This window comes from Anastrepha obliqua, chromosome 1 (genome assembly GCF_027943255.1).
Source record: "Anastrepha obliqua isolate idAnaObli1 chromosome 1, idAnaObli1_1.0, whole genome shotgun sequence".
NCBI lineage: Eukaryota > Metazoa > Arthropoda > Insecta > Diptera > Tephritidae > Anastrepha > Anastrepha obliqua.
In genome coordinates, this window is record NC_072892.1 from 86,421,924 (window position 1) to 86,494,012 (window position 72,089).

The 72,089-nt window shown below is 36.5% G+C and overlaps 2 protein-coding genes across 2 annotated transcripts; one reads left to right on the forward strand and one right to left on the reverse strand.

Annotated features, from left to right (window-relative positions):
- Positions 1-12,170: 12,170 nt before the first annotated feature.
- On the reverse strand, positions 12,171-13,084 carry LOC129250585 (uncharacterized). The gene is made up of 2 exons (XM_054890198.1): positions 13,000-13,084; positions 12,171-12,932 (listed from the first exon to the last, which is right to left on the reverse strand). Exons 1-2 carry the CDS (start codon positions 13,066-13,068, stop codon positions 12,288-12,290), a joined length of 714 nt encoding a protein of 237 aa, XP_054746173.1. The 5' UTR covers positions 13,069-13,084; the 3' UTR covers positions 12,171-12,287.
- Positions 13,085-29,721: 16,637 nt separating this feature from the next.
- LOC129253197 (uncharacterized) lies at positions 29,722-30,654 on the forward strand. Its single transcript, XM_054891474.1, has 2 exons — positions 29,722-29,866; positions 29,946-30,654. Exons 1-2 carry the CDS (start codon positions 29,801-29,803, stop codon positions 30,543-30,545), a joined length of 666 nt encoding a protein of 221 aa, XP_054747449.1. The 5' UTR covers positions 29,722-29,800; the 3' UTR covers positions 30,546-30,654.
- Positions 30,655-72,089: the final 41,435 nt, after the last annotated feature.

Sequence of the window (72,089 nt, forward strand, 5' to 3'; positions counted from 1 at the left end):
TCTTATTCACTAGCAAGTCAAAAATAGCTTCATCGCTCAGAAAAATCAGATTAAAGTAATTTTTCAAATTCACTGAAAATATTTGTATGCAACCTAATATACCCAAAATTCAACAAATTAAAGGTTTTCACAAAATCAAGGATTTTTCAGCCAAAGGCTTCTATAAGAGTTTAAAAGGATTATTGGTCATCCGTTGTTTTCGGCGCAAAGAGCAGATAAAGGTTAAGTTAATTTGCCAAGCTTTATCATTTCTTTCATCATCCCCACATTTGTGTGGTGTGAATTTTTTGAAACCTCTAGCATGAATTGAAATTTGTGCACCAAGCATTGAGAATAACTATTCAATATGAGCTATCGGAAACTCATTGAATATATGTACTTGTATAATAACATACTAAATATGATTCACATTGTTCGCGGTCCACTATGTGAATTCGATTCATACTAAATTTCCAGCCAGTATATATTTATATGCACGTTAGGTCCAAGTGCGAACTTGTAGAACAGAAGTTGGAATTACAACATATTCATATTTACACTTAGACGCATATTTATAGTACATTTAATGCATTCAATACGTATAAACCTAGGTAGTAATAAAACACACGGCAGATTATGTGTCAACACTGCAAATACACAAATTTGATTTTCTCTTGCCTGAGCAAAACTCAACTACGTTTGCCAAGCATAGCATACCGAAGCGTTGCGGTTGAGTGTATGTATGTGTATAAGTGTAGATTTAACTGATATTTATGTTCCTCTAGATAGTTCCACCAGTGTCATCGTCACCAACTCGGCGGAGCATAGCAGTCAAACTTCAAATTGCAAGCAAATGGCCTCCACGAAATGTGGTCGAAAGTGTTCACAGAATGCGAATGGGCACATATGGGTATATGTTATATTATGTTTGCATGCGGTGGCGGATTCAGGAAATCCTGTAGGTGCCAACTTTTTTCTGTTAACATTAAACTAATTCTATCTTTCATACTCTCACTTGAGTTCGGTAGATAAGACTTGAGTATTCTTGTGAAGCAGTGAAGCATAAACGGATCTATAACTATAATGGCAGGGTGGTGAGAATACAGAAGGTATGGCCAACATCAGATCGTTAACCGGCTTTCCGAGATTGTGAAGGAATCAGCTATTTTGCTGACGTATAAGGGGATGTGGCAGCGGTTTGTTTACGACACAGACCCGCAAAAACTGAGATTTGTGTTAGTGTTATACGAATTAAGGCAAAATGAACAACACCGTCCAGGTCCAATTTTTCGGGAGGGTCAACTTCAGCGCCGTTTTTTTTAACTATTAAAATTAAAAAAATTTTTTCATTTTCTTATGTAAAAGAAGTACAATAAAAAGCCTAAGAAATTTATATATCGTTTTTCATAAAACAACGTCTCATTGTAAAAAACAAACTACTGAAAATACCCTAAATTTTCAGGCTCTAGACCACCGAGGCCCCTTAACTGTAAAATAATGTTTTACTCGTCAGTGCTTACAGTTTTAGCCTCAACATATAACTGATGCTTACAGTGCGAATGAAACATTTCAAACTTCTATCTTTGGTTATATTCCGCTGAGTCAGCCCCAAAGTTATTTATGATATGATATATACGAGTATATTATCATATGTACAGCGTCATACAATAAAAACTTTTGATTTATTACATTTGTTCAAAAAAAGTAAAACTTTTTGCATTTAAAGTGCGAAACTTTCACACACACAAATTTGTTTGCACTGCGCCAATTTTTATTAAAAGCTGGAAAAACCACTTCAGCGCTATTCAACAACAAGCAAATTTACCTGTAGCAACATTAATTACAAATAAAATTTGTAAGTTAGTGGAGTCTTTGGAACTTCTTTATGTATTTTATTAGTAACAAATTCATGGAACAAATTTTAAATTTAAATTCAATCGAAAACGTTGAGGGATGCAAGCAATCCTCGCGACAAGAAAGTGAAGGTAAATTAAAATGATTTTTTAAATAGGTTTCGTTAATGTCCATCTTATATAAAAATTTTAATTTAATGACTTATAAATATTTACCAAAATTTAACTTATCACTTTCGTAGGCTCCATTGAATAGTTGAATTTCATAATAAAGAAACCCCATCAGCCATTTTCTTAGGTTGTCAAATCTTGGAAAATACCTTAGACAAATCAATTGACACCCTAAGAGAATATTGATATAAAAATAACTTAGCGATGTCATGTCAAGTGATCCAAGTACTCTGCACATGGTCTGCAATTTTTCCAATCTTTTGTATTTTTATTTGTAGGCCTGAGTATTGTAAGAACGAAACTAAAGAAATTTTGAAAACAATTTAGTAATTTTGGGACTTATTTATTGCTGAGTAATGAAGTTCTTTGAAGTGTACTTTTTAATGTTTTTATAAGTAAAAATTCTTTTAATTTTGAAAAAAATATAGTAATTTTTAATAATTATTATCGTGGAGTAATGAAGTTCTTTAAAGTGTAATATATGTGGTTCTTTGTAATGTTTTTATAAGTATTTTTTTGCTTAATTTTTTAGGATGAAATATTCATTTTTAAAAAAGTTTAATATTTTTTTGTAAAATTTTTTGGGGAGCATTTTTTCTTTGTCTTTTAGGACAAACTTAGATATTTGGACATGGAATCGCTCCTTTGCAAAACTCTACTAGCTGTGTATATGAGACTATGACAGCTATCAGCTTCATCGAATTTGAAAATTCACTGGTACATTCTTCAAGACCGCAGGCATACAGTGCACAATATTTGCTTAGCAGACTATGTTCAATTTATCAACTATTTACAAACAACAAGTCAAATTTTTGTGCTAAGCTGCAAGAGACTGCTTGAAATACTTTGACTAACCAAATTTTTTAAAATATTTTTGCTAAATACGGCTTAAGTTGTAAATCGTTGTATACAACTAAGCAATATGCATTAGGGGTTTCCCTGATTCAACGAATTTTGTTGCTTTTATAGTTTATATAAAGGGTTATATACAGTTAGAATTAACAAAAAATCGATTTTTTTTCCTTAATATACATATATTTAAGAATACACACAGAAAATTCAATATCGTTCCGGTGAATATTTTCGAAATTACAGGGAAATTTGAAAAGGTGTTTTTATCCAATGTAAAGTGCTTTTCAAAATTTAAACGCGTTTTTCTCAAAATGGTGCTTTCAAAGTCGGTGACCAACATTACTTGAAACGGCTAAGCGGCTAATTTTAACACGAGCTTCTTAAATATATTTTTAGTAATTAATCGAAGATTTTTTCTCACCTATAAATATTTTTTTATAAACAATTTAAGGCCGAATTTTTGGTCAAAAATCGATTTTTTTTTTTGAGGAACCGCCATTTTGTAAAAAAAATTATTTTGCTTATTCCTTCGATTATTTACTAGATGTAACATTACTTTAATGAAATCTGTTTTTTTTTTAATTTCAGAGGATCCAGTTCAGAGATATAGTGGTCACCGGACCGAGCTCCCGGAGATCAGTTGTAGCTTCTTTCCAAATAAATATTTTTACTAATACTAAATCTTAAAATACAATTAAAAGATAACACAATATGTGTACAAATTTTTAGATCAATAAATTTAAAAGTTTTCTTAGAAAAAATTCTGGAAAATTCGCTTTTTTCCGGCCTTCTAACTGTGTGTAACCCCTTACTATAAGAAAACCACTACCTAGACAAAATCTATTATTAGAAGATAGGCACAGATACCAAAAATATTATATTGTGCGAGTTTTTTGGTTGCAAAAGCGTTTTGGAAAAAATAAATAAAACGTGACGTAGCTAAATTTCAACAGAAGATGCGTTATGAAACTTTATGTGAAATGAGTAGTATTACACAAAGTATTAATTATTTATTCAGATTTATATTCTTTCAGTATTGAAAATATAATATTTCTTCCACTCATCCTGCATAAGTTTGCTCACGTGTATAATTAACTACTCTGTCACTCCTTCTTGCTTTCTCTATGCTTAAACGGATACTATTGTGCTACCTATTGCTAAAAATAACTCTACTTGCCTGATGTCTCTAAGGTTTTCGAGCCTTTAATGTTTGAGCAAATATCTTCGCACATTGATAAATTAAGTTTGCTTTCTCCATTCCTGACTGATTTTAGAGCACAGCATGATTAGACTTCTTGAAGACATTCGGATACCCTTTGAAAAATCTAATCGAGCATTATTATGCCTACTTTACTTTTCTAAAATTTACAACTTCAGGGTAGCAATGGTTTTTCAGTCTGTCTGCATGCAGGTGTGCATGTTTTTTATGACAGCATTTGCTGTTTCTATATCCAAACTTCTATGTTGGTCAGAGTTTCTTATACCCTATTGCGTCTTTAGGCAGCGTCTTTATTTACTTTTACTTTATTCTGAAAGCGTTGGATAACATCGACATTTTGTTTATGAGTGCAATCCCAGAGCTGAATCCCGCAGGTTCACATTGGTACTTGTACTTGCTTGTATAATAGCAGCTTATTGTTTGTCCCAAGTATCGAACATTTTCCTAGAAACCAACTTTTTCCAGGTATTCCGTCATACCGTCAAACAACCGGAGAAAAAGGAAACAATCTTCCATTTGCTCTGTGAATGCCCTGCTCTATGGAAGGACGGAATGTTAACCCTGGACCAACCAGTGTTCGAGAGTCTCCAACAACTGTCTGGTTTAGATATCAACAACCAAAAATCAAAAAAGGCGCTAGTTGGATTCTGGATGAATCACCACTTTAACCAACCAACCAACCAGCGTCATGCCTAGATACATCGCTCAAGTTATTTGGGATTGGGAAATGTAGAGTTTGTGGTGCGTGTAAAGTCTACATGTACTGTTTTTGTGTTATTAAGCTCAAGATGCCATTTTGTTGTCAAATATTATACTTATTGATCACAGATTGCAAAGCAAGTGTAGATTCAGCAGCAAAAGTTCTGATGGGGATTAGCGGCGTACCAGCTACAAAAGTTGCGCTACAGCAGTTGTTGCTGATGGGCGCATTGTTGGTGAACAGCAGAAAAGTCCAAGCCCACTGCGCTGTGATACTCCACCACTTATGGATGATGTCAATTCAGAGAAGCAGTTTTCTTGTTTTATCGCTCAAGTAGGATTTTATAAAGCTACAAAATTGTTGTTGTAAGTTAGCCATTAATTTGTTTCGAAGTCTTTGGGCTTGTTGGACCAGTTGTATTTAACAGAAATTCTTACCCCAAGCGATGGCTATGCGTTAGTTTCAATAGCGAGTTATCATCTATAAACTCTTGGGCTTTAAAAAATTGCCTTAACAGTCGTTAATCGAGTTATTTTTTTTTTTAATATTTCAATTTAATATCCGAAGTAACACAAATTGGCTTTGTTATTAACCTGTGCTAACCATGCAAACTCCATTAAATCCTAAATATATAATATTTTAAATAGTCCGAAATTATGTGCTACGTTTACACTAATTGGTATCAGGCGAAAAGTTGTCATCCAGCTTGTCAAACTGCTTTTAATGCCAATAATCTTACTAACTAGTCTACAATCGATTACTGTAGATCGCGGCTACTGGTATGTGAAATATCTGAATGTATCAAAGCAAGAAACTATACATTTCTAATCCAACTTATTTTCGATAAGACAGCTAACTATCTTTATGAGAAAATCTCTTTCACAATATCGGTATCCCGGAATGATCTTTATACACCTAAGTACAGTTATCGAATTTCTCGAAGACTGGTTTTCCTCGATGAGCCCCGTAACTGGAACTCAATTCCAGCTTCAATTCGCAAAAACTTCAGTAAGAGCAATGAGAAGAATATTCTGTATTCATTCTGCCGTTAACTCTGGTATTGTAAATATGTATTGTACTATGAGTATTGCTATCAACATATATCCTAGCCTTGTATATCCCAGTCTAATATATCCTAGTCAAGTATACTCTTGTTTTGCGGATATTCATGTACATCTTGTTATTGTTATTCTACGAATACTCTTTTTTGTACCATAAAAGTTCGGTTCATGGTTTTATTGTACTAATAAATTGCTAAACAAATAAATGAAAATCTGAAATGAAATTTATTAAATCCCTTCAAACTAATATAATTCCGAAATAGTATACTTCTGCCAAAATAGTCCAATTCTCCAAACACATCTCCGTATTTTCCAGATTCAAAAATTCGTTCCTGGTGAAATTTATATATTTTATCTTCTATCGACAAATAACGGGTGCCTCGAAGTAGTAAGGGGTCTTCCATAAGTGACGCCTAGATGCCAGTAGTGAATAATTCCAAGACGTCAACTGTTTTTATGTAATATTTAACATTTGGCAAGTGGACAAATATACAATTTTACACGATAAACAGTCTTTTTCGCAATGATGGTGTGTTATCCTGGTGAAAATCCAAGAATGATTGAATACAGGAGTCGTCATTTGCCAAGTGCCGTCAGTACAGAAAACAAATAAACAAAAAAAAACAAAAAAAGAGGTACTCGAAAGGCGCCACTTTCTATTTTCTCTCTTACGAACTACTCTAAATTACATTTATAAATTCTTTACGTAGTCTGAATTGTGTTTTTTTTTTAGTTTTTTAATTGACAATCTTTAAAACGAGCTTTTTAGATCATAAAATCCTGCTAGTTTTTTAATAAAATGTTTACATAAATAATTTTGTTTATTCATATAAAATAAGGGCATCCCTATCATACACACGACCTCTTAAGAGAAGTGTGAAACATTCAACATGGCCACTTCAATCAAACAACTCAGTAAGAAACTAAATATTTCTCGAAATACTTTTGTCATCTGCCACCGCTTACCAAAAGTAGGTACTTGCCTTAGGATGCGGAAAATTGAAACTTTAACTTTGCATCTAAAGCTCTCACTCAAATTATTATAATATGAAATAAATTTTGGTAACCTACTCGCATTATTAAAATATGCGGAGAATTGAAGTGCAAAACTTGATAAGATATGTGTAAAAAATTTAAAAAAATTATGCGACTGAAAAAAGCGCATCAATATGCATCAGGAAGTGAAAAGGGAAGTAAAAAGGGGAGCAATGTGAATGTTAAGCAACTATAAATTTAGAAAGGAAATAATTATTTCTAATATGGAGGAGAATAAGTGCAAGTTTAGATAAATTTATAAATAAATTAACACCCCTATTTTATGGACTTGATAAATTCAACGTCTTGCATTTCTATCGAGATTGTTTATTTGTCAAGATTTTCTTGATAAATTGTCAAGATGTCAAAAGCTCTTAGCAAACAATACTTTTATATACTTTTATAGTTAGATGAGGAGGAAAATTACTGAAATACCATACATAACCTTCCCATCTGAATTTGAAAAAAGAGAAATATAGTTATGTGGTAGCAATGAAAATGTGTAACGGAACGTTGTTTGTTTGCTGTTCGCTTATCGCTGCCGCTTTATATTAAATATTTATGAAGCCGGCTTTACAACGATATTTGCAGACAAGAAAAATGTGTGTGTGTGTGTGGTTACGTCGTGAAGTACCGACGTCGTTATGTAGGCCTCTTCCATTCGCCACTTCTCCGCTTGCTATGTCTATGCTATATTAACTTGACGAAAAATTTGCATGTGAAGGCAGCAACAAAGTTTTCGAGTAAGATTCGCCGCTAGCGAGCTAAACTAGTATAACACACTGTCTTACAATCACATGTAATTTAAGGCAGCTCTATTCCACCGTTGCCAATATATGTTCAGTTATACCAGTTGTTTCATCTTGGGGGAAAAAAGAGGCCTACTATTAAGAAGTTTGGAGATGCCAGTGATCCATTTTCGTTAAGTCTTTAAGCAAAAATTTTGTTCGACGCGACGGATAATATAACGTTTCCAACGCAGCTTACTTTTGAGTTTACTTCCTTCAGCAATCACCAGCCAAAACTCGAATATTAAATATCAACCCCATTTTAAGCCAATCTTTCGTAACGTATTTTTGTTGGGTTTGCATGCACTTTTTTAGTATTACTAAATGGTTAATTTGCGTGATTTTTATCCTATGACCCCGAAATAAAATTGGGTGAAGAGACTCCGACCAACAATAGAAGAAGAGGGGTGGAAAAGAGGTATGAAATTTAGCCCCAATATGCTTCATATATTTACTGACGGATCGAAAATGATGGGCGGAGTAGGTGTAGGGATTTATTGCGCAGAGCTAGACATCAGCCCGCCAATTAAGCTCCCTGACCACTTCAGTATTTTTCAAGCAGAAGCGGTAGGAAAGGCTGCAGAAATAGCACTAGCAAAGACATCGAGCAATTCTAACATAAATATATATGTTGGCAGTTAAACGGCAATAAAGGCAATAAACTCATATGAAATTTCATCTAAAAACGTTCGGTTACACATCTATTGAGTGCCCGGACGTAAGGGCACGAATTTGTAGATGAATTGCCTAAAGCGCTGTTTACATACAATTCGAACAAGAAAACAACATACTGAAACCTTTAAATGCGGTATACAATGACATCGCTACGGATAGATAGGAGGTGGAATAATCTAGCGACTTGCAAAACCGCGAAAATCATGTGTACACAGAATTTAGATAAATACGCCAGATTCGTACTAGACCTGACTAGAAAGGAAAGCAGAACTATCGTAGGTATACTGACAAGCCACAATTTGTTAGTGGCATACGCATACAAGATGGGAATTGCAAACAATGATAGCTGCAGATTTTGCAATGAACTAGAAGAGGGGGAAACTCTAGAGCACCTTCTTTGTTCTTACCCCTAGAAATCGAATGAAATGTTTAGGAGCTCTACAGTATGAGAGGTTAGAATGTCTCTCGGGGTTAGAGCTTCAGAGCTTACTTAGATTCGCAAACGACGCAGACTTATTAAAATAAGCCTACTACAAGGAAACGTAAGGGTCAAGCTCCATCTGGTACCACTAAGGACCGATAGGTATATATGATGGCTTTCAGACAACAGGTCAACCTAATCTAACCTAACCTGTCTCCTTGTCATTGAATTGTCAATATGGAAAGATGTTTAAAGCTTTAAGAAAGTTTATTATTCATATGATATAATAATTGGCTCAGTTCAAGTTGATAGAATCTTGAGTAGGTATGGGCCTTTGATCGTATTCGTGCGTATAGCGGCGAGATCTTGACAATACTTACGTACGACTTTTGCTGAAGGTGCATGTGGGTTGAGGACTACTTATTAACTGATATTCATGTGGAAGGAGAAAATGTCTTCTCCTTAGAGGGACAAAACATCTATTCACCCGTGTTGTAGTAGTGGTCGGTAGTTTTATTGCGATGCCACAAGGGTTCGCTTCTTTATATTCATTTTGAAGATGTTGCCTGTTCAGGTAAGGTAAGGTAAGTAAGGTTTCAAAGCGCTAGAGTATGTCATTTGGATTGATGTACAGTGAAACCTCTCTTGGGGGGACAAAAGTTGAATGAAGGTGTGTGAGCAAATTTTATTAATGTGCATAAGTGTAATATCGAAAACAAAAATAAATATTAACTGTCGGTGACTATACTATATAAAACTGGATATATTATCATAGAATGGCTTTGGCTTTTTTAACAATAGTAAGCCTTTCCGTTGGTAATTCGGCAATGCCCTGAAGTATGGCAATGCCCTGAAGTAAAGGCCTATCTCATCAGTATTATACAGCAGTGATGGCATTATACTAAATGTACTGAATTAATTGTTTTTTATCTGGAGAAATTATGTTTGCAGGATTTAATTAGTAATACTAACTACTCGCTACCCCCCGGATAGATAAATTGTTTTCTTCGTAAGCGTTAATAATTTCAATTTTATCCTTCAGACTAAGGTCTCTTCTCCATATCGTGTTAGGTATATCCGCTATAACCGAGCACAAATCACTGTGCAAATTAAACTAATTGTGTGCATGAAAAAACAACACATGTTTTCCCATTTTTTATGTTTTTATCCGCCTAAAAGGAGCTAACGGCCTCTTAAAAGCGGGTTTTGTTTGATTTGTTATGAGAAAAAGTCTTAATGTCTTTTGATGAGAAGTTCGCTTCCACTTCAATTTTATGAAAAATAACTGTCAGTGTCCGGCCAAAAAATGTCCGCTTAAGATAGAGTAATTTGATACTAAATTTATCTTAAAACTTTGTATAGGAAAAAATGTCCGCCCAAGGGAGATGTTTGTCTAATAGAGGTGTCCGTTAGGATAGGTTTCACTACACTCCCAAATGGATTATAGGTATGTAAACAAGACTTTAAAGCACGTATACATAGGGGAACAGGACTTCACATTAACTTTGTATAAGGTGATTTAAAATTAAAAAATGCAATTTCTGCAAATGGCGTCGATGGTAGATCATATGTGACACTTTTGAGCTGACAAACTATGGAGCGCGTAAAGGTCAAAATAAAGATAAAGATTTTTATTTAGTGAAAAAGTTATTCAAAAACAAAATTGGATGATTAATTTTCTTTCGAGTTATCGTGTACGCCAATTCGAAAAATATTGTTTTAAGAAAAACCCGTCCAAAGTTTGAATACATGAAAATTCAATCTCTCCCAGCGCTCGAACGCAAAGAATAGAGTCGTCACCGTTGACGATCTATAATATTTATAAGAAATACTTAAATTTACGTTCTAAAAATTTTTTTACAAATTCTTAACATTTTATAAAAAAATAATGTTTTTTTTTCGAAATTTTATATTACAAGTATCTGTCCCCTTAATTGAAAGTAAAAATTTGATCAAGGCAGCAGAAAACAAAATGGATGCAATAATGGGAGTTGCTAAGTCTATAGGAGGGGAATGTTTTGACGATATAACTGCACAAGATATCCAGAATTAAATTGATAAAGCAGGTTTGGTAAAAATGATATCAGGAATCCATGATAAGTGAGAGAATGATAGCATAGGTGAAGACGAAGAAGTTAAAAAGTTTACGTTACAAAGCACGAAAAAGGCCTATGCTTAGCCGAATAGTTAGAGTCATATCTCTTAAATGAAGATCTCTCAAATGGAAGGAGCACACAGTTTAAAAGAGAACTTTATAAGTGCTTAGCACCATATACGGAAATTTATGAAGATCTTTTAACTAAAAGCAAGCAATCTAAAATAAGAAATTTTTTGCGAAAGGTAAAGCATGTATCTGAAGATAATACAGAAAAATGCTGGGGGATGAGGATATCTTGCTAAAAAAAGGCGGCGGTTAATACATTGACTCTTTGACTGTTAAATACATTATTTAATTCATATAATATAACTATGTATTACTTCTTAAAAAAATGTGGGTAATGATTAATATCTTTATTATGAAAATGTAATAACATGTTTTTTAAATTTATGAAACCTAACGCCTCTTTTCGTACTAGGCTTTTGTTTCGTATAACACGAATTCCCATAAAACAGCAATTTTTTGGAATGTAATTCCCATATCATACGGGGGTTACCTGTATATATATTATATACATATATTGTATACATATATGATTGTCGCTTACACCCTTTTTAGGTAAAGTTTAAGCCGACTCTGAATGGCACATATTGTGAATAAAGAGCCTTTGCATGACTTTTCCTTGAATCCGGTCTGGAATGGAGAGATATTATTATCTGAAATGGAGGGAGATTATTATTGTTCGTATCGGAGTGCAGTTATTATTATTATTATGTTAATCTCTGGGATATAATTTTTTTTCTATTAACTCGGTGTTGCACAGTGTCGGGAAGTTTGGCCGATAGATTTCTATTTCTAAAGCGTGGTTCTGTGGTTTAAGATAAGGACAACCACGGTTGTATTGAAACTTTTAGTTGTAGAGCTAAATGAGTAAATTTTTCAATAGAACTGGGATATGACGCAGAACTCTGTAGTTAACTTGGTCAAGACCTGGTGTGCTGCCCTTGGCTGTCTTTAAAGCATAGTCTATTTCATTAAAGCTAATATCTGTTACTGGTAACTTCATAGTGCTTAACAGGAGTTAGTACTCTACTACAATAACAACCAAAACAAGACAAAGTTTTGAAAAACTATGCACATGAGTTCACATAAAATAGTTAAGGTACCTTAAATATTTGTCAGATTTAATATAGTTTTTGTTACTTTTATTTTAAATTTCGAAACAAACTTGTATCTACATAACCCTTTAAGAAGCATCTCCGTACAATTTTCGCCTTGTATATACTCGCAAATTACACTTTTAATTGAGTTTCACTGATTTTAATCTGAATGTTTGTCGAGTTAAGTATATTTATTTCGATCATTTTATAAGTATAATACGATAGTACCTAGTTGAAGCTGCGAGAATCTACAACAGTTATGCTTAATTACTATTTTACCAAAATCCATCATAGTAGTCATATTCGTTATAGTCCGTATCGCCTAGGTATATGGCTTCCTTGACTTCACGGCTCTCTAAATCTAAGATAGTTTGTTGCAAAGGTTTTTCAAGATTTATAATAAAAACTTTATCAATGTGAAAGCGAAGTTTCGTCCCGTTGTCTGCTGAGTTGGAGTGTTGAATAGAATCATGCGATTCTTTTGACGTATTCGTATCTTTGCTCAAATCCGGTGGACAGTGATTTGAATTAGAGACAATCTCTTTGCTAAAAGTCTCAATTTTAATTCGCTTTCCATCATTGCTGTCATTATGTACGCGCTTCAAGCATTTCACCAATTCGTTTAAACCCTTTTGGTCAGCCTTTGATATGAGTTCGTTTATTTTGTCGTCTAGTTGGCGTCTTGTCTTTAGATAAACTTCAAACCCTTCTTTTGCAGCAAGCTTTTCGTTGTACAAGGCTTGATTTTCCTCGCCATTTGCTTTACAATTCAACTTAAGATCTCTGGCATAATGCACTTTTTCTCTTTCCGCATTGAATTCCCGTTCATTTTCTGTTAAACTAGGGCCGCCAATATTCTTATGTTGCTTGAGAACTTCATCCAAGTCATGGTTTATTTGCATCAATGAGGAACTGGTGGCCTAAAATTAGGAAATTTTTATTTTTTTATTGTATAAAAACTAACATCACCAATATTTTCACAAATACCCTTGCTTGCACGTAAAGCCACAGCAACGCAAAGTAAAGAAATGCATAGATTATCCCTTTAAAAATCATAGTACACGAGCGAATAAAATTGACAACTAAAATGTTTCGCTTATTTCTACTTCATTTTATACACCAATGCAAAACTATAAAAAGAGAATTTTATTAACTTCGCGACCCATTTCAAATATTTTACTCAAGATTAGTAGATTTATTACTCATTTACATTTGAGCTACTTTAAATTGGAAAAAAGTTAAGGGGCCCCGGTGGTGTAGAGCTCGAAAATTTACGGTATTTACAGAATTTTTTTTTTTTACAATCAAAAAAATTAAAAACGATATTTAAATTTTTTAGGCTTTTTATTTAACTTCTTATACACACAAATTTTTTTTTTTTTCAATTTTAATAATTTTAAAAATAGCGCTGAAATTTACCCTCCCGAAAAATTGAACCTGGATATTGTTGTCCATTTCGGCTCTTCTATTTATCTAAAATACAAAAAACAAAAAATTTGTTAATCAGTATGGATGTAAAGGGTGTTTTTTTAGAGGTTAGGTTTTCAAGTTGGCACTACTTTTTTCGTAGATGGTCTTTTTGACAGCTGTCACTTGATTTATGCTCAGTTTGGTTTGCCATTTCATAATGAATAGACTTACACCTAAACAACGTTTGCAAATCGTGCAAATTTATTACGAAAATAATGGTTCGGTTCGCGCGACGCATCGAAGAAAATTTTGTTCAGCGATGAAGCTCACTTTTGGTTGAATGGATATGTCAATAAGCAAAATTGTCGCATTTGGAGTGAACATAATCCACAAGCCATTGCTGAGACGCCGTTACATCCTCAAAAAGTCATTGTTTGGTGTGCTCTATGGGCAGAGGGAATCATTGGTCCATATTTCTTTAAAAATGAAGCCGGCCATAATGTTACAGTCAATGGAGAGCGCTATAGAGCCATGATTAATGACTTTTTCGTGCCTGAATTGGACGATGTTGATGTGGACGACCTTTGGTTCCAACAAGACGGCGCTACATGCCATACAGCCAAGGCAACAATCGATTTCTTGAAGGAAACTTTTGGTGAGCGCATTATCTCGCGCCGTGGACCTGTGGCGTGGCCTCCAAGATCGTGCGATATAACACCGCTGGACTATTTCTTGTGGGGCTATGTGAAGTCGCTTGTCTACGCAGATAAGCCCGAGACGCTTGACGTCTTGGAAGAGAATATTCTGCGCGTTATTGCTGACATACGGCCCCAATTGCTGCAAAAAGTGGTCGAAAATTGGGCCTCTCGGCTGGAATTTATTCGAGCCAGCCGCGGCGGCCACTTGCCCGAAATCATTTTTAAAACATAATGGCAAACCCTTATCTTTATAATAAAGCTAAATTCTTCACCATAACATTAAATTATATACGTTTTATTTCATCTTGAAAACCTAACCTCTAAAAAAAACATTTCACACTCTAAAAATCGGGTTTTTTTCATTTTTTTTCATGCGATAGCCATTGATGTTGTAAACAACAACAACATTTCAGACGATTCGGTTGAATAGTTTTTTTTTCACAACACCAGGCTGAAAAAAGTAGTTTGGAGATAATTGAGTTTAAAGTTTTGAGAGTGGATATTTTCCATTGATGCGGCCGCGTGGCGAATCTGACTCTACCTGCTAAAACGGCTGTAGAATCGAGAATACTGGGAATGTCCTTTCAAAAATGTTACAGTATATTCTTAAAAGCCTATACTTTCGAAATATCACAAAAAAACGATTTTTTGAAAATTTTAAGGTGGGTAAATTTTTTCTTTTTCTTTTTTTTTTTGACCATATTCAGATTCCACATAAATATTTTTTTTCTTTCTTTATATAGAATTGGCTCGTAAACAGAGGTCGCAAATTATTCATAAAATAATAAAAATAATAATAATAATTTTTCAATTCATCAATTATTTAGTGCTAGTGAAATTAAGTTTTAAAATTTTGGACCTAACAAAAACATAGTTTGATTTGCAAGCGTTCATACAATGTGGCATGAAATTAATCATCCAATTTTGTTTTTGAATAAATTTTTTGCTACGTAAAAAAGTATTTTGGGTGATGATTTTTACCTTTACGCACCCCATTGCTCCAGTGTCCTATTGTAAGATTTATAATTTTTGCAAATGGTGGCGTACGTCAATCATATTATATTTGACAATTGTGAACTAGACAACTCAGTATACAACGAGAAAAGCTATGGGATGCGTAAAGATCAAAATAAATATTTCCGTCATTCAAAATATTTTTTATTTACCTAAAGTTATTCAAAATCAAAATTGGATGATTAAATTTGTACCACCTTGTAAAAGCTTCTTATACCCGTTTACTGCTACTCTCTTTCCGTTTTTTCATCCAAACAATAATTTACCTACAGGTGTGTTTTTGAAGAGATTCTATGCCTACGATATTTCCAAAGTGTGATTTTCTTCAATTGGCAATCATACAAACAAATCTCACAATTGCTTTACAAAATATGCAGCAGAGCTTTTGCAGCAGCAATCTAAACACACGAAAAGTATTAATCTTCCATTGTGTTCACATGTAGATATGTAGATATGTGCATGTGCATATATGTATGTAGATATGCGGGAGTGCTTTGATATAGTTGACCAACTGCAATGCACTACAATTTATTTAGCACATTTTTCAACACAGCTGCAACAACAATTGCGATGAGAAACACGCTGCTCCAGCCGTTCTGCCGTCAATCCATCCTGCCGTCTAAATGGCGGAGAGCTCAATGGACCCGTAAAATTGGCGGTTGGCGATGAACATTTTCCGGCCACTTACTGCCTGTTGCAGTTATGTACGCAATAAATTTGATTTATGAAACAACAAAGTACAATAAAAAAAGTGAATAAATAATAATAGCAGAAGTTCAACCTACACCCATCCACTATCTGTCCGCTGCTATTTCATGCTTTATTGCTCGGCTATTTTTTGCGAGCACAACTTTTAGTTATTCATAGCCACCGCAGTGTGATGATATACTTATACACATCTATTTATACTGACTTATGTTTTTGTATGCACGTAAAAATTCTTGTTGCATGCACGTGTTTAGAAGGTGTGGCTATTAAGTAACTAGACTGACGCTGTAAAATAGTCTATTTTGGCTATATGTATTATTGCCTTCAATATACACCTGACCGTTTTGTTTATTACATTCTCTACAAGCCCAAAACATGTTGCTCCTACTTAGGTCGTACCTTAGAAAACATATGGGTGTCATAGGACACTAGACTCTGCGTATGAAATGAATCATCTAGCACCAAGATGCTGCATTGCTCCATAAATATCTTAGCCAGTTCTGGGGGCTTTGCCTTAGTCGAGAACCCGTGACTTGTTCTTCCACAATTCGAGTCGGTCTTTCCTTACGCTATACAAGAGCGGCCTCCGTACCCGAATGAGTTGACGCGTGGCTACCATTTGTACTAATCAAGCCATTATAAAATGGATATATTCCATGCTCTCTGAGAGGCTGTTAACCGCTGGTGGGAGCAGTGACGAACAAATCACAGTCAGGGCCAAGCAAGGATGTCCCCAAGGGGGTGTTCTTTCTCCGCTGCTATGGTGCTTCGTCGAAGACTCTCTATTAGTGGAGATGCAGGAGCTCGGTTTTCACGTCCAAGCATATGCGGACGACGTCTGTGCGCTAACATCGGATAAATCCTTAAGGAGGCTTTGCTCGAAAGTGCAGAGGATTCTTGACAAAATCGATGACTGGTGCATGAGACAAGGTCTTCCCGTTAATCCGAACAAAACAACCATAGTCTTGTTTACGAGAAAACGGAAATTGGATGGACTTAGCCTTCCAACACTGAAAGGTGTGACACTTGGTCTTTCCAACGAAGTTAAATATCTAGGAGTGATCTTGGATAAAAAACTGACTTGGGAGACACACGTTTCACTGAAGGTGAATCGCGCATTGAAGATTTTTCAGCAATGCCGTAGAGCCTTTGGCAAAACCTGGGGTCTGAAACCTGCTGTGGTCCTATGGATATACACAGCACTTATCAGACCAATCATCACTAACGCTTCTGTGGTCTGGTGGCGACGGAGCATGGTTAAGTTCACAATCCGGGAACTATACAGGCTGCAAAGAAGTGTATGTTTATGCATCACGGGTGCCATGAGTACAACCTCTGGTGATGCCCTAAATGCTATGCTTGATTTGCTCTCCCTGGATCTTAAGATACAACAGGAAGCAATAAAAGCAATGTGTAGACTCCATAAATATGGTTTCTGGCACGAAGATGGAACTTCGGGACACAGAGAAATCTTTAAGTTGCTGTTTTTGCCACCTAAAGATGACCTGATACCCACAGTTTCATTTGGAAGGAAATTTGATGTCAGATTTCCATTGCGTGAGCAATGGAGCAATCCAGAATGCATTCAGGGAGGTTTGACGGATATTTTCTTTACCGATGGGTCCAAGAATGAAATAGGGTCTGGAGCCGGATGGTACTTAAACGATAGTAATAAGTATCACTATGATATGGGGGGAATGGCAACTGTTTTCCAAACAGAAGTTTTTGCCATCCTAAAAGTAGCCGAATGGATAATCGAGAGGAGATGGAGCGGGAAACAAATTGGAGTCTTCAGTGACAGTCAGGCTGCATTGAAGGCCCTGGAGAACGCGGAGCAAACCTCAAAGATTGTTCAAGAATGTAAGAAGAAGCTTAATTTTGTCGCAAGACAAAACAGGCTTGTACTTATATGGGTTCCAGGACACTCCGATGTTCAAGGAAACGAAATTGCCGGCGAATTGGCCAACCGTGGATCAGCGGTGCCCCCACAGGGGCCAGAGCCAATAATCGTAATCAGTCCCGCAGGAATCAAGAATTGGATCAGCGATTATGTAGGCAATCTTTATAAAGAGCGATGGTCCGGTCTGGAACGCTGCAGAACTTCAAAGTGTTTTGTGGCAAGTCCGAACAGAAAACAGTCAAACTTTCTACTAAAACTTAGAAGGAAAGATATTCGGTTGATGGTCGGCATCATTACAGGACACAGCCTGCGACACTGCAAAGTGTTTTGTGACAAGTCCGAACAGAAAACAGTCAAACTTTCTACTAAAACTTAGAAAGAAAGATATTCGGTTGATGGTCGGCATCATTACAGGACACAGCCCATGGGGTCAGCATATGACCACCATTGGAATCATCGAGAACCCGGTATGCCTGTCATGCTTGGAGGAGGCGGATAGCACTGAGCACTTCCTCTGTGAGTGTCCTGCCTTTGCTAGAGCAAGGCTACGAGTATTGGGTTCCGATGTCATGAGAATGAGTAATATTCGTTCTCTAAAACTGAAGGAGATTTACAGATTTGCCAAAGAATCTGGAAAATTTTCACAGGACTAACTATCTCTATCTCTGTCTCTATTCTTTCATATCTCTTTCTCTGACACTTTTCTCCTTCCCTCCTTGACTATCCGCCCCCTTTCCAGAGCTTTAAATACAATGAGCTTTTAGCCTGAGCCAAATCTCCTGGTGCTCCTTGGCTCGACCTTTTCAAATTCAATTCACCATTTGGACGTGCGTAGACCACCAAAGTGATAGAGAAATAATTTTCTAATAGCGGTCGACTCTCGGTAGGCAAAACTACTCATAAAATATTCATCCGCCGTTCGGAGGCGGCATGAACCTGTAGATTCCAAATAGGATGAGAAGCTTAGGCGGGTTTCGATTAATAATAAAACGAAAATTTGTGAAAGCTATGCTTTATAAAATTTTATAAAATTTATTATATTCTGCCATTTAATGATACTTTCCCAGGTGTTACCCTATGGGCTAGAATATAGATTTATCATACAGGGTGCGTACGGTAGTTAAGGTAATGTACACATGTGTATATAACTTCCCGAAACCATTATTATTATTTTTTCTCTTTTTCAGATAAGACGTGGACTACTACAACTTACCTCAAGAAATAAAGAGACATGCAGCTTCATCGCTTTATGTGGAAATAACACCGATTTAGAAATCTCTCTATTTTTGAAGAGTGCCTGACCATTCGTTCATAAGCTTCGCAGTGAATTAGAAGTATGAGGCATCATTGCAGAATCTGTTGAAAAACGCAAAACACACAAGGAACATTCTGACACTGTCCGATCTGCAGAATCAACAAGTGAAACCCATCATTAACGGTTGAATTAGTGATCGCCCTTGCGACGGAGCCTAATGTTTCCGATGAACTTATCCGTCGAGTTGTTCATAAGGATCTCCGGTATTAATCCTACGTTATGTCAGAGCAAACACCAGAACAGCGAATTATCCGATCAAAACGTCTTCTAAACAAAATTAAACATCCTGCACCGCCTGAGGTGTTATGATTTTTTTCTGACGAAAAAAATGTTTACCAAAACCAAAAGATCAACGGCAACAATGACAGATGGTTATGTTCCAATTGTACTGACGTTCCTGTTGCCACGCACACCAAGTTTTCAGCAACTGTTATGATTTAGGTGTTGTGAGCAACAAAGGAGATGTCATGCCACCACTCTGCTTTGCTCAAGCATTTCTCATGAATTCTGTTGCATATACCGGGGTTCTAGAGACAGTAGTAAAACCCTGGATTGATAGCCCTGATTCTTCACACAAGGCAATGGCGACATAAAATTACATGAATACAAATTTCCATGACCACATTACGCTGTTGAGCGCGAAACCAATAAGCATCCTTATAACATCATTACTTCTCTTAAAGCTGCAACTAATACTGTTATAGTCAATATGAATAAGGAGCATTTGATTCGGGCATACAATCGTTTCCGTGTCCGATTCGACGAGGTTATTGCAGCTAATGGAAATTGTAGCAAATGATTTTATAGATATATGATGAGTTAATGTCGTGGAAAAAATTTGTGAAGTTTCATTAATTTTTTTTCTAAATAAAATCAATTAGTTTTACTCTCAAGATGCCCTCCAATATCGTGCGCACCCTATATATAATATGTATGCATACGTTCTATACAACATAGCGCAAAATTAATCACCCTATCGAAATATTTTTAATTTTTGCAAGTGCATTGTACATCAACCATATTTAACACTTGTGAACGAAATAGTTGCAGTACACAAACATACAAGCAATGGGGCTGATAAAGGTTAAAATAAAGATAATTTTTTATTTTTATTCAGGAATATTACCTCATATTCAGAAATTACCTCGTATTCAGACTAACGCAACCATATAACGAGTATCATAAGCCAATTTAAGAAAAGTGCTAGAACAAATGGATGATATCAAAATGATCCCTATGCTTGTAAGAAGGACCCTGTAAAAAATTATGAGTTCTGATAAAAAAACTTATATTTAATCATTACTTTAAGAATTTAAAATTAGCGATGAACAATTATAATAAATGGCTGAGAGAGAAATGGATTTTCAGAAGATGTAACCATATAACGGGTTATATTTTCTGATCAAAAATAAAACTTATTTTTCGAGTGTACTTTTTCGCTGATATAATAACTTTTCCCTCTATAATAACTTTTTCTGATATAATAACTATTTTACGACTTGTTATTTTTTTTATCAGAAAGAGTTATTAATGTTAACAATTATTTTTTGGACTTATTGTTAATTTTTTGTTTTTTTTTTTTGCTATTTCCGCTACATCAGAAATAAAAAAAAATTCTTTTAAAAATTTATAGTGTTTTGTTTTTGTTTATTGATTGTTCAAGAATATAAGAAGCTTGTGTTGCAAGACAGAATAAGCTTGTACTTAGCATGAATGTGTTCAAGGGAATTAAATTGACGATGAATTGGCCAACTGTGGATCAGCGGTTACCCCACGGGGACCGGAGCCAATAATCGAAATCAGTTCTGTAGGAATCATGAAGTGGATCATACGCCATTTACATAAAGAGCAGTGGATCGGTCTAGAATGCTGCAGAACTGCAAATTAGCTCGAACAGAAAACTTGGAAGAAAAGGCGTTCGGTTGATGGTCGGTATTATTACAGAACACAATCTATAGAGTCAACATATGGCCACCGTTGGAATCATTGAGAACCCAATTTGCCTGTCTTGCTTAGAGGAAGCGGATAACACTGAGCATTTTCCCTGTGCATATGCTAGACCAATGCTGCAATTTTTAGGTTCCGATGTATTGAAAACGAGTGAATTCGTTCTGACAAACTGGAGGATGTTTTCAGATTTACCGAAGAATCTGGAAAATTCTCACAGGCCTAACTACCCGTATTTCGCTATCCTCTCCTAACTTTTTCCTTCTGTTACTTCTCTCCTTTCGTCTTTGACTATCTACCTTTCACTATCCAGAGTTTTAAATAAAAGTTTTTTTATTAAGAGGCGTTATTTTGATATTCAAAGAAAAATGCTATTCTTTAATACAAATGATAGGATGTTTATTTCATTATAAAAAAGAAGGTATGCCCTTAATAGTGGAAAATAACATCAGAGAAATGACCACCACGACCAGGACAATATCCTTTTCATGAAGTATTCCATAACCGAATTGAAAAGTGGTTGACCTATGTCATCGATAGCCTCACAAATTCCATCTTTGAGGTCTTGAATCAACCCTGCTGCTGTTGGCGTAGACCTTCTCTTTCACGTGGCCCCATAGAAAAAAGTGACAAGGTGTTAAATCAAATCACAAGATCTCGTTGGCCAATTGTGATCACCTCTTCGAGAGGTAACACGGTCCGGAAACTTTTCCCGTAAAAGATCAATAGCTTCGTTGCTTGTGTTGCACGTAGCGCCATCTTGTTGAAAATAAACGTTGTCCGGATTAATACCATCCAACTCAGGGCCATAAAAAGTCATTAATCATCTCTCGATAGCGCAATCCACTCACCTGTAACACCTGTTATTGGAAATCCCTTTACAATGGGATTTTTGGCCTGATTGTTTTAGGAGTTACCGAACCTCTCGGTATTTCTAGGCTCGCCTTTTAAATTTCAATTTTATATTTTTTATTTAGTTTAGTTTATTTTATTTTAGTTTAGGTGAGGTGTGGCGCTTTGAGTTTTATTTATTTGCAAAAAATTAGGAATTAGAGAATCATTTTATTTAAGAGAGAAAAAATAACGCTCGAGAAATAAAAAATGAATTATAGAAAAAAAATTTTATTTATGGAAAATGTAAATCAGATATATTTAAAAAATTATCCTAATTTTGATGAAAATTGAAACTTAAAAAATAATATTTATTTCTGATTAAAAATCGATTAAACATCAAAATGTGATATTTTTTTTTATGGATGACGCGTAAAAATTTACAAATCGTAAAAGATTCATACAGAGCATCAAAAAATATGCCCGTAAATATGATATTTATTGATATATGATACTTAAGTAAGCTTTTGCTTTTCTTATTGAAAATTTGATAATGATAAGTTAAGTAAAAACTTCTTGTTCTTCAGAGGTGAACAGTTGAGGCGTCATTTTGCCCCCCACACCTAAGTTCTTCCAATAGCAGCTTCAGTATTGTTATTTAATATCCTCCCCTCGTACTTATATTGCATTGCTGTGTTGCTGGAGCAATAACTTTTAATCACATCAATGATGGTATCGGAGTTGTATGCAACATCGTTATCATGTAACAATAACGACCACAAATGTGTGTAGTAATGAGTACAGACACAACACTGAAAGCATTGAAAGTAAAGACGAGGCTTAAAAAAATAAGAATGAAAATTACAGCAATTTATAAAAGACATAATTCATTCGGTGGCAACCACAGTACATCTAGCATAGGTTATATTTATTTACTCCTATGTAAATTCAGGTACATACTCGTACACATGCAGAATAGCAAATTGAATACTAAAGGAGCATATGGGAATTGGCCAATTATTTATGAAATTTTTTCATTCACTCTCAAATTTTCAAGACATGAAGACATTTTAGTACATGGAGAAATTAGTTATTTTATTTCAAAATAAAATTATGAAGTATATTACAGTTCTTATGTACATCCAATTCTTACTCTTTTGGATGAGTAGGGATTCATTCATTGACTGGATTTGTGATTAACAGCAGAGTTCAAATCGAGTTCAATTTATTCAGAGATGGCATAGGGCAACTGAATAAGCTCTATGGCATATGCCCTGAATTTTAGGTTGTTTTAAACAGACTCAAGTAGATCCCGTGTTCTTGTATATATAAAATCGCGTTCAAAAAATCGAACAATTCAAACACCACCACAAAACTTCCGCTGGCGAGCAGTCGAAGCATAGAAATTTTTAACAAAAAATTCGTTAAAAAAAATGCGTTAGTGTAAGTAAGAAATCTTCCATTGTAACAATGTGAGCGCTATTTTAAATGCGTTTCTGGACTATTACCTTACAACCGCATATGCTTTCGTGCGATTTTATGCTGGCCTCTGGATATGCAAGGTAACGTAGCAACTTTGATTGATCGACTTTGCTCTCCACCTGTGTAGGTTGGGTTACATTACATTTAGCGTGTCAGTTCGGATTCTATACTGGTTTAAGGTATTCAAATTAATTAATGCTGTCTGTAACGGCATATCAATAATATCAACACTACTGACAGCATTACAATTCGATGAGAACCTATTGATGCTTAAAGTTCTCAGCGCACTAAGCAACAGCGAGAAATCAATTGATAATAATTGTCAAAGGCAGTCATAAAATAATAGATGTAACGCATAACTTCGGCCAGAGCGAAGATACTTACTAATATTAAGTCATTATGCAAGGCGGCACAAAATTAATCAGCCTATCGGAAGATGTACATATAGTTTTTGCAAATGTCGTCGTACAGCAATCATATTGGCATTTGTGAAGTGGTCATTTGCAGCTTACAAAAAGACATGCAATGGAGGGCCTAACGTTCAAAATAAAGATTACCATCACTAAAAATCATTTTTTTATTTAGTAAATTCAATAAATTAAATAATTAAAACTAATTAATTAAAATTATTCAGTGTGAAAAAATATTTTCTGGAATTGGTTGTCACCTGTTTGAAAGGCTTGTTAATTTAATTTAATAAGCAAGTTAACTGAAATATGGATGTCAAACGAAAGAGGTATCAGAAATCTTTATTTTTAATACATTTTTTATTGGAGTTAAGAAACGACATTGACTGACATGAGTATACTAATAAACACTAATATAGTTCATGAGTATACTAATAAATCGGAGACCCACAAAATTACTAAAGCCATGTATTATATAGAGAAAAAAGGCATTTTAATAATATATATAAAGCAATTCTTCTTCTTCTTTTTGAATGGCGCGAAAATCGAGCGCCAGTTGGAAACACCACGTGAAGCCAGGTCCTTCTCCGCCGGATACTTCTAACGCTGAGGAGGCCTTCCTCTCACTCTTCCTCTTCCTCTGCTCCCACCAGATGATACCGCATCGAACACTTTCAGATAAAGATAAAATAAAGCAATAGGGCAATTATTAAGTTGCCATATTCCCGGATAGCAATTTGATCAGTAACGCATTACAAAATAAATTTGGGTGAAATTAAACTTTTTTCTATGTTTTGCTTAAATTTTTTATTCGTTCGATATTCTACAAACTTTAGACTACCCAACCATTAAAAACTCCTCTCACATTTACATGGAACGTCATTCGAAGTAAAAACAAAAATCCAAAAAACGACATTATATTTTTTCTTCTGTTTGTTTGACTTATTTTGAGATTTGTCTAAAATGTAGTTTTACATGAGCCATATGATTTCATAGAAAAACAAACAAATACAAATTACAATTCCTTTTATTGCTTTTGTTCAGTATGTTGGGCAGAGAAGCCCAGAATTGCCATTCTACATAGCTTAAAAATGCATTTTTAAAGGTTGTGGAAAGGATAATATAGGCTGATTCCACGTATTCCAATTATATATACAGAAAAAAAAATTAAGTCCACGAACGATCGTTAAATAAGGGTTAAATAGGATTGGGTTGATCTCAAAAGATCTTTATTTTTCTTTTGGCCAACTACTTACAGCTGGACTTTGCACTCTGGATAATTTGTTCATCTATCTCTCAAATGGGAAGGCCAAACATGTTGTGTATCTGCTGAGTTGTGATAAAGAACTAACAAAAATAATTTTAATATTTTTCAAATAGCTTTAATCTTAATATTTTTCTAATAGCTTTATTTTTAAAGTGTCTACGCCCATTTGGTTGAGCGCTTTAAAAAGTTGGTTGTGAGCAAATTTGAGCACTTGTTGTAGAAACATTTGCTGCAAACAGTACTTCTATGAATAAATATTTAATTCAAGGTTTGCTAAAACTGATTCATCTACACATTTATCTTTTTTTTTGAATTACTGGAAAAATTTTTACATTTAACGTATTGGTAAATTTAAAAAAAATGTTTACCAAGACTGTTTCAGGGTTTTTAAACTACTTTGCTAAATGTTATTATTTGACCGCAGGGATGGATCTAGCAGCCACTGAACTATCAATTCTAGATTTCAATATATAATCTTGAAAATACTTTCATAGCCATGGAGGAGTGCCGGCCAACGCGTATGTTGTTCATCCGCCAACTACTTAGTTACAGTGTAGTGAATCTGAAGTTTCAAGTCAGCTACCGTACCCCGAATAGGGCATCGATAATTGGATTGAGATGCGTACAACAGATTGAGAAATTTGTTATCTTTACAAGGGAATACAGCTGCCATCAGTCACTCCATCGGATGTAACAAAAATATTTTTTTTTCGATATGGTTTCATGGACATGGTTTCATTCATTCACTGTAGCGTATTCTGCTAGCTCAGTTTTTCAAAGCCTTGGGGACGGTTTCTGGCTCTATTTCATGAATAGCTTACTCGATATTCGCCTTAGGAATCGATTGGCAACACCGAAACGGCTGATAACACGACTATCGAACTTGCGACAAAAGCTGATTGACATGACACTTCATCTTGCTGAAGCCAAAGCCATATAAGTAAATACTTTGTTTGACAGGGTTTTACAGAGCTTTTTCACAGTCTTATGCCGACTTCGAACGGTAGATGGTTTTTATGAGAAGTTTTTCCATGGCAGAAATACAGGAAATAGGTTTACTTTTTTAGCTGAGGAGGAAAAAGCTTTTCTATCACTTAGTGTTTCAAGTCCGCAGAAGCCCGGTTTAGAACTAGTATGATATTATATTATTTTAGATAAAAATCTGTGCTGAAAGAAAAACACAACTCAGCGAAACAAGAATGCCTATATAACACTTTATACAGGCTAGACCTACACAAGCTCGACGGGTTACATGATAGCCACCATGGGATAGGTCGGCTAACTTCAATCCACTTTCTAGGGTACACAGGCTTTCTAAGGTACCACCCCACTACATTTAATGAAGCCTTAGGCGTAATTTTAAACATCCGACCTTTGCAGGAAATCAGTTAGCCGATCGACACTTGAGCAAAGAATACAAATGAAGCCATGACACCCTAGTTGAATATAAATATAATTTTGAATATCTTTTAGGTTCTTTATTTCTATGTAATAATAAAACAATAATATAATCTATGTAATAATAAAACAATTATAATAACGAGATATGCCTCTGCAAAGACATGAGTTCCATCGAGTTGTTAAGGAGCAATAAATTACCAATACGGTGCAAATAGTCCGCAAGGCGTACAAATAAAACATGTGGCTATAGGACTTGATAATATAAACAAAATTCTAGAAGAAAGCAAAACTTTGCTATCGTTGAATGTTACGACCTTTTGAAGCACAAAAGGGGTGTTGAGATATCGCAAGATATTTTTTTTTTTTTGTGCAAATTTGCAATTATTTCACAAACTGTGTTGGCCCAGATGGAATTTTTGTTCTAGTTTTGTATAGTATACTTTTTCCTCCTACTCAACTTGCTTTGTTGTTGTGCCCCAGTTTAAAATAACTGAACAAATGTTTATCAAGTGCAAAACAGAAAACTCAAGTATTTCTTTGTGGCTTATCTGTGAGCAAATTCTATTTCTAATTGCATTATTGAGGCTAACGGCATTGTAACTGCATTCGTATGATTTATTTTATGAAAAGCAATGACGCTTTTATGATTTTACTTAAAACGATATACAAATAGTGTATTTAAAAGAAGTATTATATATACACGTGCACATATTTATGAGTATGTAAAGAATTTTCGGTTTAAACTGGCCCAAATAGAGTGATCATTTTGTATTATGATTTTTGATTTAGGAGACCTACTGTTGAACGTATTTATTTCATGTTATCACCAGGGACGGAATTATCCCAAGTACATACTAGCCGAGAACAGCATTGAAAATGTCACTACATCACCTAAAGTTGGCATAAAATACTAAAAAATAGTTCATTTCACAATTTTCAAAAATATTAAATGTTTGAATTACAATGAAAATATTTTTATGATACCCACAAATGTGCAATTAAAAAAAGTAAATCAAATAAATTATTTGATAAGCACTTTTAATTTGCACACTGGCCAATTAAAAAAAATCCACACGAAATTCAATTATTTTTAAATCACAAGATTTGGGACTATAAGCTTCGCACTACAATATTTTGAAATGTTTTTTATATTTATATGAAAGTATTATTAATTAAATTAAAGATACCACTAATTTTTCATTCCAATTCCACTGTATCTAATGGCAATTTCTAGAAATTTTTTTGGTTTTATACACAGCTTATTAAATGTTTGTATAAAAATTGTTATTATAAAATTTCTAAAAAATCGCATTAATTTTTTATGATTTTTTACTCTGACACTGTTGCGCATTTTCTCCATACTAAAAAAATGTCCGTCAGTCTCTATGTTTGCAAGAGCAGGACTAGCTAGAGTTGTTTCAAACCTTCATACACAAAGTCCTATGAAATGCTAGGCTAAATACAACCAATCAGAATTTGAAGAAGTTTCCTCCATTGAAGTCTATCATGGGTGTTTAAAAATTAAATGATGATTTAATTTCTTAGAATAAAATATACTTGAAAAACATTATATTTTTAAATTAAACATTTTTGTAAAAAAAAATGTTTTTGTCATTTTTGAAAAACATTCCACTTAAAAACCTAATGCAAGAATTTTTTTAAACTTAACTTCAAGTCTTTAAAAAGCGCTGTCTATACCAAAGTTATCAACATTAAATAAATCTCAAAATTATTAAAAAATTGTCTGTTTATTTTCCAATTTTAAGAAAAGCTTCCGACCATGTCCAAAGTATTTCGATCCCATGACATGCTCACATATTAATCGAATAGACTAAGGATTAACATATGTAAATAATTAGTACTCTGAGGTTAATTCACTTATTCTTGCAAATGAGTTAATAATATATATTTTCTATAAAAGTATTAGATAATTAGAAAAGTTATTATGATTTGAAGATAATACTGCCGGAGAGCGCAAAGGATTATTTTATATTCCTTCACGCGTTTTTTTAAGCCACACTTTTCAAATCAATGAGCCACCGATTATTTAATTTCCACCCGGCTTATCAAAAATTAATAAAATTCTTTTTTGTCGATTGGCTTTATGCAAATTTTTATTAAATTAACGCGCACAATGAAGGAAAATTTTGGGCACACTGACTGACGCGAAGCCATGCATAGTGTGATTATTTGAGTTGTGTTGTTTATTTAATTAAATTTTTTCATAAAATGCGTTCTATAGACTTTGCCAAACTTAGTTATAGAGCGATCGTCTTATGAAAGTGGTCCTTCTGCAAGAAGTGCATTCCTATGAGATGACATCCACTTGCCACATAGCGAATAAAACAATGATCCTATTACGAACTAAGTTCCCAGAAAGTAGTATCTCCCGAGACAACGAAGTCAAATGTCTGGCGGGAGCTTGCCGTTTGTCACTATGGGACTCCTTTTTCTAGGTATACGAAAAAAAGATGATACCTGCTAATAAGCCCGAGGCAATTCCATAGATTAAGTATGAAATAATACGCGTTGTAAATGATATGTACAGCCAAAAAGCTTTGGACAGTTTTTATATTCGCATTCCGTGTTGTCAAAAAAGTCGTGGTGTCAATTTAATGGATATTTGGTTTAATTCATAAATGCCATAGACTAAAAGGACATAGTGAAATAGAATAAAAATAATATCAATATATTTGTTTGTCTTTTATGCATAAAGAAAATCTGCGTTCTGATTGAATCACCCTGTATCTTCGCCCTTTAAAAATTGCTCATTTTTTTAATAAATGCGCCTTAATGAACTTCACACGCACTAAATGCAAATAAATGTGAAAAGGTTCCAGTCTAATAGTTTCGTCTAATAAAATTATTTGCAACCGTCTAATTTTCACCTTTTAATTTAAATGTTTTCAATAAAGTAACTTTGCATAGAAAAGTTCGCGAGCGTGCTAGAACAGTCTTTCGACCTCGACATACACAACTTACTTTTTATGTAGTATTTTAAGGTTTATAGATAAAGTCTATCTCTCTGAAAATAATAAACAGCACTCGCTAATAAACTTGTAAGTAAGTTCACGCCTTTGGTGAGCACATTCAGCGCAGAAACAAATAAATCTGATTTATTACATTTACATATGTACATCTAGTTTGATTCGCAGAGGGTATTGGGGTAGCAGAGCTACTGCATTTTTAGCGCTTACTGCACATAAACATGTGTATGTATTTAAGTTTGCCGATACGTTGGAACAACTTACATTTTGAAGCAATCGGCCTATTTTTACACGCAACGCGAAAAACTGTGTTTGATCATTTTATATAAATGCCACAAAAGGCGCAAACTCCTTCAGTTTTCAAGTTGACTTGCTATATCTTACATCTCAGTACAAATCGTCAAACATCGGTGGCAGCGAAATGCTTTTGAAGGAGATTGCTAACTTCATATTTTTAAATTCATTATTGTGGTTGCTTGTTAAAGGGGTAAACAATTTTCTATATGATATTATATGGAAATGTGTCTTACAAAATAAACTTTCTTACTTAAATATATTATTCATAGGATACCAATGAAGATATAGATGTGCTTCTTAAAGCAAATAAAGAAATTTCTAATCCTTCTACAAATGACGAAATTGAATTTAATCAGCAAAGAAAAAAGTTAGAAGATGCCAAACAACTAAACACGGACGCGAGAAAAGAAGATGCTATTAAAGAATTTAATGCTTACCAAAGTGAGAGAGATTTTTTAAAGGAACAAATTAGTGCACTTATACCAAAGGCTGGGAACGTAGTTGACCTTACAAATATTTTGCAGCACGCTTTAGATGGAAGTAATAGAGTGAAAGAATTTGCTGTAGAATTTGTTGAAGAACAATTAAGTAAGGCTGGGCAGGCCAGTAGTGCATCAAATACTACTTCCTTTACTTCCATTGATAGCCTCCTTGACGCCATATCAAAATGGGCACAATCAGGAGGTATTACATTTTCGCCGAATTTACACAATCAAATAAATACCTACAATCCAATTTCATCGCAAGCCAACGATAATGCCAATTACAATGAAGAACTAAAAAAACTACTGATAATGCTGCTCAAAAAATGGGAATCTCTTAATAACGACACAGATGACGACTGGTTCAATTTGTTCGAGTGGTTTTAGAAGTCAGCAGAAACTACTTCAAAATTGTCTATATATACAGCTACTATATTGTTTTTTTATTTACAATAATTTGCTTTATGGTGCTTTTATAACTTGCATCATATTATAATTTCACTGCTTTTACATGATTTACACATTTTAAATAACTCAAATAAATTTGGGAGTTCCAAAATATTGGAATTGGAAGCAGACATAACTTTTTAATCAAGAAGCAAACTACACGTATGCGAAGATTTGTAACCTATTAAAATGGAATCTGAGTTCAGTACAACCCAGCAATGAAAGTTTTTCAAATATTTTGGCTATTTACTCCTTCAGCCTATATTTGAGCTTATATGTATAGCATTGTGAAATAATTTAATTTTTTACTGAAATAATAATCCAAAGTACAAGTCTTCAACTTTTAAACCCTTTTTGATTTGTACAAAATCATAATTGGACTTTGAGATTTCGTCTGCTGATAGTCACGTTCCAATCCTATTGGCTACAGAAGCCGCCTGCTAAATGATAAAGGCACATTTTATGTCTCAACAGAGCAGATTTCAAAAAGTTTTCATACTTATCACGTGATCAAACAGGTCCCAGAATATGTTCATACAATCTAAAACACAAATTTATTCCTCAAAAGTGTTTTTTATCGCCTTCAAAGTACTCCTCATCAACGACAACGCACTTATGTCAGCGTTTGAGCCAGCTTTCGAAAAATTTCTGGAACTCTATTTTCGGTATAGCCATTAGAGCCATTTTTGCTCTTTCCATTACCTCTTTTTGGCTGCTAAAACGCGTTCCCCGTAGTCGTGTTTTTAGACTAGATCAAACAGCAAAAATCATGGATGGTATTTGGAATTCAAGGATAACGATGGCACTGTGGGACGAAGCGTTATCGTGGCCACGAGCTATTTTTTCAAAAATCCTTTCTTTTTTGGTGAATTGCTTTACGTAAACGACTCACAGTGGCCAAATAATAGACCTTATTAACCTTCTGAAAAAAATTCGTGGAGTACAATACCGCTTTTTTTACTAAAAGCGACTTGATTTTTGGGTCTTGGTTCATTCGGAAATCTCCACTCACTCATCTGATGTCTGGATGACTGGTCGTACTCATAAATCCTTGTCTCGCCTCCAATAATGATGCGTTTGATGAATGTTGGGTCGGATTTAGCCTTGAGAATCATGTCATTAGTGATATAAACGAAGTCCTTTTTTGGCATGAAATTTAGATCCTTTGAGACCAACTTTACAGCAAACCGAAATCATTAACTACAATGTCCTACAATTCATAAGCAATGTTCAGTTCTCTGGCAGCTTTCGAATAGTTAATTTGCGGTTATGGACAGCCTGTCACTGAAGCGTTCATGCCCTTCGTAAATGTCCGTTTTCTTTAAACTATCATCACCGAAACAGTTTCCCATCATTTTCGCATCATTGAATTCATTTTCAACGCAAAACTTAATACAAACTCGTTGTAAATTCAAATCAATTTTAAAACTGTAAAAAATCGAAATATGTAGATAGATTAGAATAGACTTACTCGAGACGGCGTAACTGTTACAAATGTCAAGCAATGGCGATACAATTTTGGCAGGAATGTTAATCTCAGTTGAGGCAACCTAAATCACAAAGAAAAACATAGAGCTCTGCTGCTCTGGAAACTTTTTGATCAGGATGGTATACGAGTACATAATGACCCTGAAGACAGATTTAATAAATCCCTATAGTTTAATTCGCTAGTGGTAGGTTAGAAACTCCGTGAAACACCAAAATGATGAAAAAGTTTTCGCGACAGTGAAAATTCCATCAAATATGCTTGAGCGCTATAGATGCATGGTCGTAACGTTTATATTACATTTGAAAAATGTAAGCACCTGCATGTGTTCCAAAAACACAACTGCTCACAGTTCAGTAAAACTTGAGTGCAACAACAAACTAACAAAAATAGCTAACGCAAATTGTATGAAAATATTGGGTATACTTTTTAACAATAGAAATAGTTTGGGGATCACTGTATTCAACTGAGAAGTGACCTAGCTACTAGACTTAGCATAGTAAAATATAGGGTTTTCCAAACAGAGGTGTTATTTTGATATCCAAAGGTGCGCAACCCCCCGCAAGGGCATCTCCCATAAGGAGGTGACGGGTACGACGACCCCGCGGACCCTAGTCAAGATGTCCCCCGCTTCAGCGACTCTGTAAGAGTTAGCTAGAAAGTTAGGAGACAAAATCCAGCACATGTCTGTTCCCATATTGGGCGGTGTGCTGGTCAGTGTCTGTTCACCATGTTAGGTGCGACTGTATAAAAAGTATGCAACGGGGCGCACTGGGAGTCCCTGGATAGGACGTTATGGCTTTCCACCTGCGACCTCAAAGGGGTGATGTGAGTTCGCTCTGCCGATGTGTTAGCCTCGTTGTATATCAGTAACCAGCCGCCTTGGACCCTGGTCAGGAAGTGTTCATTGGGCGAAAGAGTAGTAGCTTTCGTTGCTCCGGGCGAGCGCCGGTCCGTCCGTGTTTTCCGGGATCGGTAAAGCGTAGGTCAGGCCTCAGGGAACTGGGGTAGGAGCATTGCCTCCGAGGGTACACCCGCTCTTGACTATTTCGGCCCGCCCCCCTGCACACGATGCGCTGGTTAAATAAAAAAGAATGGAAAAAATTATGGAAAAGAAACAAAAAGAAGAAAAACAGCAGAAGGCCATCACTGATGGAGATATAGAGCAGAGCCCTTTCGTAAGGAAACCTCGATTGCTTCGCTCGCCACCACAAAAAGGGAATTCGCCCCTTACGAGTGGAACATTGCCGACTATAGGGAAATCAAAGACGGTCAATGAAGGAGCTGAAATGACGCCTCAGGATGTAAGAGTAACGTCAAAAGAGGTTAAAAATACTGCAAATGCGCCCAATGCGCCGTCGCATACCCCTGTAACTGCAAAGGATGCAAACACAGAACGGGAAACCACTGCATCTCCGCGACAAGAGTTTATTCTCAAAATGCGAGCTGAAGAAGAGGAAGCCGTAGAGAAATGTTTGAGAGTGCTTAGGAAGATGAAAGCAGTTATATTGAAGAGTAGAAATACTTCCACGGAAATAAAGACCGGAGTCTCAGAGCTTGACGAACTATTTGACGTCATGAAAAACTGCAGAAGAGGTTGGATTCGAGCTGAGAAAGCCGGTAAAAGTCGTCTCTTGCCGGAAACATCCACTAAAGAAGTCGGAGGTGACACCCCCGCAACTGCCCGAAAAACAGGTGTTGCTCAGGAGAGCACTCCTTTAACCGCAAAACGGAATGCACCAAGCCCTGCCGCACCCGACTCTTCGAAGAAACTAAGAGTTCGAGAGCCTGAGAAATGGCAAGTGGTAAGCCGGCAAAAATCTAGGCCCAATACCGTGCCAAAAGGAAGTGATGAAGCGCAAAACGATGGCGCAAGGAAGACTAAAGCCAAACAAAAGAAGACTGAACGAATATCAAAACCAAAATCGGAGGCTGTGTTGGTAAAGCCGGTAGAGGGCCACAGTTATGCTGAAATCCTCAAAAACATACGCAAAAATACCATGCCAGACGAAAACACAACGGTGAAAGGCATAAGAAGAACCAAAACTGGCGCTCTTCTACTTGAATTCGAAAAGGGGAAAACAGTTAACGCTGATTTTTTGAAACAACTAGAGGAAACCGTAAAAGCGGTCGGTTCCATTACAACTCTCAGACCAACTTCAACTGTAGAGATCAAAGACTTGGATGCCGTCACGGAGAAGAAGGAAGTTGATGACGCTGTGAGAAAAATGCTAGCTGGCACTAATGAAAATATCGATGTTAGGATCACAAAACCTAATCAACGACAACAAGTACGGGCTTATGTTACTCTCGCTATTGAAAGCGCAGAAAAGCTGCTTAAGCAAACTAATATCAAAATCGGATGGGTTAGTGCAAGGATGAGAGCTAGCACATCTCTGAAGCGCTGCTACCGGTGCTTTGGTGTCGGACACCTTCAATCAAACTGTAAAGGACCAGACAGAAGCGGAAAAGGTATATGCATCCGATGTGGAGAAGCTGGGCATAAAATGAAAGAGTGCACCAAAGAACCCAAATGCTGCCTATGCACTGATGCCAATCGCAGCGAGACAAAGCATATGCCAGGCTCGGGCAAATGCCCGATGACAAAAGAACATGCCAAGACAAGATAAAATATGATTATACTTCAAGCAAATATGCACAGAAGTAGAAACGCAGACCTGCTAATGGAGCAGATGGTCTTAGAAAAAGGAGTTCAAGCAGTATTGATAAGCGAACAATACGCTCAATCCGAGAAAGCTTGGATCGAAGACGAGTCGGGAACTGCCGCTATCTGGCTGCCTAGGGGCACCAATTTCGCAATAACCGCGAAAGGATCAGGCGATGGTTTCGTCTACGTTCAAAACAGCCAATTCACAATGATAAGCTGTTATCTCACACCGAACGACAATATAGTTGAATTCACCCGGAAACTGGAAAGTATTGAAGACAAAGCCCTTAGTTTAGAGGGACGGCTAATAATAGCGGGAGACTTCAACTCAAAAGCAACCGAATGGGGCTCGGCGACAACGAACTCAAGAGGTAGACGAGTGCTGGACATGGCAGCCAGACTAGGTTTAGTGGTACTCAACACAGGAACGACTACGTACCGAAAGCCAGGTTGTGAAGGCACAACACCCGACATAACCCTAGCATCGGAAAGCATAGTCACCTTTACTAAAGACTGGAGAGTCCTGGAAGATTACAATGGGAGTGACCATCAATACATCACGTTTTGCATTGAAATGGAAAACCAAAGAGTACGTGAAAATCGAAATAGAAGTACACGCAAATGGAACATTAACAAACTAAACCCAGCGACGCTCCTTGCAACTATTGACGAAAATAAGACGACGATCTGTACGAATAGTACAGCAAAAACACTAGTCAAGACAACAATGCAATGCATTAAGATAGGTTGCAACGCATCTATGCCTAAAATAGATAAGAACAAAAAAAGAAATGCTGTATACTGGTGGACACATGAGATCGCAGAACTTAGAAATATGTGCATCCATAAGCGTAGAAAGTATACTAGAGCCAGAAGATTGGGCCCGGCGATAACAGAATCCGAAGAATATAAAAAGAGCAGAAAAGAATTGAGGAAAGCTATAAACCAAAGCAAAAAAGACAAATGGGAAGAGCTACGAAACGATCTTAACAATAACCCATGGGGGTTGGGCTACAAAATCGTTATGAAAAAGCTAGGGGCCAAATCCCCTGCTGCTGATATGGAAACCGAAACGGTAAGCAAAATAGTCGCCACACTCTTCCCAACACACTGTGCCGAGAGGGAGGAACTCGAGCACGAAACAACGGAACCTGTCCCATTCACAGAAGAAGAACTTATGGATCCTGCAAAAGCAATGAAATGCAATAAAGCGCCAGGACCTGATGGCATAGTTGCAGAAATATTGAAACTATTGGCAATCGAACGACCTTTTTTGCTGCTAAACATGTACAACGCATGCCTAAAAGAAGGAATTTTTCCAGAAATATGGAAAAAACAAAAACTAGTACTAATCAGTAAGGGAAAGGGAGACCCAACATTAGCGTCTACTTATAGACCGTTATGTATGCTGGATAGCGCAGGAAAACTCTTTGAGAAATTGATAAAGCATAGGCTTAGCGAAGCCGTAGAGAACAGCGGCGGCCTCTCCGACAGGCAGCATGGTTTCAGAAGTGGCAGATCTACCTTAGGAGCCATCCAAGATGTAATAACTAGCGTAGAACATGCCCAGGCAGGTAATCGATACTCCAAACGTTTAGTATTACTAGCCACACTGGATATCAGAAATGCTTTCAACAGTTTAAGTTGGGACGACGTAATTAAAGCCTTAAAGGTAAAATTCAAGACCCCGAGTAATCTATTGAAGATTATTCGCAGCTATCTAAGCAATCGCGTGCTCTTATACGAAACGCGAGAAGGGTGTAAGACCAAACAAATAACAGCAGGTGCGGCCCAAGGATCAATACTCGGACCTGAACTTTGGAATATAAGCTACGATGAAATCCTTCGAATAGAGATGCCCGAGGATGTGCATTTGGTGGGATACGCAGATGACATTGCGGCTGTAATAATCGCCCGGAACACTGACGAAGCCAAAAGAAAGTTAAATCAGGTAATGATCCGAGTTCAGACATGGCTAGAAGACCATGGATTAAAGCTGGACACAGAGAAAACAGAGCTAATCCTTCTAACGAACAGACGTATCCCATTAGAAGTAGACATACAGGTACTCGATGCCACTTTATCGACAAAAAGAGTGGTCAAGTACTTAGGAGTGCAATTAGACACAAGGCTAACCTACTGGGCGCATATAAACCATGCTGCCACAAGAGCTGCCAAAGTAAGTGGCATGTTAAGTAAGCTCATGGCAAACCTTGGAGGTCCAACGCAGAACAAGCGAAAACTTTTAATGGACACGACGAACTCTATTCTCTTATACGGATGCGAAATATGGGCAGATTCGCTAAGGGTGCAATGCCGGCGGAAAACTCTGCAATCTGTGCAACGCACCTGCGCTCTCAGAGTGGCTTCGTCATATAGAACAGTATCTGAAGCAGCGGTGTTAGTTATCAGCGGAACCATCCCTATAAATATTCTAGCACAAGAGCGCAAACGGAGATGGGAGGCAAAAAACGCAGGAACCCCAGTACTACGCCTCTCCGATATTAGAGTCCAAACACTTACACTTTGGCAAGCAAGATGGAACTCTGAACGGTATGGTAGATGGACAGCGAGACTAATACCCGATCTAAAAAAGTGGGTAGAAAGAAAGCACGGTGAGGTTAACTATTACCTCACACAGTTTTTGTCCGGACATGGGTCCTTTCGCAAGTATTTGTGGCGAATGGGTAAAGTGAGCCAACCAAACTGCATATATGGAGATACTGAGTATGATGATGCGGAGCACACCTTCTTTGAATGCGAGAGGTGGAACGTAGAGAGAACAGGTCTACAACGAGCTATTGGTGTATTTACACCTGAAGAAATTATCGACAAAATGATGATAGACGAAGAAAAATGGAATGCCGTCACAAATTTTGTAGAGGATATTATCCGAAAAAAGAAGCGAGAAATGGAAAGTCATGCTGAAGAGCATTGAGCATAGGTTTCTCAAAACAGGCGACCCTGGACGCAGGATGAGTAAGTAAGTGTCCTTCTTAGGACGCCGTCTTGGCCCTCTACCTCGAAGCAATGCGGAAGCAGTCCCAGGGTGGAGGGAAAACTCCAAGAGAAGAGGGGGGATATTTTTAGTGGATTCACCACACACGTAGTAGCGACGGTTACTATATGGTGCGAAGGCATGTTTAACCCAACCTCACCGCCAAAAAAAAAAAAAAAAAAAAAAAAAAAAAAAAAAAAAAAGGTGCGCACCCAAGTTCCCACTGTTTGTCAATAGACTGCTTCAATACATTAGTGATTTTGTTTTGGTATCATATACTTTTGGTTTTGTAGAAATGTCTGATTTTGTGCCGAATAATCGTCATTTGCGGGAAGTGTTGATTTTCCTCTTTCATTCGAAAAAAACGGCGGCTGAGGCACATCGGGGGCTACAAAAAGTTTATGGAGATGCTGCTTTAAGTGAAACAACGTGCCGAGATTGATTCCGTCGCTTCAAAGACGGTGATTTTAATGTTGTCGACCGTCCGCGTAAAAGAAAGCCAAAAACCTTCGAAGATGGTGAATTGGAGGCATTGGTCAATGAGGATCCATGTCAAACACAAGAAGAGCTTGTTTCAGTATTAGGAGTTACCCGTCATTCCATTTCCAAGCGATTTCATTCTTTGGGAATGATTTAGAAACAGAGGACTGCTTTGTATTTGGTGGGACCAAATTGGTGTTATTTATTATGAACAGTTAAAACCAAGCGAAACTATCACTGGGGATCGGTATCGACTTCAATTAATGCGATTCAGCCGAACATTGCGCAAGAAGCGGCCGCATTACGTGGAGAGGGATGAAAAATTGATTCTACAGCACGACAATGCTCGGTGTCACGTTGCCAAACCCGTTAAAATCTATCTGAAAACACTGAAATGGGAAATCCTACCCCGCCCGCCATATTCTCCAGATATTGCGCCGTCCGATTATCACCTGTTCCGATCGACGGCACATGGTCTAGCTGACCAGCAGTTCCATTCATATGAAGACATCAAAAAATGGCTTGATCCGTGGATAGCCTCAAAAGATGAAAAGTTTTACCGCTACGGTATACGAGATCTACCAGAAAGATGAGAAAAAGTAGTAGCCAGCGATGGGCAATACTTTCAATGATTCACTTGAAACCATTTTTTCAGAATAAAGTTGTATTTTCATCAAAAGAAACAGCGCACCTAATAAATGATCGAATGTTTATTTCATTAATAGTGGAAAATAACATAAGGCAAATGACCACCACGACCACGCTTACAGGACAATATCATTTTCATAAAATGTTCCATAACCGAATTGCAAAGTGGCTGCCCTATGTGGTCTTGAGGTCTTTGAGGTCTTGAATCGACCATGGGCTGTTGGTGTAGACCTTCTTTTTCACATAGCCTCAAAGAAAAAAGTCACAAGGTGTTCAATCACAAGATCTCGGTGGCCAATTGTGATCACCTCTTCGAGAAAAATCACGGTCCGAAGACTTTTCCCGTAAAATATCAACGGTTTCGTTGCTTTTGTTGCACGCCATCCAAATAAATACCATCCAATTCCAGCCATAAAAAATCGTTAATCATCTCTCGATAGCGCAATCCATTCACCAATAACACCTGTTATTGGAAAACCCTTTACTTATCTTCAAACCGACCTGATCAGATTTATCTATAAAATGCTTAGCGACAGAACTGTCGCGGCAGAATGGGGCGGCATCTCCATGGTGTAGACCTTCTTTTTCACATAGCCTCAAAGAAAAAAGTCACAAGGTGTTCAATCACAAGATCTCGGTGGCCAATTGTGATCACCTCTTCGAGAAAAATCACGGTCCGAAGACTTTTCCCGTAAAATATCAACGGTTTCGTTGCTTTTGTTGCACGCCATCCAAATAAATACCATCCAATTCCAGCCATAAAAAATCGTTAATCATCTCTCGATAGCGCAATCCATTCACCAATAACACCTGTTATTGGAAAACCCTTTACTTATCTCCAAAACGACCTGATCAGATTTATCTATAAAATGCTTAGCGACAGAGCTGTCGCGGCAGAATGGGGCGGCATCTCCATTCACCGGCAGGTGAGTAGGGGCACTCCGCAAGGTGGTGTTCTCTCGCCTTTCCTCTGGGTCATTGTTGTAAATGACTTGCTGGAGGAGCTGGTGAAAGGGGGCTGCAGGGTGGTTGCCTACGCGGATGACGTCGCATTAATCGTCAGAGGAAAATTTGTGGATACTCTGTATAACCTGATGCAGGGATATCTTAACGATGGGCAACGGACTGCGGCCTATAGGTGAATCCTCTTAAGACGGAGCTCGTCTTATTTACGAGGAAACATAAGATACCCAGAGCTCAACTTCCCTCACTAGGGGGCGCTCCGCTGATGCTTTCTGACAAGGTTAAGTACCTAGGTATTATCCTTGACAGCAAGCTTACATGGAAGCCCAATATTGAGGAAAGAGTGAGGAAAGCAACAATCGCCTTGTATGGATGCAAGGGCGCAATTGGTAAAAGGTGGGGCCTCTCGCCTAGAGTTGTTTTCTGGCTATACAATACTATTGTAAAGCCTATCTTGTTATATGGAGTCATAGTCTGGTGGAACTCACTAGAGAAGACGACATTGGTGAAGAAGCTGGAGAGAGTCCAGAGGTCGGCACTCATTGGAATCAGTGGGGCGCTTCCAACGACTCCTACTCTGGCGCTCAACGCAATGTTAAATGTGGCACCCGTAGACATCGCAGGCAGAATTGCCGCCTCGCGTACTGCAATCAGACTGAGGGGCTGGAGCTATAAGCTTAACCTCACTTACGGGCACTCAAGCATTCTCAAAAACTTCAAGTTCATCCCTCTGTCAACGGATCAGTGTATACCCTCGTTTAGTCCAACCGGAACCTTCTCTACTCTTATTCCGTCAAGGGAAGAGTGGAGGGAGGGCTACACTTGGGGACAGGGCCTGGTGAACTTGTTCACGGATGGATCGAAGTTGGAAGGTAAGGTTGGCGGAGGAGTCTTTTGCGAGGAGCTCCCCATCAGACTCAAATTCAGGAGGTAGCCGCAATCAAGGAGGCAGCCGATTGGCTGCTCAAATGCGTATTAACGGTCAAGAAAGTAAATATTTACTCCGACAGCCAAGCGGCAATAAGGGCCCTCGGGTCTACGACGGTGCATTCGGAATTGGTCAAGGAATGCTTCACCTCACTTTCGACTGCGTCCGAATTCTTTAACATCAGCCTCATCTGGGTTCCTGGTCACAGCGACATTGCTGGAAACTGTGAGGCAGATGAGCTGGCCAGACAAGGGACATGCGAGGTGATTTCCCCGCGAAGGGAGAGAATTGGGATCCCCCTGACCACCTGCGGTCTGCTCCTGGAAAGATGGGCATCGCACCAACTCAGCGAGCGCTGGGCAAGTACACAAACGTGTAAGGTCGCGAAATCCTTCTGGCCACGGGTGGACCGGAGGCGCTCGGGCGAGCTTCTGAGGCTGACAAAATATCAGCTCTCAAATCTCGTTGGTTTTCTCACAGGACACAATGCGCGAGGAATGCATGCTGTGAGACTTGGAATCACCTCGAGTCCTTTTTGCGCTGGATGTATGGAGGATGAAGTGGAATCATCTCAGCACCTTCTCCTTAGCTGCCCTGCTCTGGCGGGGCTAAGATCTAGGCATCTTGGCTCCTACTTCTTTGTCACGCCTGCTGATATAGCTGGCGCTGACATTAAAAATCTGATGAATTTCATCAGCAGCATGAAGCGGTTGACGCAAACATAGTCATCGTTCGTAATCCGCACGCTCCCCAACTATCCCAGCACCACCTCTCCCCTCCCTCTCCCTGTATCCCATCGGTCTTTCTCTCCCGCTTCACCCCTCCACAATGGCATCACAAAGGACGAATTCTTCTTCGTCCAAGTGTGCCCATTCCCTGGGCACCCATATCAACCTAACCTATCTTCAAGGTTCTTTTGTACATACAAATACCTTACTTGACATAACTAAGTCGATTAGACAAATTAACATAAATTAGGACTTCTTCATTGGCGCGACCACCGCTTATGCGATTTTGGCGAATTTAACAAAGCAGTTACCTACACAGTCCAAAGTAGTACTTATTGGCGAGAGATTCTACGTTGGATTTCAAGGCTGACATTGTTATCGGTGTTAATGCTGGTTCCTAAATATACGAAGTCTTTTACAACCACGATATCATAACTGTCAACAGTGACGTTGGTGCCGATATACGAGTGCGCCGACTGTTTGTTTGATGACAGGAGGTACTTCGTTTTGCCCTCGTTCACCACCAGACCCATTCGCTTTGCTTCCTTATCCAGTTTGGAGAAGGCAGAACTAACAGCGCGGTTGTTAAGACGGATGATGTCAACATCATCAAAATATTGTGCCTGAGCGATTAAGTTCTGCGGCTTGTACGATCCTTTGCAACATAAGGTTAAAGAAGTCACACAACAACAAGTTAGCCTGTCTGAAACCTCGTTTGATATCAAACGGCTCAGATAGGTCCGTCCTAATTCTGATGACGCTGCTGGTATTGAGCAGCATATAGGTAACTTCTTTTCGTACTGTCAAATGCAGCTTTGAAGTCCACGAAAAGATAGTGAGTATTGATTCTCCTTTCATGGGTTTTTTTCCAAGATTTGGCGTGTTGTGAATATTTGGTCTATTGTGGATTTTCCAGGTCTAAAGCCACACTGATAAGGTCCAATCAGTTGGGTGATGGTGGGTTTCAGCCTCTCACACAATACGCTCGTAAAACCTTCACTCAGTGAAATAAAGGCGCCATTCGACGCTATGGTACGGAGAAGCTTAAAGGCGTTTAGGATAACGTCAATTAAAAACAAACTTGGGGAAAATGATTTTCGATCTATTGAAAAGCGATTCCGGGTACTGAAATATTGAAAGAAACCATTTGCATACAAATCAGCGCTGAGTGAAGGAAAGGAACTCACAGACTGCTTAGACAGGGCATAGGGCGGCCACCGTAACCGAATGGGTTGGTGCGTGACCACCATTTGGAATTCACAGAGAGAACGTAGGTTCGAATCTCGGTGAAACACGAAAATTAAGAAAAACATTTCTCTAATAGCGGTCGCCCCTCGGCAAGCAATGGCAAACCTCCGAGTGTATTTCTGCCATGAAAAAGTTCCTCATAAAAAATATCTGCCCTTCGGAGTCGGCTTGAAACTGTAGGTCTCTCCATTTGTGGAACAACATCTAGACACACACCACAAATAGGAGGAGGAGCTCGGCCAAACACCCAAAAAGGGTATACGCGCCAAGTACCATATATATATATGTATACATATATATAAAAGGGCATTGGTTTTAAAAAGTTTTTAAGCGAGTCGACAATACTTCGAAAAAATATCACCCGTAACGTCACTTACCCATAAAACTACTAGAGTATTGCTAGCACAAATTTTACTGGATGGAATTTTATATAAACAGATGGTTTTATATATACTTAGTCCTACCATAAGTTCTGTTACAAGTTAAGTCTGTTATATTGTAGATATAAAAGTGTAGTAATGTTTTCTAATGAAATTAGTTTTATTTAATCATTTAAATATTATACACAAAATTTAAGTTTTTGTTCGAAATGGTCACGCACGATTTCCATGGATATTGACGTCGCTGCTCGAACCAAAGATTGTTTGAAACTCTCTAAATTAATGTGAGGTATTCAACAGGCAACTTTCTCCAATTCTGACTACAAACTGTAGTCCAATAGATTCAGACCAGGACTTGCAGACGGCCAATCTTCTGCAGCTATATACCCACGATTATTGGTTTTTAGCCACTGTTGTGTGGTTTGTGCCTTATGGACTGGGGCGGATTCTTGCTGAAAGATGCACCGCTCTTCATTGAAGAGAGTATTGCTCAACTGCTACACCACGCCTTCTAAGACGTTCCTCCTGGTACACTTTCGCCCGGTCTTAAACCGTTTTCGCAGAAATGTACATCTACCACCTTTAAATGGCCACGCTGAACCCTTGGAACAACATTTTTTGCGAAGTTTTCATTTTGCCGTTTTGCTCATACTAATTTTTTGAACAGTCACAATTTTCTCAGCTATGGAAAGAATATTTTCATGGCCGTTGACCGCGTGCCACCAAAGAAGCTTGCATCTCTCGAGCCTAATTTTCATCGCGTTGTTAAAAGATCAGCTCTAATTAGTTTTGACATGGATCTCGTCTATACATTCATTTCCCTGGACATGATTTTCTGCTTTCTAAAGGGATTTTTGCAACTTCTTTCTCGAACGGCTTTTATGGCTGCACTGGTTCGAGTCACGCAAGGACGACACTTCTTTTTCTGCCTGCCACTTCAGACGTTTGGGAAAAACAATTGATCGCGCTTTCAGCAATTCGTAAATCTCACTTGCACTTTTGCTACATTTATATAATACAATCACTGCAATACGATTTTCCTTAGATCTCCACTCCATTGCTAACAAGCGAATTTGCCACGAAACTCAGTATAATTTATGAGTACAAAATGCATACGAACAAAAGCAAAAATAACAACTTTTTCTGCGAATTTGTTCTCGCTGTATGCATTGTAAAATTTGTCACAGAATTTATGGGAAGACTAAGTATAATAGGCACTTAGAAGCTATATTGGGCGTGGTGTTTCTCTGAATATATTTCATAGCAGAAATGAACTCGGAGGTTTGCCATTACCTGATCGCTATAAGAATATTTTCTATTAGTTGATGTTCTGACCTGTTCACTTCAGAATGGTGGTCATGCTATGGCGGCCGCATTTCACTAACACTCTTACAATGAAAAAGTCATTATAGTGTCATTATATTGAAGTTAAAGTTAAAGTTTTTAAATTCGGTGTTAATTCTGAGGTTGTTAAAGATCAACTGTTTTATATTTCAATTCAAAATGCTGTGACATTATATTTCCAATCACCTTTCGTGTATCGATTTGGGCTCCTGTTTACCTTTTCAATGAATTTTAGAAGGTTTGTCGCATATCCGCTTACTTTTCTGACATTAAAAAAACGACGAAAGCCGCTTAAATGTGTTTTTTGAAATATGATGAGCTGGATAACGATTTAAATGAAATTGAATAATAAAAACAAACTTTTCTAAAATAAACAAACACAATTCCTGAATAAACGCCACTGCGTATACACAAACCTACAAATGTACCTACTACTATATATAAAATACTATATAGTATATTGTATAAGCGTACAAATATACAATTAGACAAATTTTTGTGTCAGGGTATTTGAGCAAAAACAGACAGATACAAATTTTACCACATAAAAACTCGGCTAAATCAACAAGAAAAGCATCACTACTAAAAAGTAGTAGGAATAAAGAAAACAGCTAAATTTTTCAGCTGCAATAAATCGCATTTCCACACAAACTATGGGGCAGGCCCAAACACAAAAACTCTGTACTCGTTTAGTAAAAATATCGATGTTGAATGTGAAATATCGATGAAAATGTTGAACATTTAAGCCTGCTGCATATTCATTCAGCCAGATGTATTTACTTGTATATACAGAATAGGCCAAATAAAGCCAACCAATGTTAAACATGAATAACTTTTTTGTTTTCACATTTTATTTTCTTCTGTTTAAATCTTAGACTTGAATTTTGGGAAATTTATAATATTAAAATGAAATTTAAAATTCATCGGCGTTTTCTATGCTTGTCAACTATCGACTGCTATGACGTAGAAAAATTATCGCTAATATTTCAATTCAAGATCAGCTGCTGCATTAATTATATTATATTAGTACTAAAATTTCGTGTAAAAAAATTAAATGGTCAACCGTGCTATTTAAAAATCGTGTGATAAAAGACCGTGTAGAAAAAAGTTGGATGTATTGGAGAATGATTTTCTTACTGATTACTTCTGAACGCGCTTATACTAGAATAAGGTACATCCTTTAATATCAAAAAGTGCTAGGTACTGGGAAAAGCAGGTGCATCTCACTTATGAAGTAATATCTTCATATAATTCATGTACGACCAATGACTTTTTTCTTGAGCTTGGCTTCAGTGACGTCACGATCTGAGCTAAATGAAAGCTTACTCAAGTGAAGAAAAAAGCTCTACTCTCTTATTGATATTTTCTAACTCTCTGCACAGAAAAGTAAGCTGAAACTCCATTCGTAATAAATAAAGTTTATTCTTGTACATTATTCAATTAAAAATAAATATATGATGTTTTGGCACATCCCGAAAGCGGAAAGTGGCAAACATTCACAAAAAGTGTAAGAACAATCCGTTTTGTAGCATTTACGGCGAATTCATTAAAATAAGAGCCAACGAATTTCATTTGTTATCATTTATCATTTATTATAACTCAGTCGTACGAAGTCATGATAAAATATGGACACCTCATTTCACATGTAGTAACTGCAAAAATACTTTAGAAGGTAAGAAAATAGAAATAAAAAATAAAACTTAATAGAGTTGGGGTAAAAGTAGTGGCGTACGCTAATGATGTGGTGTTAACAGCATCAGAATTGTGTCCTAATACCATCAGCGGGATCATTCAAAGGGCGTCAGGCGAGCTTAACTCTTGGGCCACAGGCTCTGGCCTAAGTTTACACCCGCATAAAACAGAACTTATGCTATTTACCACCAAATATAAAGTATCAATTTTTAACCTACCAAACATTAATGGACAAACTCTCTCACTTTCACCCAGTGCAAAGTAAATACTTAGGGATAATTCTGGACTTGAAAGCTTAGCTGGAAATTAAACGTCGAAAAACAGGTAAGCAATACAGAAATTGCTTAATATGTCTGTAAACGAATGCTAGGAAGAAGATGGGGTCTTCAACCTAAGTATACTTTATGGTTGTATATGGCGGTTATACGGCCTATTTAATCATATGGTTCGGTAGTCTGAAGAAAAGTTCAGCCTGTGCAATAACGGTCGGTGCAATCAGACCATGACCTATGGAGGTTCTTAATGCATTAATTCACGCTATTCCGATAGATCTACATATCAAGAAGATGGCAACCATGCGTGCATTTAGGTTAAACGAAGCGAAGGAAAAATGTTATGGTCATACCAGTCTATTATTGTGCCAAACCTAGTATACCTCGGTGAGGACTAACAATATCGTCCCGACGGTAATATTCAATAGCAATTTTGCCACTCTCTTTCAATCTAGGAAGGAATGGAATAGGAAAGAAGGGGTTCTCACTAAACAACTTCAGCACTACAGTCTATACAGATGGCAGTAAAATGGTTTGTGGTGTTGGAGCTGGTATATATTCTAATAGACTTAAAATTGAAAATTCTGTGTGTCTTCCTAAATCCTGCAGTGTCTTCCAGGCGGTACTGGCAATTGGGGAAGCTTCTAGGTTACTAATCGTAAATTTCTCTTTTAAGAGCAATATCGGTATTCTTTTGGATAGCCAAGCTGCAATCCAGGCACTAAATTCAGCTACAACAGCTACCACCTTGAGTGAATAACTTTATGGTATTTTGGATCCCGGGACATCGGAGCATTGAAGGTAATGGAAAAGCAGATGAACCGGCCAGAGGGGAATCTGCCATGAATAACGGTGTTCACACCACTGGGTGCAATCAAGAATACAATTTCCTCAAAATACCTTCCAATCGTGCATCGTATCAGTAGATCGTATAAGTAGAGGCCAGAAGGCATGCAAACTTAGCAAAACGTTCTGGCCTACAACCTCAAAAAAACATCAATATTGAGAGTCTCGAACAATTATTTGGCTTAGACGTCAACAACCTAACAATGTTCTTAAACCTCACATACTGGATATAGTCACGCTTTAAATAACCTTTAAACGAATTGGTAGCGAGGATATGGAAACAAAATGGTGCGGAAGCGTTAGTTGGATTCCGGATGAATCACCATTTTAACCAACCAAGAAAATAGAGCATACATTTAAGGAAAATTTGTATGCCTCCACTTTATATAGCAAATGTATAAAAATGAATGTGCCGTTTGCTAATGAATTATGTGCCTGCATGATTCCTTTTTTTTAGCTGGTACCGAGGAGAAAAAAAGTATGAAGTTTGCTGTACCAAGAATTTGGAAAGAGCCTATTAAGCACAGGTTCGAATCCCCGTGCATGAACATCAACTCATAGAAAAATTTTTTTCTAATAACGGTCGCCCCTCGGCAGGCAATGGTTAACCTCCGAGTGTATTTCTGCTATGAAAAAGCTCCTCATAAAAATATCTGCCGTTCGAAGTCGGTTTAAAACGGTAGGTCCCTCCATTTGTGGAAAAATATACATATAAAATAAATACACACACTATAAATTAGAGGAGGAGCTCGTTGAAACACCCAATAAAGAGTTTAAGCACCAATTAGATATACCTATATAGGGCAAATTACATATTCCGGAAATTAGTCAGCACATCTTAACAATTTATTTTTTTGGAAAAAAAAATTTGGAAAAAAAATTTGGGAGCACAGTTTTATCGGCCATTATATTTTATTTTAGTATAACACCTTTAAAATTTGAAGTCGGTCGAAACTTTCGCTGGTTTTTGATATTTTTTTCTTTGAAAGAAAATTCAATTTTTTACGTATGTAAGTGTGTTCGTACGTATGCACATATGTATGTACATAAGAGTAATTTTCTTTGAACGAGGTGTAAGTTCATTTGTACAAAAAAATGGTTATTGATAAAAATGAATACAATTTACTGGGAACTCTTTATTTTTTCCTCAAAAATTTTATTTTCCGAAGAAACCTGTTAAAATTTATATTTTTTATCATTACAAATTTTCGTAGTTGTTGAAGTTGCAAATATACAATATTTGCTTTGAATGTGGTGTAATTCAACATTTCTACTATTTGGTGTTTATTTGTGTACATTTCATATTAAATAATTATTAAAATGGAAATTGCAATTTAGAATCGGATACATGTCATTCTACATTTTAATTAATTTTAATAGTGATTAATACACTCCTATCCTACTTAGAAATCATCCCAATGATTATAAACAAAGAAGGAATCCTAAAATCAGACACTGAAGCATTTCTTATGAATATGGTCATTATTTAAATAAATATTTTAAACGAAAGATAATCGTACATGTTGAGTTCAGATGACAATGCTTCTTCAGATAACCACGCATCAGATTCAACGAAAGAGTACAACGAGTACATTCCGGGCCAATTAGATTCGAAAAATTTATTACCATAATCCCTCCAATACATCATGAATATTTTCAAAAGCTTGATGGTAATGTAAAAAGGTTAAAATATATTGATATTAAGAGTAGGTATAAAAAAAATGGTTGAATGGTAAATGTTGAAATAAAGCCTTTTTACTTTGTTTTTTATTTTTTATAGTTGAAGTATTTAATAAAAATTTCATAAAAAGGAATTGATTTATTTCAATTGAGATCCCGTATTTAATATTTTGAAAATGTAAGATTTTTCCTTTTTGCTGGCCTTGAAAGTGTAAGTCCTTTTTAAGTCATTAAAAACATAAATTTTTATTAATCACTTAAAAAAATTATTAAATTATAAGATGATTTAAATTGATGTTTAAAATATATAAAACTAGTGTAATAACATATATCCATATTTTACAAACTATTCAAGTGCAAAACCTTAAATATCTTTATATAAAATAAAATACGCTTACACCACTTTCAAAGGAAATGGCCCTTATGTTGTATTAACCAACAGAAGCAGGAATAACAACCACTTTAATCACGCAATGAAACAAATCGAGCGATATCAAATAGTGCAAGTGAGCATGTTGGCGCACTAAGAAGCGATTAAAACCACACGAATAGGAAAGTTAAAGCACAACAAAGAAAATGAATGCAAAGCAAAACATAGAAATCGAGCAGGTGTGGCGCAAAGCTGTTGGTCGGGTTAAGTTCGTTGGCAGGCTTGGTAGACACATTTCAATTTATTTGAATTAATTCGACAAAGGCACAAGCGCTGCAGAAGGCAACCTGGAATAGTAGATTGTGGAGGGCTGCTATTGTGCAAATATTTGTTAGTCAATTTATTTGCTAAGCAACGCCTGGCGAAATCCACAAAAGCCAAAAGCAAACCATGTAACTTTATCCTCGGAGCCACTGAGCGTATACGTAACGTATAAATAGATAGTAAGAATAATACGTCTATATGTATGTATGTGCACACATATCTGTGCACATGCACACTGTGTAACACGCTATGCCCACAATTTTTAGCAAGCTATAATTTATTTTGTTTATTTACAACAAATACGAATGACTTTATGTCATAAATAAAAATCCAAGTAATCTACAGTACTCGAAAAAAATATAGCACCACAATATTTTCACCAGTTCTGATGACTTTTTTCCTTTTCTTTTTTAATTTTCATTCATTTTTTTATAAAACCATAATTCATTGTACAACAAATGTCATATAAATAAAAGTTCAAAATTTTGTACAAGATTTATATAATACAAAATCGACAAATTTTCATTAAAAAAATGTGGTGCATTCGTTATATGGAGAAAATGCGAAGGAGAATTTTGAGTCACTTCATGATTGCTCCTTTTTATTTTGAATTGTGTTGTAAAAGTGAGTACACATAATTTTTTAATTCTGATTTAAGTGTTTGAAATTTTTTTTGAAAATTTATCGAATTCTTATAAATTTTGCACAAAGTTTTAAACTTTGATTGTTATATTCGACATTTGTTGCAAAAGAAATTAATTCTTGAAAAGAAAAGGAAATCAAAATCAGTAATAATATTGTGGTACTATAGGCTTTCCGCGAGCTGTATACATATTTTCAACCGAAAAGTCTAAAACCAAATATTTTCCCAGAAATCAGACCAAATGCTAAGCCAGAGATTACAGATTTTCCAGTTCTTTTGGGAATACGAAAAATTCTGGGTTGCTAAATTGGCTAAGGCAAGCTTTTGTTTTGCCAACCAGCCGCAAAGGGATCAACAGACGAATGCCAAAAGTGTTGGCTTATGTGTTACTGTAAATAAATGTTTGAGTATGCATGTAGATGTATTTGCAATGAATGATGGTCATTATTATTATGATATTTCTATTATGCAAAGCCTACTGAGTCACCCTATATTTTAAGGCTTTTTAAAAATTGTAGCACATTCTGGAGTTTATTGTTCCATAATTTATACGAATGCACGGCAATACCACCAAGGTGGTGTAGCTTTTTCTCTTGGTGCAGGATATTCATAAAGAATGTGTGCTAAATTTTCAGTGTCCGCTTCACGGAATAGGCAGATGTTGGTCTGTTTGAGACTTTTTGTTTAAGTGATATTTCAGGCTACATTGAACTGTAAAGTAACCAATTAAAAGTCTTAAGTCAACTTTATCCTTAAAGTCTACTCTATCCTTAAATCTTCTTCTATCCGGCGTTAGAAATTGTTTTGCGTGTCACTGTCCGATAGAATTTCGACGGTCTTCAATGAATTTCTTCTCCTCCCACTTTCTGAGAAATTCGTTAATGTGGCCTTTTGTTAATCTACATTAAGCCTTAGATAATTGGATGCATATTTGCCGGCTTATTAACTAGATGACCAGTCATTTAATTTCCCTCATATCCCTCAAGTCCAGGAAGTCATTCCAATAATGCTGTGTTGAAGTTTCCTAATGTGTTAAAAAGGTTCGGGCAGTCATTTATAATTTTTGAAGTGATTGCAGTTGATTGAAGGGCTTTCAAAACCGCCTGACTATCTGAAAGTATGTAAATGTGGATGCCTTTCTTGCCTTTGGGTCCCAGGTATGTAGGAATCGATTTTTTTTTTTCAATTTAGACCCATTGGCTTCTGTCTCTGTTCTATCGTTTTCTAATTTCAACGCATCAGTAAATCATATCTGGAGAAAGTTTTAAAAGTGATTTATTTCTCTAAGTCGTACATCTATTTCTACAAACTTGGAAGTTCTTGAAGAGAATAGATTTAGGCTATAATATATCAGCCCTGAAAGAATAGAATTATGTCACATCCCTTTCATATCCCTATTTTTTAGATCGGAGTTGCCTTTTAGTCTTAAAGCGGTCAAACGGGTTTGTTTTTCAATTCAAATGGGAAATGGGTGGTATGCATAAGAGCCCACCTAAAGTGTCAGTTGAGCATGTTTTCATTGATCCTGTAGCACAGACACATACGAGGTGGTACAATTTGTTGAGTTCATTTACCGAAGATTGATACCAAGATAGTTCGCTTCTGTGGAGATTTGAAGAGGTGATTCATTCAGGAGAGGACATTTAAGGTTGATGTTCCTCTTCCCAGTGAATAGGCTAGTAGGGAGCCATTTGTTAGTGCAACATTTGTTTATTAAGCTAAGGGCTTGTTAGATGCGATTTGAAATGATTGAAATGGACTCGAATTAAAAACAAATTTTAGCATAGAAAAATCTAGGTCCAGTAGTCGGTAGATACTCAAGGGCTCTTACTGCCCTACATAGTAATAGGGGCAAAATTATAGAAATTTAATTTGACTGGATAGCAAAATCGTAAAGTTTTGTGAGAACACTGAAACCAATCTGTTCAAGAACTTTTGGACAAGCAACAGAATCACAAATAACATCAAAAACGAACTACAAAGACTCACAGTTACGTCTATGGGCAATATCTGATAAATATGATTTACGAATGTAAAAACGTAAATCGGAAAACTCTTTAACTTTAGACAGCACAACATTTATAATAGGAAGGGAATACATTTCAGAGTTTTTTCAATGGTGGCATGAAAACATATCTTTATATTAAATTGAAAGCTTATTTTGGACACTCCCAGCGACAAAGTTGCTTAAATCATGCTGTACTAAAGAAGTGTATTACTACACATTTTTAGATCATCAGTATAGAATAAAAACTTACAGTGGTTAAAACAGATCCCAAGGACGTTAATAAAAACGGAAAATAAAATATGGCCAAGAATACTGCTCTGTGGGACACCCGAGGAGACAACAAAAGTGTAGGATTTAGTGTTTTCTATTTATATAAACGACTCTCTTACGGAAAGATAAGATCTCAACCTTGACATGAAAGCTAAGTAAAACTCAAGCATCCAAGTTTCCGCGATAAAATATTGTGCAAAACTGTGTCAAAGGCTTTTGAAAAGTCTGTGTATGTAGTGTCGACTTGACAACCATTCATGAGCTCCTGATATGCCAATAAATGCGCAAAATGCGATTTGTTTAGACTCAATAGTTTTTTCAATAATAGTTGCGAAACTGTATTGATGTCTCATTAGATGTGCCTTGTTGGTAGGCAAATTGAAGTTGATGCAGTGGGAAACTAACTAAGCTGCTCTCACTTATGTGCCGACCTAATATTATTCCCAATGGTTAGAGGAAAAATGAGCTAACACTATGATTTTGTCAATTTTTCGGGTTTTTTCCTAACTCTGGAATAAATAAAACCTTTACTGCTGCCCATTTCGTAGGTATAAATCCTAGCAATAAGCTTGCTTTATATAGCCTATAATTATGGTCACATGCAGTAAAGAGCGAATTTATAACTTTCGATTGCTAAAAACATTTTTACTTTTATTCTTTCCAGCTTAAAGAACTTTTCAAATTCCATAGAAGCAAAAACGAAACTTTTCAAATTCCATAGAAGCAATAACGAAACCATTCCTTATATACTGGAAAGTTAATATGGAGTGTAATTAAAATTTGATACGTCATATAAATCTGCTGTAACTATTCCACGAGCTACTCACTTCCCTACGCTATCTACGTCAGAGTACATAAGTTTTCTACCTTTTTAAAATTCCGTGGGTTCTTATCGGCAAAAAGCACAGTACAGTAGGTTCTGTTTTTATGCGGATTTTTTTTATGCGGTTTTGAAATAGTGCGGTTTTTTCTTAAATTACAAAATGCATGTCGACCTATCGGGAATTGTACATATAAACAAGATTCTAAACCAGCTAAGCAAAAACTCATCACAGATTACATCAGAAATGCTAACCCTGCAAGTATGGAACCGCCTGCATAACCATCTAGATCAGACGTGTACATTTCCTAAAGTGACGAAAGTGATTTAACGCCAAATCCTAAACGAACGCGCAACATGTGGGTATTGTCTGATTCTATTTCTTACGTAAATTTATTTTTCGATTCTGACATTTCTTAAATAAAGATATAATTTTCAAAAATACAATATTTTGTTTATGCGATTTTATTTAATTATTTCAGATTCATGCGGTCTATGGAACGTATCTATAGTTATAATATGGGACTAGTGCCCTTTTTTATGCGATTTTATTACATTATTTCAGATTTATGCGGTTTTAGCATTTGAAACGTATCTATAGTTTTACTATAGAACTAGTAGCTTTTTTTATGCTGTTTTTTTTTATGCTGTTTCTTGCGGAACGTATCTACCGCATAAAAACAGAACCTACTGTATTGCCTTATACGATATTTTTAACTTTTGGTGTCATAACATAAATAAACACCCTTATTTGTGTATATATATTAGTAACTTCAACATTTTGCTTATTTATCAAGACTGATTATTTATTAAGAATATTCGGTATTCGGTGTCACAAATAAATGGCTCCTTTTTTGATAAATTGTCCAAATGCCAAATGCTCTTGACAAATAAGAAATCAGTTTTACTAGTTCATTATTTCACAAAGTTAGACTAGACAAAGTGAGTGGAGAAGTTGGGAACTTTTGTTTGGGTGAGAGAAACGAAAGAGGAGATAGAGTAGTTGAATTCTACCAAGAATATAACATGGTTATAACAAACACATGCTTCTGTTTGCCTCCAATACGACTTTGTATTTGGAAATCGCCAGTAGATAAGAGATGAAATGTTGTGCTCAATCAAGTAGACTATGCCTTAATAAACAAGCGTTTTGCAACTTCAAACTTCACTTCTGATCACTACCTGCTGCTAGCTCAAATGAGCATAAAACTCGCTTCAGTACCAAAAAAGAAAAATATAAAACCCAGATTTGACTTGGAAAAATTAATGAATCCAAATATTAAAATTGACTTGGAGTCGCAAATAAATATTAATCTACGGCATATCAACTCAACAATAGCAACAAATATTTGGGAGCCATTCAAACCTATGCTCAACTCATTGGCGAAAAGCAAGTTAGGTACATGCAAGAAACGAGCGAAGAATGATTGGATGACAGATGAAGTCTTACAATTTGTGGATGAACGTCGCAAACGGAAAAATAAAAACAGAGAAATTTACAAAAGATTGCAAAATGATATACGCCGCAAAATTCACTCAGCAAAAAAAAATGATTGGTTAAATAACCAATGTCAAGAAATCGAAAGACTACAAGACTTACTCGAGGACTTCAATATGCATAAAAAATTTAAAGAAATAATAACGATACGTCGAAATACAAACCGGTCAGTCCTTGTAAACTCACACAACGAAATTTTTTTAAAAACAGATGAGAAAAAAGCTATTTGGGAAGATTTTATAAAAAACCATTTTCATTGATAATAGCAGATCAAACTACAGTACTTCTTCACAATTGCTCTCTGGTGTTCCGATATGTAAAAATTAAATCGAAAGTGCTATTAAAGATATCAAATCAAATAAAGCTACAAGACCTAATCAAATTCCATCTGAAATTCAGAAACTTATTATATAAACGACGGGAATCTACAACTCCTTGTTATACTTTTCAATCATATATATAATATAGGCGTATAGCCTGCAGATTGCCTGAAATCAACGTTTATTACCCTTCCGAATATATCCAATGCAAAGTACTGCTGAGTCTAATGAGGCACGCCCTAAAAACTTTTCTTAAAGTTCTACGCAACAGAATTTACAAAAAACGCGAAGAAGCAATGGGAAAAATGAAATTTGGTTTCCGTGGAGGAATGGGTACAAGAGAATCTTTATTCTGTGTCCAGGTGTTCGACAAGGTTGCATACTCTCTCCACTACTCTTTATTATTAACTCCTAATGAATATTTCAGGAAGCATTTGAAAACATTGAGGATGGTATCAAAGTAAATGGTGTCATTATAAATAACATCAGGTACGCCGACGATACAACTCTACTATGTGGCAACTTGGCTGTCCTCCAAAAACTAGTCGACAAAGTTGCAATGCACAGTCAACAATACGGCCTCAAAATCAATATCCGCAACTCGAAATGCATGGTTGTTAGCAGAAAAAAATACACAACAACAACATTTATTTAACAATCAACAATTCTCTTGTAGAAAGAGTAAATAAACTTAGATACCTTGATTGCCATCTCAACGAAAACTGGTAGGTCTCAACAGAAATAAGATGTCGCATCAAAAAGGCAAAATCTTAAATATGGCAAAGTCTTAAATTTCGTAACTTCAATCTTCAAATAAAAATGCGCTTCATAAAATGCTACGTATGGTCAGTTTTGCTATACGGCACGAAAATATGGCCCATAAAACTCTCCGACATGAATAGACTGGAAGCATTTGAAATGTGGCTTCTCCGGAGATTGCTCAATATGCCATGGACCGATCTCGTTTCTAATGAAAAAGTGCTGCGAAGAGTTCACGGCGACAGACAAATTATCAAGTGCATTAAACGACGAAAAACTTCATATTTTGACATATTCCACGGAACCCGAAATATGAACTGTTGCAACTCATATCGCAGGGCAAGATTGAAGGAAGAAGAGATATCGTGCTTACGTTTTCTGAAATCTCATTCCACTAAGTGGTGTCGTCAGAGCCTTGATCGCAGGTTGATTATCGGAGAAAATGTTCATATCCCCCTTGTTCCCACGTTCCCTAAGCATTTTACATGCCTGCAAGATCATAAAGACTTCTGACTTAAATAGACTAGTAGTATTTGGCAATTTTATGGAGATAGATAAATTGGCTGATTTAGGGAAAATCTCTGTTCCGACTCCCGATTCTATCTTGGAGCCGTCAGTTAAGACAGAGTTGCAAGCTTCTGTGCGGATTTTCCCCTCGATCCAATCCTGCCTATTTGAAATATTGCCCTAGCACGGCCCTCAAACTTCAGTTTATGGATGGAGAGATCTGTTCGAAGTTCGTAGAAATACGGTGTTAACTGCAGAGACAAACCTCTTTTAACCTGATTGCACTTTGAGCTGCGATGGAAATAACGTAAAAGTCGATGGAAAGTAAGTACAAAACGATATTCAGGGCGGCACTGGGACAAATTTTACATGCTCCAATGATGCTAGTGTATGCGGTCCCTTGCACCCTTCCTGGTCTAGTGATATTATAGCCCTTCCGAAGAGCTTCCCACCAAACCAGGCATCCATTCGTTAAAATTAGCAGAACCACTACATTTACATACATCCACTGCACGACCTGTGGCTTGAGACCCTTGAGTGTATAATATGAAATATAGACTCTATTTTTTCGATTTTGTTCATTACTAATTTATCATCCAAAATATAGATGGCTCAATCATTAGACATCCATTTTGAATAAGACGCGTTGAATAAAGACGCATTTATACAAAGTATTTCTAGCTTTACTACTTCAAAACCCCCTATTTCTCAGATTTTTTGCCGTTTCACAACAATTTTTTTTTTTCACTTTTACTTTGGCGCAATAAGACATTTGAGGCGCAGTATATGCATTTATAAGCACAATATGTACTTACATGAGAGATTAATAAGCAGCTCAATAGGGCCACATATCACTTATTTATGTCGACAAGGACTTACCATTTCACAGAATAACTAGCAAGAACAGCACCAAGAAGACAATAAACCCAAAATGGCATAATTCAAAGTAATTCTCATAAATTAGTTTACATGTGTATGTATGTATAAGCTCATATGTACATATACATACTTATGCATTTGCATAAACACAAAATAATGAACTCAAATTCAAATCAGAACACAAGTTGATATAAAATCACGCTCACAGTCATATACATATATACAATAAGTTAAGCTGTGTCGGCTACAATTGTTCAACATTTCAGTCATTATTCGTTTTGTTTACGTATTTGAGGTCAGTTTAATTAGATGTTGGGTCACTGAGGTTATTGAATGTACACAACTACATTCGTAGGTTGGACAACGTAATAGACTGTTCAATCGACTTTGGGTATTAATTGAATAGAATGGGAAATGCACTAAGCACAACGAAGTCAATTTAAGGAAATTGAAAGGAATAGGAGAGTAAATAGTTTATTCTTGTTATGACGGCCAAGAACTGGAAAAAATATATGTAAGTAGAGCGCAAGTTAATATATAACATATTGTCCCATAACATTAGGGACCGAAGATACGATTTATGTTTGTATTGCTTATGCTTTGTGGGTTTATAAGTGGGGGCAGAGAGGCATCTACATGGAATACTCGAATGGGAATATCTCTCGATTGTAAGGGGTGTCCCAACTGTCAAGTGTCGGCTAGGCACCCATATGGCGAGCGTTGATGTAACTTCGAGTCGCTTTTGCGATAACTTCTTTTGTCATTTAAAAATTCGAAAAGAAAATTTAAAATAAAAAAATGAAACAAATTAATTTGTGCACTTATTCGTTTCAAGCACGTATATTAACCCGAAAAAGCTCTTGATTTGTGGTAATGCAAATTATGCTGCTACATTTACACGGATAAATTCAAAACTGATTAACAAAACCTCAAAAGAAAAACACTATTTAAAGCAAAATATTTGTAGCTGCCAAAAAACAATTGCGTTATTCTGAGTTGAGTTAAATTGTAGCTTGACAAATTCATTTAACAAAAAGATTAAAAACTCCCGTTTTCCGCTTCTGAAATCCATTTTATTAAACTATTATTTTTTTTAATTTTTCTCATATGGTAATCGTGAATGGCCTAGGGTGCACGTTTGTTTCGTATTTCATGCGATTTTCTATGCTTTTTGCAAGTTTATCTAATGTATTAATTTTTAGTTTTTGGCCTTTTATACATTTTAAAGCTTTCAGAAACTTAGCGTTGTAACAAACGCTTGGTTGCATTCAAAAGCTCGATGAAGCAGAATATCAAAATCAACTAACTGATATACCCACTGCCATTTAGATTGGGCCTCCATATCGATGGCAACATATCTGGCGAAGATTACTATGAGGGCAAATGTGGGTGCATCCCAGATAATTTATGTCCAGTCTGGCTTAAAGTTGGCTGTGAAGTTGTAGCAATTGTTGGACTAATGGACGACAAGTTGGAAAACAATATCAAATTATTAAAAATTTTAACTACTCCTAATGTTAAATTCTTTTATGTTTATTATTATTGAAGGCATAAATCAAGGAATAGAGGGTCGATCAACAGCATCCAGTCGTTCAAACCACCAGACAGAAAGCGATTACGTAAAGTGCAGCCAAAATCTTCGAATGATGCGCTACCGCCAAGGAGCAAACATTTTTACCTGACTGAAAGGTGCTTGTGTTTAAAATGCTTGGCAGTTTTATCGCTAAGTGCAAACAACAATGACTCAACTTAACATTTGGCTTTTGAATCACCTGGTCCGATGTCCTCGCACAGATATGCACAATAGCCAAATTGAGTTAAAGACACTCTCCGCTGCGTTCAGACTGAGCCTTTTGTGGTAGGCATATTTCCGGTGAGCGATGCAAAGTTAATGGACGTGGAGCATGTTCCAAGTTCAATGTACGACTAAAGTGTTTTACCAAACCCAACCATGATTTATTTATATTTTATCAAACATCTTTCTTTTTTATATTCAAATTTATTTATTTTTTCCTTGCTTATGAATGCTTGAATAAAAATATATTAAAACAGTCATTTATTTCAAATCGCAAAATCATTTCCTCTTTCATAAAATTTGTATGCTAAAGATTTTATGGACTGACTGTGTTACAAACGTAGAAGTCCTCAGAAGATGCAGAAAAGAGCGAGAATTGCTGCAAAATGTTAAACGCCGCAAACTAGCCTACCTGGGACACCTTGTTCGTGGAGCGAAATTTGAATTACCCCAACTAATAATCGAGGGAAAAATAGAAGGAAAAAGGGGCAAAGACGAGAACAGATGTCCTGATTGAAAAATATTCGCGAATTCACAGGATTGAGGACGATTGGGGAACTCATACATACGGCCCAAGACAGAAAAGCATATTCTATTTTATTGGCAATATAATTAAAATAGAATAGTGTAATGTAAATAAGTTTGTAATAAGAAATAATTATTATTAATAAATTTGACCGCCAACATCCATCAATGGATAAGCCGTTGACGAAGAAAAAAATTTGTACCCTAGGCGGCGACCCTAAGTTACCATATGATAACGCTAGTTTTCCGCATTTTCAGGAAAGGTGTACCAATGTATAAAAAAATGGACTCCATTTTTGTGCTAAAGAGGTCGAAATATATACATACATATATTCGTACATATTTCCAACAAAGTTTAAGACAAAAAAAATTTTGTTTCAAACATGTTCTTTCTTCAATCATATATTTTGCTGTTAAGTGGCTAGTACTAAAGAAAGTTTTCAAAATATCGATTTTCTAAAAAGTTCAAAAGTTTATAATAAAAATTTGTAGATTTGTAACGGCAAACGTCATTTTTCAAAAAAGATTGAGAAAAGTTGGAAAAAGGCGAGGCAACATAAGCGTCGCAGACTTTAAACACTTTTTCTCGAAAAAACGTTTTATGAATTGGTTAACTTGATTCAGAAAACTTATTGGTTAGCTCGGACTAAAAGTTTTACAGCTTATTCTTCACGTAATTATGTCTTTTTACCTGAATTTTGATCATAGTTATTAATTAATAGTTAAAACTTTTTTTTAACAATCTATCGATAAAAAAAATTCAGAATTTTAAAACCCACCATTTAAAATTTTTTCGGGTTTGATTTATAGTAATTCATGCCAAACTGTACTCTTTACTAGTAAATTTTTTGATTTTGTTTTAGATCCTCCAAACTTGAGATATGATGTTATCCAATTCTTAATAAAGGTAACATTCTAATAGGGGTAAAATAAAACAAAATTTTTTCTAATAGTATTTGAAGAAAATACTCAAGTGTAAAAAGCTTAAATTAACAAATTAAATTGCAGAATGGCTAAGTTCACAATATCTCTTACTACAGGGTCCAGCAATCGAAGTGTAACCAACTCCGCGCAGCTGATGTACGGGCACGTCCTGTCTTTTAGTTGGCTAAATGACAGTCCAAAGTATTGTTTACAAGCAAGCGGAAGCATTTTGCCGAGAGTAAACGTGAACAGAGAAAATCAGTAATGGATTTCAAACGCAATAGTGCGATTGCATTATATTTGGCTGGAAAATTACAACCAGCGATTGTTCGTGAGCTCGAGTAAATAAAGTAAATAAATTTTTGTTCATCGCACCATTACTCGTTACAATGGTATCTAATGGTAGCATCGCGAAACGTTATGGAGTCATTAAAAGACTGCAACGTCACGTGAAATGGTTCAAAAACTCACGTTTTCAAATTGAACAATTCGTAAACTCCCAAAGCGATAAGGTTTATTTGGCCGACCGTTCATACGAGAATTTGAGTCATCGATTGGCCACCAGGAGGCAGCAGCCGCCACATGTAATGGTTTGGGCAGCTGTAACCGGGCGCTCTCCAAACGTTTTCATCGATCCAGACGTCAAGGTAAATTAGAAATATTTTCGGGCGAGTATTCTGGAGGTTGACTTGAAGCCGTAGACAGACAAACATTTCGGTGGCAGACTATGGACGTTTCAACAAGACTCGGCACCGTGGCACCATCTCTCAAAGCTCGAGTAAACCAAGAATGGCTAAAAAACAGCGTTGTGAACTTCATAACGTCCACACAATAGCTCTCAAATTCACCAAACACGAATCTGATTGATGGATTATTGTCTTTGGGACATTTTGGAGAGCAAAATCCGAACTAAAAGATTCACAAGTTCGAAGAGCTGAAAATAGCAATTGTCCGCGAGTGGGCCAAAATACCTGTAAGTTACATTCAGGCAACTTGCGATTCGTTTCTGGGCCGTCCCAAGGCCATAGTCAAGACAAAAGGTGGTCATATCGAGCAAAAGTAAATTGATTCCTAATTTTGGATTATTTTCACATAGTTTTTACTTTGAATTGAATAAAAGTAGTTTTCCAAACTAAATGTATGGCCTTTTTAATTGGTTACACTTCGAGTGCCAGACCCTGTAAAAAAACAGAGGCTCATCTTAAACGTCATCTTGATTCCTGGCAAATGGAAGACTTTGAATGCTGCTTAGCTTCTTAAAATCGAAGGCGCCTTAAACAAATCGCTTTTATCACAAAGAAAAAAACTAGCCAATAAGTGGACTCATTCCAAAGGAAAAAGCAAGTGTTTTACGTACCAAGTTGAATGAAGAAAACTATGAATTTTTTTACCAAATTATTTTGAACATAATAAACAACCGAGGAGATGAATGGATTGTTGCATGACTACCATTCGGATTTGCAAGAGGTTGGAACCTTCGAGTGTGTTTCTGTCGTGAAAAAAGGTCCTTGTAAAAAACCACCTACCGCTCGGAGTCGGCTAAAAACTGTAGGTCTCTCTATTTATGAGCTCGGTCAAACCCCCAATATTATGTATAATTTTTTTATTTCTTTATTTACCTTACGGTATCGCAAGCAAAACTGGTATTAATTAGTTCGAATTATCGCGACTGCACTGTAGTCGATAAATTTACGCGATTTTTGATGACCAGAACAATTAGGCAAAACTGTATTCGGAAAATGTTCTGGAAATCGAAAGCCAAAAATAAAGTACTGCCATTTTGAATTATTTGAACATTTTTTGGATTTAAGAGCTTAAAATTCATTCAGCAACGGAAACATATCAGATCGCATTGCTCACTGCAAATTTACAACAGTGCGGACAGGCTGGTTGTTAAACATAAATATATATACTAATATATGTGCATATCTGCAACTAGAATGCAAATACAAACTGCCATGAAATTTTTTGGCACAATGTAACTGGATAGCAATAAGTGTCAATTTCACTGTTGACGTAGTATTTTTGTGGCCATGAAAATTCCACCAAAATCTAACCATTTACATGAGTACCTATACGAGTACACAGAAATATATGTATATTTGTTATGTATATGCACAAGAAAATACATCTTTGATTATTTAAACGCTTATTTGTTTCGAATGTCACATCGTAACTGATGCTTGGCTCACTAAATTATTTCACAAATACCAAGTATGGTGGCCGCCTTAGCCGAATGGGTTGGTGCGTGACTAGCATTCGGGACGCAGAGAAAACGTAGGTTCGAATCTCGGCGGAACATCAAAATTAAGGAAACTTTCTTCTAATAGCGGTCGGCATTTGGTAGGCAATGGCAAACCTCATAGTGTATTTCTGCCATGAAAAAGCTCCTCAAGAAAAATATCTGCCATGCGGATTAGGGTTGAAAATTTAAGTCCCTCCATTCGTGAAACAACGTGATGACGCACTCCAAAAATAGGAGGAGAAGCTCGGCAAACACCCAAAAAGAGCGTAAGCGCCAAGTATATATATATAAGTGTGCAACAAAAACAAATACTAATAGATTTTTACGTATTATAGGCATAAAACTGAAGCTTAAAAATTATACTTAAATTTTTCATAGAAACAAAATATAGCAAAAAGAAGAGAAGTTTAAGACAAGCCAAAAAAGTCAAGGTAGTTTAAAAAGGAAGCAATCGGAAGGATGGCTCAAAAAATGGCTCAAACCAAGGAATAGTGCTTAGTCTAGCTAAGGCTTGAGAGGACTCGCTGTTTTTTACCTCACTATTACCATAACTCGTAACAATGTAACTCAATCGTGTATGCCAATGACGGCTTAATAAAACTATTGCGCATAGTCTACAATCGTAGTTCGATTCTTTTTAAAATCTTGCGAAAGAGAAATCCAAAAGTATGGCAGAGTATGATTTAAAGAACTGTCGAGTGCGGAAGAAAGCGCTTTCGATGAAGAAAATGAGTTGATGTACAGTCTATCTAATGGAAGCGTGCCCGCCAAATTCAAACTTAAAGTTCCGTTACCAAAATGTTGCATCGTTCAATTTGTTAGTTTTGTGGTAAATCTATTTTTGGTAAATTTAGAAAGGTTATTTTTATAAAATGAGTTGCGCTTATGAAAAACAATTTGAAATAGGGTCCCTATGTACACACCCTAAAGGTTCAAAAATATCACCTACATCTGCAGCAAAATATTTGAATACAATCATAAGTAAATGGGTGCAACGGCATTCCGAAATTAAAAATGTTAACGAAATTATCGGACGAGGCCAAAAAAAAAAATAATACATCACCAAAGCCAGATCAAAAGCGCATTGATATGTTTCCGTTGGAGTCCGTTTTAAGTAAAAGTAGTTTTAATGTATCCAAAAACATGTTTCGAGGATGTTTGCGTTCAAAAGACCACATCTTCCTTTTTGGCAAATATTTGCACTCATCGGCCTTGGTGTACTGTTGATAATCGAAAATCAAAAACTCATGTTTCACGCTGGTTTTCTGAAAAAGGATATGGAAGTTTGCTTGTGTTCACCGTGAGTTTTAATATAGTTTTGATTAATACAACTTACCAAAAAGCATTAATACCGTCAGCGGCGAATATTTAAAGCTAATCTTACTTTTTAAAAGAATATAACGATCTCAGGTATCGAAAGGATTGGCCTTCACAGTTACTCTAGAGAAGAACTCAAGTATTCTCATATCATGCCACACGATAAGTTTACTCTCGGTTATCTCCAAAGTGGAAATCTTATTTCTTCAAACATTATCCCCCGTAAGAGACCAAAGTCAGTTGATTCCCAAACATCAATTTGGTTTCCGTAAGTGGCCTACTTTATAAAGTAAAAATATCTCTGCCAATAAATTTCTATAACTTTATAATCTCGTAGCTTGCCCATATTCATTTGTTTGTCGAACAAGGTGATGAAGTAAGCAGTCTCCAGCCGGTGTACTTCAAGGCTCCCTCCTAAGTCCCATATTATATACCTGCTATTCACGTCTTATCTGCTTGTCTCATCTGGTGTCCTAATCGAAACTCTAAAATTGCAAAAAATGCCTCGATGACATTACCCAACTGCAAAATTGGTGAATTAAAACGAATGACACTAAATCGGTTGAAGTAATATTTACAAGCCGACGTGAACACTGTCCTCCAGTAAAGCCCAATAGCATCGAGATCCCTTTATCCAACTAAACTAATTATTTAGGCATCCATATGGACTCAACACTCACTTGAAAAACTCACATCCTCACTAAAAGAAAAGCTTCGGGTTTATAACTTACTTACCTCCACTGGTTACTAAACAGAGAATACCAATTAGCGAAGACTTAACAAAAATCTCTTGTATAAAGCCATTCTTAAACCCATTTGGATATACAATATACTGGTACGGGGTGCTGCAGCCACCTCAAATGACAAAATGCTACAGAGATTTCAGTCGAAAGTACTCAGGATGTTAATAAATTGTCCGTGGTATGTCTCCAATGCCTAAGTTCACAGGAATCTCAAAATACCGACAGTTAAAGAAGAAATAGAAAACACAACAACTCGCTATAAAAAGATATTATTCTTGCACCAAATACTTTGGCATCATGTCTAATGAGAATAGGCAGTTGTCATAAGAGGTTCAAAAGAAAAATCCCGCTCGAATTACTCCATTAAGCTTATATTTTTGTTCGAGGAGGTCGCATCACTGAATTCTTCTGCACAAGCTAATCATACGAAATTTAGTGCTATATACTTATACGAGTATATGTTTTCTTTAATGTGTTTCGTTTCAATTAATATTTTTTTTAAAGTCACTTATAAAATATTGAAAATTTTAATTAACAGAAGTAATAATAAATAATGGAATCAATTAAAAAAAATATAAAAATTATAGCTAATGGTGGTGACTACAGCGTCCGGCACTCGAAGTAAAACCAATTAAAAAGGACATACATTTTTTTTGGAAAATTACTTTTACTCAATTCAAAGTAAAAAATCTGTGAAAATAATACAAAATTAAGAATCAATTTACTTTTGCCGATATCCAGAAACGCATCGCAAGCTGCCCGAATGTGACTTGCAGGTATTTTGGCCCACTCAAGGGCACAGGCTCTTTTCAGCGCCTCGATACTGGTGAATCTTTTAGTACGGGCCTTGCTCTCCAAAATGACCCAAAGAGAATAATCCATCGGATTCGCGTCTGGTGAATTGAAAAGCTATTGTGTGGACGTTATGAAATTCGGAGCGTTGATTTTTAGCCATTCTTGGTTCACTCGAGCTTTGTGAGACGGTGCCATGGCCTGTTGAAACGTCCATGGTCTGTGACCAAAATTTTTGTCTTCCCGCGGCTTCAAAGCAACTTCCAAAATACTTTCCCGATAATATTTCGCATATTATAATATTTCAAAATAATATTTACCTTAGCACCAGGCTCGATGAAAACGTTTGAAGAGCGACCATGTGCGGTTACAGCGGCCCAAACCATTACCTGTGGCGGGTGCTGCCTCTTGGTGGCCAATCGATAACTTAAATTCTTGTATGAATGGTCGGTCAAATAAACTCTATTGTTTTTGGAGTTTACGAATTGCTCAATTTGAAAAATTTTCTCGTCAGAAAACACAATGTTCGGAAATTGACCACTTTCGGCCAAGCAAAGCAACGCCTTCGCTCTCTTAAGCCTGACTTGTTGCTGCTTTGGTGTGAGATCATGACACTTTTGGATTTTGTAAGGCTTGACTTTAAGATCATTTTTCAGTATGCGGCGGACATTTTCAGTTCTTTTGCCATTTGATTGGCACTTCGTCGGAGATTTCGCTCAAGTCGCTTCTTCACTTTTTGAACCATTTCAAGCGACGTCGCAGTCTTTTGATGAGCACCTCTATGACGGTAACGAGAAATGGTGCAATAAACAAAAACTTTATTTACTTTAAGGTGCTCGAGCTCCCGCATCAGCTGCGCGAGCGGTCTGAAGTTGGTTATACTTCGAGTGACGCACCTTGTAAACATTTTATTGAATATATAACACAAGTTTGTTAGATTCGAATTGGTGAAATAATTTATATTTTATGTAGGTCACCTTCAATTAGAAATACTGTAGATATCGAAAGAAAGCGTACACCACATATTGAAAAGTTTTGACTGATTGTTAATTTTTTTTTCATAAAAATATATTTGACACTACAATAAAACCCAAATAACTCAAAGCTTCAAATTTTGTAAAAAATTTGTCGGCAAATTTGCATCAAATCTTCAAACTTTTTAATCAGAATTTGTGAAAAGCTATCGGGTATACAGTTTTTTAGTCCATCGAATTTTGATGAATAATAAAGTTCAAGTTTCAAGAGGCTCAAAAATCGCGTTGAGTTTTCACAATTTTTTCTGCTGACGGTATTGAGTATTTTCTTCTTTCGGGCATTCGTTCTTCGCATTCAGAACACGTTGCGCATTTAAATAATTCATTTCTAGTAAGTCGTCAATTATGGCGTTTAGGCATTAAGATTGGTTAATGCGAAAATATTTTGCTCTTTTAATTTGACACTCAGGAAATAGGAAATCAGACGGATGGTCCATACAAATTTTTTGAAATACCACGTAAGAGATAACTCTTGAAATAGTACAGTCAATTGCAGGTACTAATCGCAATATTACTGGTGAATAGGTGATCGTCGCATTAGGTGATCAGCGAAAGCAAGAAAGGGTTCCGCGCATCAAGACGTAACATGTCACAAGAACGATTGAATTGAGCAGCACATCTTTTTATATGTGTTAAGAGTTAACTCCCACGGTTTAAAGAATTTTAGAAAAATTTGCCGACAAGTCGAAGTCGAATAGTAGAATTATTTTTTATACCACGAAATGTCTTTATTTGTTCCACTATGGTTGCGGTTCGGACTTAATAAGAAATTTTGAAATTTTTTTTAGGACATTGAACATGTTTTTTATATAAAGGGTTTTCCAATAACAGGTGTTGTTTTGAATAGCCCGCTATTTCGGTAGATGTTATTTTTGCAGCTGTCGGGTTTTGATATTTGACAAGTAAAAATCACGCCATTAATAAAAATGGAACGATGCACGCTCAAACAACGCATTGAAATTATTAAACTTCACTATAAAAATGGTGGAAATTTGGCAGAGACGGTTCGTAAAACTTGAACATTTTTGGGTAATCGTGAAGCACCTTGTCGGACCGCAATACAGAAATTGGTGAAAAAGATTCGAGCTGCTGGGACAAGTTAGTGATGTGAAGAATAAAACCCGTGCACGTCGCTCAAGAACAGGCGAAAATATTGCTGTTGTAGCCGAAAGTGTTGAAGAAAACCCAGGTTTGTCTATTCCTCGACGTTCTTTGGAGTTAGGGATTCCACAAACGTCATTACACCGTATTTGGCATAAAGATTTGGATCTTAAGAATTATAAAGTCCAGTTAACACAAGAACTCAAGCCGGCCGATCATCAGCAACGTCGTATCTTTGCTGATTGGGTTGTTGAAATGCATGAAAATGATCCAGAATTCCATCGAAAAATTATCTTGAGTGATGAAGCCCATTTCCACCTCGGTGACTTCGCCTCTCTATCCTCAACGTGTGACTGTTTTGTGCGATTTATGGTCCGGCAGAGTCATTGGACCTTATTTTTTCGAAAATGAAGCTGGAACAACAGTTACAGTGCATGGATTGCGCTATCGAGAGATGATTAACGATTTTTTAAGGCCAGAATTTGATGGACAACGTTTATTTTCGACAAAACGGCGCTACATGACACACAAACAACGAAACCATTAAACTTTTATCAAAATAACACTTCTTATTGGAAAACCCTTTAGTTATGCAGCTGAAGTTCTTTCAATTTTATAAATAAAGAAGGAGAAAACCTATAAATATTTACTTATTTTATATGTTATAGTTTTTTACAACAATTAAAAAAAATCCACAAACTTTAAATTCACTTCCACGGTTTTTAATTAGAATTTCTAGAAAGATTTTTGATATAAAGTTTGGTACACTAGTTTGCGATTACTACAGATTCTCCCGTTCTTCCGTTCGCAAATGCATAACAATTTTTTTCTTGCTCGCGACTAGATCTATCCTGTACAAGCAAATTAGAATTATTAGAAAACTCATTAATTTCACTTAGGGAATGAAGTATTGTAAAATCTTCACTCCAATCTTCACTTGAATGCCTTCAATTTGATTGTTCTACATACCCATATAATCAAACTTAAAAGTGAAATCAGCTAAGAAAAGCATAATAAGCACGTGCATAAATATTTTGGTGAATTGGAAGTAGTTTTACACAGAAGAAAGCACAAATTTAAATTTTGCCCCTTTGTTTTTTCTTTTTCCTCTTATTCTTAATGGATTTGAAGTTCATAATGAGCGAATTTTGCCAAGCTTCACTCTATTGTGAATGTCCTCTTCTTAACATTGCTGACTTAACATTTCTTTATGTTGAAATATAATAAATATTTGTCATTGCTTGACAAAATTATTCTTATTATGTTAGTGTGTTTTCAGATAGTAGAAAGAGGAGTTGACTGCAAATGACTACTTAAATATGCAAATGAAAGACAAAAGCTATTTCGTCTATAAGATGGCTGTTATTTTGCGTAGTGCATAGTATTTTACAATCGCTGCAATTGTTGTATTGGCATGGATGGGAAAAAAGTCAACAGGAAGTGACTTGATAGAGAACAATGTAGCAGGATACGATCTCAGCAAAGAGTACGATTATCATAGAAATGAGTATGGAGTCGAAGACACTATGTATGGCTGATCACCAGGTGAACCCAAAATATAATATTAAAATCTTATTTTCTTCTTCTTCTTCTTTATTGACGTGCCAGCCGTTTCTTTCTCGGAGGTCTTCCTTTTCCTCTGCTACCACCAGCTGGTAGCGCATCGAATTCTTTCAGAGCCGGAGCGTTTGTATCCATTCGGAAGCCATGATCCAGCCAGCGTAGCCGCTGGATCCTTATTAGCTGCACTATGTCGACAAGTATGTCATCGTAAAGCCCATACAGCTAATCAGTCCTGCGCTACTCGCCATTGCTAACATACAAAGGTCTAAAAATCTTGCGCAGAACCTTTCTCTCAAACACTCAATGAGGCGCCTCATCGGATGTTGTCATTGTTCAAGCTTCTGCGCCATGATGAGAGCCTTATAACGTGTTAGTTTGGTTCGTCTAGAGAGGATTTTATTACTCAATTGAGCAAAACTTGTCATATTGTGAATATCTGGTCGATGACAGATTTTTCAGGTCTAAAGCCATACTGATAAAGTCTAATCAGTTGGTTGCTGGTGAGCTTCATGCTTTCACACAATACGCTCGTGAGGACCTTATACGCGATATTTAGAAGTATATTTCAGCAGTAATTGGCACATTTTGTAGTATCACCCTTCTTATGGATTGAACAGAGCATACTTTAATTCGGCAGACATACTTTCATTTGACCATATTTTGCATAGAAGCTGATGCATGCACCTTACCAGCTCCTCGCCTCCATGTCTGAATAGCTCAGCCTGCATGTCCTCATGTCCGTCAGTCCGTCAGCTCCCGCGGCTCTGTTGCTATTTAGCCGCATTATCGCTATTCTTTCCTCGTCAAGGTCGGGTAGCGGAACGACAATTCCGTCGTCGACGATTGGGGTATCGGGATCTTGACATGCTCTGCGACATACGCAGTTGTCCCTCTATAATCTAAGGATACTTTGGATGTCAGTCAACAGATCGGCGGCTTTGTTTTTACAGAAAACTGCCCGGTCTTGAAACCTTTCCTATTGGTGAGCATCTCAAGCTCCTCGCACTCAGGTATTTCGGACTCTTGTTTCTTCATTCTGATAATAGGTAGCTCTTCCTTTTTCAGCTCCCGGTAGCGATCCCACATGGATCGCGTTACACCCATTCATTCCTCATTGTACCTATAGTTTTTTCAAGCTCAACGAAATCCAATTTCTTCTCCGGCAGCGGTACGAAAAGGAGGAGAGATGCTGCTCCATTGCTCTTCCATGCCGGATTGGTGAGCAGTACTCTCTGAGAGCAGGAGTGAGAATCGAGCGTCCAATCTACTAACTGTCTGTTGTGATTGCATCTTTCCTATGTCGAACATTCTTTGTGTAGTTAAATGTGCTTTTTTTGCTGCACAGAGGCGTGTGCGTAATTTGGCTGCAATGAGGTAATGATCCGCGTCGTTGTTGGGTCCTCGGAACGTACGCACACCTAAAACACTAGAAGCCTGTCTTCCATCAATTACAACATAGTCGATCTGTTTTCGCGTTTTTCAATCAAGAGACAGTCACGTTGCTTGCTGCAATTTCTTATGTTGGAATCTGGTACTGCAAATTACCATGTTTTGAGCTTCGGCGAAGTCGATCAGCCTCTGTCCGTTACCGGATGTTTCGTTATGCAGGCTGAATTATCCGACTGTAGGTTCAAAAATTCCCCTTGTCCGCCTTGCATTGAAGTCAAAGGAACCTTCTAGGCGCTCTTAGAAGGAATATTTTGCTGCATCGTCCTTCCCTTCCGTGGGGCATGGGCGCCAATGAGCCCGCTTTCATGTGGATTATGGCGAAACACTCGTCCACCGGAGAGAACAAACGTACTTGGCGGCGAATTTTCTCTCCCGTTATAAAGCCAACACCGAATTTGCGCTCTTTTACAGTGCAGCTGTAGTAGACGTCGCAAGGTCCAATGCTCTTCTTGCCTTGCACATTTTTATTTAGGGGGAATAATCTTTTAATTAATTTTTAAATCATTTACATATATCTGGCAAATAATACATTGCAAATCTTGACAATGCCTTCAAACAGATATTCAAAGCGAAGCTATACAAGGTTATATCAGGGTAACAGCTGATTTGATTTTTTCTATTTGTCTTGGAATGGGGATTGTCCAAATTAGATATTTCTTTGTCTACATTTTAATTCGAAAATTGTGTATAAATATATTGCGAAAATTAATTTTCAATAGAATGAGAAAAATATAGTTTAAGCATGGACACATATGTTTTGGTTCGGGAATTTGCCGTTTTTCCTAGTCTCGGTTGATTCCACTGGTCCATTGCGTGTTAAATTCCAACGAAACGGCGTTTGTAAGTAATTCTGGGAATAGTTTTTCATCCAGCCATACAAAGTACTGGCGGCCGCCGTAGCCGAATGGGTTGGTGCGTGATTACCATTCGGAATTCACAGAGAGGTCGTTGATTCGAATCTCGGTGAAACCAAAATTAATAAAAAAAAAAACATTTTTCTAATAGCGGTCGCCCCTCGGCAGGCAATGGCAAACCTCCGAGTGTATTTCTGCCATGAAAAAGCTCCTCATAAAAATATCTGCCGTTCGGAGTCGGCTTGAAACTGTAGGTCCCTCCATTTGTGTAACAACATCAAGACGCACACCACAAATAGGAAGAGGAGCTCGGCCAAACACCTAACAGAAGTTTACGCGCCAATTATTTTTTTTTATACAAAGTACTCGTATGCATGGCTATG

Excerpts from the sequence above, each read along its gene's own strand:
- LOC129250585 (XM_054890198.1), bottom strand. The coding sequence starts at position 13,068 with ATGATTTTTAAAGGGATAATCTATGCATTTCTTTACTTTGCGTTGCTG. Across the intron at positions 12,933-12,999 it reads GGCTTTACGTGCAAGCAAGG|GCCACCAGTTCCTCATTGAT; the intron begins GTATTTGTGAAA and ends TCCTAATTTTAG.
- LOC129253197 (XM_054891474.1), top strand. The coding sequence starts at position 29,801 with ATGCTTTTGAAGGAGATTGCTAACTTCATATTTTTAAATTCATTATTG. Across the intron at positions 29,867-29,945 it reads TGTGGTTGCTTGTTAAAGGG|GATACCAATGAAGATATAGA; the intron begins GTAAACAATTTT and ends TATTATTCATAG.